This window comes from Papaver somniferum, unplaced genomic scaffold (assembly GCF_003573695.1).
Source record: "Papaver somniferum cultivar HN1 unplaced genomic scaffold, ASM357369v1 unplaced-scaffold_137, whole genome shotgun sequence".
NCBI classification, from domain to species: domain Eukaryota; kingdom Viridiplantae; phylum Streptophyta; class Magnoliopsida; order Ranunculales; family Papaveraceae; genus Papaver; species Papaver somniferum.
This window is the reverse complement of record NW_020622934.1, coordinates 4,413,059-4,485,147: the sequence shown is the minus strand read 5'-3', so window position 1 is coordinate 4,485,147 and position 72,089 is coordinate 4,413,059. Positions and strand designations below refer to the sequence as shown.

The 72,089-nt window shown below is 35.4% G+C and overlaps 3 protein-coding genes and 1 pseudogene across 4 annotated transcripts; 1 reads left to right on the top strand and 3 right to left on the bottom strand.

Moving 5' to 3' along the window:
- Positions 1–26,063: 26,063 nt before the first annotated feature.
- LOC113334529 lies at positions 26,064–27,197 on the bottom strand. The gene is made up of 2 exons (XM_026580765.1): positions 26,564–27,197; positions 26,064–26,413 (listed from the first exon to the last, which is right to left on the bottom strand). The coding sequence occupies exons 1-2, from the start codon at positions 27,195–27,197 to the stop codon at positions 26,064–26,066; spliced, it is 984 nt and encodes a 327-aa protein (XP_026436550.1).
- A 7,609-nt stretch (positions 27,198–34,806) lies between these two features.
- LOC113334429 (wound-induced basic protein-like) lies at positions 34,807–39,581 on the top strand. The gene is made up of 2 exons (XM_026580687.1): positions 34,807–34,963; positions 39,271–39,581. The coding sequence occupies exons 1-2, from the start codon at positions 34,896–34,898 to the stop codon at positions 39,338–39,340; spliced, it is 138 nt and encodes a 45-aa protein (XP_026436472.1). The 5' UTR covers positions 34,807–34,895; the 3' UTR covers positions 39,341–39,581.
- Positions 39,582–40,062: 481 nt separating this feature from the next.
- On the bottom strand, positions 40,063–40,723 carry LOC113334528 (annotated as a pseudogene).
- Positions 40,724–48,563: 7,840 nt separating this feature from the next.
- On the bottom strand, positions 48,564–53,780 carry LOC113334870 (protein transport protein SEC23-like). 2 transcript variants are annotated; one of them, XM_026581095.1, is made up of 13 exons: positions 52,706–53,780; positions 52,447–52,620; positions 51,829–51,990; positions 51,421–51,563; positions 51,103–51,178; positions 50,783–50,958; positions 50,599–50,680; positions 50,294–50,371; positions 49,749–49,910; positions 49,397–49,660; positions 49,185–49,289; positions 48,947–49,100; positions 48,564–48,856 (listed from the first exon to the last, which is right to left on the bottom strand). In XM_026581095.1, the coding sequence occupies exons 1-12, from the start codon at positions 53,456–53,458 to the stop codon at positions 48,954–48,956; spliced, it is 2,322 nt and encodes a 773-aa protein (XP_026436880.1). In that variant the 5' UTR covers positions 53,459–53,780; the 3' UTR covers positions 48,564–48,856; positions 48,947–48,953. The 2 variants fall into 2 exon arrangements, with proteins under 2 accessions (XP_026436880.1, XP_026436879.1); XM_026581094.1 differs by having other exon boundaries at positions 48,564–49,100; positions 52,706–53,779.
- Between the last annotated feature and the right edge of the window lie 18,309 nt (positions 53,781–72,089).

The following is a 72,089-nucleotide window of genomic DNA, read 5'->3' as shown; positions in this document are numbered from 1 at the left end:
CATTTTATTATTATCAAAGTGTCAAAGAAGAATATTTGATTACAAAGTATAACGTTTATCTTTTAAACTTCGTAAATGTGACATCGAAATAATCTATGTAACTCGTTACTTGATTGTGTATTTAGTATAGGTGTGATTTCATCCTAGGAAACTAGGTTTAATTACATATGTTTAAAGGAGGTACATATATGAAACTTGTTTCGTAATCGAAAGGAAATCAATAGACGTTTTGGTCCGGCTTTCATTGAAGATCTATTGGATGACCAATTCAAACCTAGGTAAGAAATTTGGTAGAACCGATCTTAACTTAAGTTAAGAGTTATGGTAGAACCGATCTTTACCTAGTTTGGGATATGCGGTAGAACCGATCTTAACTTATGTTGATAGTATTGGTAGAACCGATCCTTACCTATAATGGGATAATGGTATAACCGATGCTAGCTATGGTTGAGAGTCTTGGTAGAACCGATCCCTACCTATATTGGTATACATGGTAGAATCGATCCTAGATATTATTGGGAGTCATGGTAGAACCGATCCCTACCTATATTTGGAGACTTGGTATAACCGATCTTAACCTATGTTAGGAGCCATGGTAGAACCGGTCCCAAAAGCAAAACCGATCCTCTATATTCACATATTACTTTAAGGTTTTGTGTGAGTTTGGAATCAGGGCTTGATAAATAGGAAAGTTTTGGATGTCGACATAATTTAGACATGAATTTAATTTTTATCATTTACTGTCCAAGATATTGATGCTCAAGATGATCCCAATCTGAAATATTGAGAATCTTTGAATTAAGATTATCGATTATATGTTTTTGATTTTCCAGCAAATCAAAACATATCTCTTGGAAAGTTATATTAGTTAAGTGCTAAACTAATATTAGATATTTTCTAATGAGAGATTTCGAAATTACAGGTTGGATATTAGTTGCAAATATAAAAACCAGAATTAGGTACTTATTGAATATCTTGAGAATATTTTCGGCATTGGAATTTCCTTGTTGTCCAAATAACATTGGTCTATAAATAGTTGAATTCGAATTTCTTGCAAAGTATCCTAAGAGCCATGCAAACTTCATTCGTGTTGTTTCTGGTGGAGCCGTCTATCCGGAGAGGAAAGTACCTTAATTAGACGAAATCTCTTACAACCTCTCATTTAAAGACTTATGTGGGATCAAGAAGATCTACGAGTACTATTGGTGGGAACTAGATAATTGCATTGTTATTTTAGTTTTCGATTATTGATTTGATTGGCTAACAGTTGTTGAGACTTTGATTGCACCTATTTTGATTATTCTTGAGAGCCTTCTCTTCTGACATTAGGGACACTTAAACTAGATCGAAGTATTCACGGGATCTTTAAAACTATTTTTAGATCAAAAGACAACTAGTGGTGATCCATTGTTAATAGACTTCGTTTTATGAGTGATCGATCATAAGTGAATTCAATTTTATGTTGTGCATGTACAAAAGAAGGCAATTGAAGATTTGAAGACAAGAAGATTTTTTTTATTGGTTTTCGTATCTCGTTATTTGTGTACACATCTTGATCGGCTAGGATCCGACTTACATCTGATTTATCTTTGACATATTTGATCATATAGTTGTACAGATCAGCAACTATCATTTGGTGGTATTCTTCAATATCTGAATATGGTAGTTGTGAATCTAAATCTAATATGCTGATTTGGATTGATCTTACCCGACAAAAGAGTTTATTAGTTTAAACGGAATAGACTTTATCAAAACTCAACGAATATTTTTCTAAAAGATTATTGGAGTAGTTACCAAACAATTTTGTTGCTTTATTGTTTGGAAGACGATCAAAAGGAGTTGAGTGCTTAAGACTTTACATCGGTAAAGCAACTCAATATAGTGATTTGTCTTGGGATTCACGTGCATGACCAGATGGTCGTAGACGCAAGGATACTAAGGGAACTAAGTAACTAGGGGTAGGTTACTTGGTCTCAACTATACGAAGTTGGCTTTGTAATTTGTATAACGACTTAATTCCTAGAGTATTCAAAATTGGACTAGATCTCGGGGGTTTTCTGTATTTTCGGTTTCCTCGTTAACAAAATATTGTTGTGTCATTTACTTTATTTCCGCATTATAATTTTTTTATTATAATAAAGTAAACAACACTAGTACGTTAAATCCTAATCACTTGATATTGATCCTATAGTAAATTGGTTTTGGACCGTAACTATTTTCAAGTGAATACCTTGTTGTTGTATTGTCTTGAATTTGTCCATAGATGATCACACTTGGTATCAGACTTATAGGTTGCAACAAAAAACGTGGTGTATTTGGGTACCCTCGTCATTTCATGACTATTACACCTTCAACGATCATTCGACGCGATTGGAGCATTATTGGATCAGAATTCTTGGTAATATATGACAACTAAGCCTATTCATTCGTTTTGATTATGTCAGTAAAAATCACCATCTATATGCACACTACAAAACATGATTGTCCCACACTAAACATGGGACTAAATGTTGATGGTGGATTTTTGACGAACGTCATACTCGTATAATCACGTCGGAAATTATGCATCTCTGATCAGTATCAGAGTCATAAGAAATTCTTATCTTCACCTTCAGTAATGGAAGTGAATTGCAGTCCTGTAATAATATATGTCGGCAACGTTAGGGTTTCTTAGAATGAATTGCAATGCATTTGAAAGATGGCTGGCGTCATAATCATGCCAAGAATAATATTTAGAATAAATACGATACCGATCACATCATATCTGAATCAATTAAATGCTCCTATACATATTGCATGCTAGTATAGAGCCATTAATTAATTCTAGTTGCAGTATTCATCGGTTTAATTCCTAGAGTTAATACACTAAAGTTCACTTACTCATGATCCATGGGTTTTCTCAGCCGGATTCCATGGAGCAGTAATGAATATTTACCTTTCAGGCATAAGAGGCTCTCCCAAATAAACCTCGAGTGAAAGCCGCAGATTTCTTTCATAATGCTCAAAAGAGCATCCAAAAACATGGAAGAACAAGGATATAGAAGTTTGACCAGAGAAGGAAGAGGAAGAGGGAGAAAATATTAATAAAATAATAAAAATTGGAAAACCACGAGGCGGGACCCACACGGTCGGTCGGCTAGCCGTACGCCGGTTTTGGCCGGTCCCCACTCCTTTTCCTTATTTTTTATATAATTTCTATATGATTTTATTATTATTAGGTTTCCTCTTTCAAGGACTTCCTATTTCTATCAAAACTTCCTATTTCCATATCTTTTCTAATCTTGCTCAATGAACTATATGGCTAGCAAAGCAAGTGGTCCCACGACCACCATGTCTTTCTACCATAAGAATATTAAAATAACATTATTTTAATATTTTTAATAATTGGTCTTTCCACCAAAATTAAGAGTTTCAGTTAAAATCATATTCTTCATAAAAAGAACTAAATAATGCTCAGTGAACCATCAGAAAATACCAAATTTCTCAGGATTGGTCCATCGACAGTATGACGACATGGGAATGACACCATGACCGGTCATGGTCGGCCCTTTGGCCTGCAAAATCCGGTCCCACTTCCTTTGATGAATTTGACCTAATTAATCATCCAAAGTCCATAATTGGTTCAAACTCTTTCCTGCAACGGGGAATGATGATCCATTCACCATCAGATGGTCCCACGACCACCAAGGGTCGATTCCATAACCCTTGGTATATCCCTTCTCTCTCCATAAGTGGGTTTTATTATCTAATGCTCAGTCAAGCATTATTTTAATAATGATTAAAAATCAATTAATCATCATTTCACCAACTACTCTGCAAAGGACTTTGGTGAATGCTCAGTCGAGCATTTAGACACTACATTATCGGTCCATCACCTCATACAGGCGGTCCTTCTCTCATCCATTGGTTGGTTTTACGTTGATCATCCATTGATCAAAATTAGGGCTTCGAACCTAATGCGCTGTTTAGCATAATTCTGAACAGGTTCAACCACCAACAATTTTTATGTTGATCCAGCAATCAACATTTTAATTAATAATTTAATAATCGGTCGGCTACTAGTATTTTATTGATTCAACTAGTATTTGCTTTGTAAAGCAATATTTCTCATGTTGATTCACCTATCAACACTCGAGAATTTGATATTGATCCATCTATCAGTATTTAGCTGGTTCATCAACCAACATTTGGTTCGTCAGTCGACCATTATTTTAATATTGTACTCTCTCATTGTTATTCGACTGACTCATGACACATGGATCAAGATGAACCTTTAATGATCATTCATCAATGATTATTTTCATAGAATTCCCGTCAAGTGCTCAACGCCCAACATAATGGTTTATGATCGATCTAGCAATCTCATTAAATCATATCCAAGTGGCATTCGACTATCATTATTGCTTCAACTAGCATAATAGTCATTCGACTATCATTACTGCTTCGACTAGCATAATAATAATTCGACATCCATGGTCGGCAAAGCATATTCCTGTCTCAACGGACACTTTATGCTTCTTCCATCATAACCTTTAACTTCGGACTATGTTCATCAATTAAGACTTATGGTATAACTAGGTCAAAGATTGACCATATATAATATACATATGCAGAGCATACTTACACATGAGACATCAATTCATGTCACATGGGGGATATCACTAGGGTTTTGACCTGGCAGCCTACATCACGTGTGATATAAGGCAGCATCCGCGATGAGAAATGTGAGTAAGTCGTGCTGACAGTTAAGGAGTAAATGGAATAGTAGATGATCAATTAACCAAGTCTCCTACGCAAAGTGGAACTGGTTTTTGCACGTTTTCCCACTTCCTCATTCTTCCACTTCCTTCAGCTGTCACCACTTACAGGAGATCGATGTGCTGCAATAAATAGGTTTCTCAACCTATGGTTTGAAAAATAGAACTGAACAACGACATTCGAGTAAGACTCATCGCTTTGAATTATCAAGTACTTACAGAGAACTTCTCTCATCTACACAGAGAATTCCTCTTCAAAGCAGTTCAACACATCACATCACATCATCAATCAATCAATCAATCTCCATTGATCTCCGCACATTCTCAGCTTCCCTTCTACGGATCGACCCTTCTCATCCTCTTGTGACTAAATTGAACCTGGAACGACCATTGTCTTGGTTTAAGTCAGGGTCTCACAGATTAGTCTCTCGAACTCAAAGTACTCCCGTGATGTACATTTGTTTAAGGGTTCAGGAAATTTGCTACTTCGAGCATTTGCTTCATCGAGCACTTGCTCTCTCCACCACTTTTTAACGGAAAACTACTAGGTTGTTCTTTGCACGCAAACACCTTCATTCTTCGATCTTCAAGGTCGATTGGTGAATTCTTGTACTCAACTACCATGCTCTACTTCAAGTTTGAGACTGAATCTAGTAGACTATAAATCAAGATGTAGTTTTGATCATATAAATTTGATAACAAGCTTGACATATTGAAACTTGTGAGATTGACCGAGCGATGTTCTAACAATATGCAACACTCATTATTGATTAATGTCGTATATATATGAGGCACACTTAAATATTATGCTCCCGTTAATGGTATATCACGTACTAGCCTTTTTAACATCGTTAATGCATATAAGAGGTGCATATTATGCACTGACGTAAAGCATGCATAAATATATAAGGGCACAAAATCTTGCAGTTTTCCTTATTGCTTGTTGAAGCATTTTATATGGTACTTATATCTTCTCTAAATCACGCCAAAATATCTACTACAAAAACCAATTGTGAATTAATGGAGAAAATTATTTTTACGTCATCCAATTAGAACACGGAAAAAATATCAATTATTTAACTAATGAAAAAAATAAGAGACGTAACAAAATCAAATATTTAGTTCAATTCGGAAACTGAATCACATCACAGTTATTACAATGCATACTGCAAACTCTCTCAATTTATACTCCCACGTAACTAGATCACCACACAACTTTTAATTGAAGAATTGTAAGTCGATACAAATTTAATGTCATGGAATCTCAAATAGATGCATTCATTTCTTTGGTAGCATAACTAATATTTGCATATCACTCTTTCAAGGAATTCCACACAACCCAAGGATCTATGCATGATATAAACTCATTTGCATCATCTGAGCACATCTGCTGCATCACTAGCACGTTTACTTGACATATTGTCTTCGTATTTGATTGTGCACATGACAAATTTTTTAGTCGTAAGATGCAAATCAACACGAGCACCCCATAAATATATTTTTTTCCCATTTAAGCAAAAGGTATGTAAAAGCAATTTTAATTAAATTCGACATCGTAAGATTAAGCAATCCTACCTGTTGTATGATGATCTCAATTTGATAGCTAGATAAAATCTTTTCTTTTTCTTTTCTTAGACAGTGCTTTAATTCAATAACTTTACAACATCCAAACCATGTTTCGTTAATCAATACTTTGGAGTAACAACTTTAGGACGAGCAAGTGGTGTTGATAACGTATTATGTTTCCAAAGTAATATTGATAATATAAAACAATTATTAATTAACTATTAATAATAAACTCATAATAGATAGAAAGAGAAATAATAAGAGAGAAAAGAAAGTGTTTTTGTTTTTTTGATACGCGAAAACCGGACCCAGGCCCCTACCCGAACCCATCCAGTTAGACTGGACCCACTACCATACCCAATACCGCTAAACCCACGATATAACTAATTTATTACAAACCTTTACGACGGAGGGGATTGAACCCCTGACTTTCTCCTTACCGGAGTTGATGGGATACCACTGAGCTATGCTCTAAGAGCAGAAAAGAAAGTGTTTTGTTCAGTTAATAAATTGGGGTTACCAAATACAACTATTTATACAAGTTTAAAGGTATTACTTTGTAAACACCACCTAATGTTACATGTCATACTATATGCAAAGATTTATGTGGTAACAACACCACTAGCTTGCATGTTAACCATTCAATGCAACACCCATTGAAGAGGTTGCATTTTAGACTTGGCTCTGCGAATCAGCGATTACTGAGTTTAACTCAGTAATTTTATTTTTCTTCAATCTTTTCCCTTTATTTCAAATGTTCATATGCTATTAATACTAATTAATCTCTTTATCTTTTTTCTGTTCCTTTGGATAGTTTTTATCTCTGTTTATTTCAGATGTTTTTTCCAGTAATTTTAATCTAGTTTCCTCCATGTTTTTTCTAAATCGGATGTCTTTTTAGGGTTATCTTTCTTTAGTATGTCCTTCTGTTTTTTCTTTTAATTCAATCTTTATCTTTCTAAAAACAATGAGCTTGCAGTATCTAATGCACTGCTAATTTTTTGCAGGGCCAGATCACTATCATGAAAGGCATTCAGTATTGGACTTTTGACCAATTTTTTCTTCTTCTGACAATGGTGTTATTGCAGCCTCATGTAGTTACAGCATCGTCATTTCCTGCTATATTGCAATCTATCAATATGATAAACCTCAACAGTATGTTCAAGTATTATGATTTAGATCATGTGTATGACCGTTTTGGTATTCTTCAGATTTCCATTACTGAGTTGGAAATACCGATCCGGATTGATAAAATTCAAAATTTGAATTTTCTTTGTCCGCCTATTTTCAATCGTGATTGGTGGCATGCAGTTACTCTCCATTCAAGTATCATTTGACTCAATCAACTTTTAATCCTAAGATTTTTTCTCCTAATTCTCATCATACATTATTACTTTTTATCACTCACTATAGTTATCACAATATAACTAATTTTGTTTATCACCGATATTCTTTGGTCCTTTATAACAACCAATTCTTATATTTCTCAAAACATAACTTTTCTCTGCTTCATTCTTCTCACTCAAACCCTAAATCCATGTCTTCCTCCTCTCAAAACCAAGTTACATCTATTACTTCACAATTGCAAATAGCTAGGATCCGTGATGCTAAGCAAATAAGGCGTGCAGTTGGTTCCTCTAAAGCAATCTCGGTAGCTACTGAAGAATGGAACAACACTCTCACCGGAAAATTGCATTGTGATGACCCTATGGAAACTAATACCGTGAGAAAGGAGTTTACTCAGTTGTGGAAACAGTATAGAATAAGACAAGTCAAAGGTCTAGATAAAAACATTTATCTCTTCAAGCTAAACTCTATGGAAGTTGTAGAAGCTATTCTCAAAAAAGGTCCCTGGAATATTAAGAAGTCTCATCTAATCTTAAGAAGTATGACCCCTCTATTGCTGTAAAAGATCAAGTTTTTACTCACCGAGAATGTAATGTTCAATTCAAAAATTTGCTTCTTGAACACCATTCTGTCCAAGTTATAGATGAAGCCCTAGAAGAACTTGGTCCAAAAATTTGGACTGAACCTCCAAATTGTAGACCTACCTACGGAAGCATGATAACAACAAGGGTCAAGGTGGATCTCAAAAAACCTCTTTTCAGGGATGATTGGTGGAATACTGCTGTAGGAGGTGTTACCTGGGTGCGTTATCATTGGGAAAGGAAGCCTCATAATCTATGTCAGGCTTGTTTTGTAGTAGATCATGATGCTGGAGAATGCCATAATGTTGCTGAAGATTTAAAAATAAGAAGATATACAAATGAATAGTACATTGCTCATATCAATGAGCTTGCCGATGTTTATGAGTTGAAATTACTTCTGACTTAGACCAAATGATTCAGCAAATTTTTGAAGCAAGTCAGAGACATTTAAATGAGAAAAAGGAAGAACAAGATGAAGTTAGAATAACTAAGAGATCTAGGAGCAATGAAAAAGAAACATCTCAAGTTTCTGATCCTTGCATTGAATCCCATCTGCTCGAAAATACTAAGAACACTAAAAATCATAATACTGTTACTACTAATGAAGATGCTGATGATATGAAACATGATATGGCTGAAGTTGAAGAACAACCTGCAAAATAATTCTTTCATGAAAGTGAGGAGGCTACTGCTCTGGTAATCCCTCTTTTAAACCACTCTTCCCATATTATTCTAAAGTTTCACTCTTTATATAATTTGCATGTCCTCTTAATTTCTGCTCTAAAAATGAAAATCTTGAGTTGGAACTGTCAAGGATTCTTAGGAACGGATACTAGAGATCATCTTCATCATCTAAATACTTTCTATAACCCTGATATAATATTTATTTCAAAGACAAAAATAAATGATAGTAGAATTCTAAAGCTTACTAGCTTTTTAAATATGCCAAACTAATGTTTTGTTCCTTCTATAGGAATTTCAGGGGGTCTTATTCCTTTATGGAAAGATGATTTTTCTCTAGAAATCCTTAACCAGTCTGATAAGATGATTCATGTTATTGTTAACAATGACCCTAGTATAGCGGAATGGTTTCTATCTTGTGTTTATCGCACCCCTTATAGAACTGAACAACCTGAGCAGTGGAAGTACATTGAAAGTTTAAGCAAGACTGTTAACATCCCATGGGTTATGATAGGTGACCTTAACATTACAACTTCTCCCGATGATAGAAATACTTCTAATAATAATGCTACTTCAGCTGAAGTCCTCTCTTCGATTAAGGATTCTGATCTCTCTGACCTCAGTTTTAGTGGTAATCCTTATACCTGGTCCAGTAACAAGCATGGCACTGGAAAATTTAAGTCTAGATTAGATAGGGCTTTAATCAACAGTATTTGGTCTATTGTGTTTCCCGACTCTATCTTATCTCACCTCTCCCAAAATGGATCTGATCATGCCCCTATTTTACTAGATCTTTATAAAGTAAATAGAGTTTCTAGTAAAAATTGGAAATTCTTTGAACACTAGTTGAAAAATAATTCTTGTAATGATGAAATTAAAACTTCTTGGTCTATGAATGTTACTGGCTCCAATGCTTACAACTTAGTCAGCAAACTTTCTAACACTAGACATACTCTATCTTTATGGAGTAAGTCAATTTTTGGTGATATTCAGTGCAGGATCCATCATCTCCAAGAAGATATGGTTAAACTGCAGTCAACAGATGTAGATGGTAATAATACTGACAATGTCATCAGTATAGAGAAGGAAATAAGTTCTCTTAACGGCATCTTAGCCAGCTCAAACAATCAAAAATATAGAGACCATTTCTTTAATGATATGGATAAGATAGGGGTGTAAATTCTGCCCGGCAGCCCAAGGCCCAGTACTGTCCGCCCTGTCCCATGACAGACCATGGGTGCCCGTGACCCATTATGGGCTGGCCCGACCTAGACCATTTAAATAAGAGGGCGGGCACAGACCACAATTTAAATTTTCTTGCCCGGCCCAATACCCTCCCTATTAGCCCGTCAATGTTACCCGCCCTATTAGCACGTCAATGTTATCCATTTACCTAGCCTAAATAACTATTTTCATTTTTTATTCTAGAATATACTTGGTACAGATATTTAATACAGTCAACCCTCATAGTTCTCGTATGTATTTCTTAACTTTTACTTCACATGAATCTAAATTTGCTAATTTTTTAGAAAAATATTGAGCAAGATCTAAGGTAGGAAAAATTATAGGAAGCTTGGTTTATCTTGTTCCCAACTCAATCTTGTATTTGATTATTAATTTAAAGTAAAATTTGTGTACTATCACAATTACTTTATTTTTATTTTTAATAATATATATGTATGTAATATATTCAAGGCCTTCCCGACCCTACCCGCCCGAGCCCAAATTACATAACAGGCTTGGGCAGGCCATGGGTACTAACTGTAGATAAATAACCTTGCCCGTCCGGCCCTTTTAAATTCATGGGTAAGAGATGTTCTGGACCGCCCTGTACCGTCTCATTTAATAATTAGGCCAGGCTGCCCGGCCCGACCCAATTTACACCCCTAGGATAAGAACTCAAAATATTTTCATATAAGAGCTAACAGGAGAAGGTCAAGAAATAAAATAGATTCACTTCTTGCACCAGATGGCACTTGGTGTGCTGATAGAGTTTCTCTAGAAAATCTACTCAAGCAACATTTTCAAAAATTCATGACTTCTTCATCTCCTCCAGACAGTTACTGATTTTTACAACATATTTCAACCTGTATTACAGCTGAAGACAATATTCTTCTTGAAGCCATACCTTCCAATGAAGAAATTCACCAAGCTTTGTTGACAATGGATCCATGGACTTCTCCTGGCCCTGATGGCTTCCCACCAGGTTTCTACCAATCACAATGGGCTATGGTTGGTGATGATGTATGTAAGATGATCAAGTCCTTCTTTCATTATGGATATTTTCTCAAGCAACTTAATCACACCTGCGTAACATCTTCTCAATTTCTTGTTTTCTCGACAGAGAGGAGTCAGAAGAGGCGAGACATGAGAAGTTGTAATCTTCTTCATATTCCACGAATCCAAAAACTTAACATACTCTGAGACTTCCTCATTAACATCTCTATCAATATCTGAATCACCTTCATCAGAAAGTTCATCCAACTGTTCTTCTAAGAGAGTTTCCCAATCAACAGTTTTTACATCAAGAGAATGTTTAGATATTGAATTAGATGTGATAGTTCTCTCAGGTGAATCCAAGCTTTTAGAATCATATGGTAATTTCTGAACTGGTATGTTATTAGAGATAGACTCCTCCATAATCAGATCGCTACAAACACAGACTTTTAAGTTCTTTAACGTGTTTGCATGCTATGATACCAATTGAAAAAGCGGGGGTCTAACAACCACACCCAATATTTAAATTAGCAATCTGTATGGACCAACTCCAATATACTTTCTAGAGAATCAACTAGACAGTCAGACTCAATCTAGAGAAAAGTATATCGAGGAGTTAATATCTCTCTCACTTGATTTGATCTTTACTCAAGCAAATAGAAATCTGCGAGTCTTTATCAAATACAAGGATAATAACTTAGATGGTACCAAAGACTAATATCCAAGTGTCAATCAATTTAAATCAACAACCAAAGGTTAGATATTCTAATTGACTGATCTTAACGCACAACCTGTGATATTTCAATTATATAACAAAATATAATGCGAAATAGAAATAACACAGACACCAGAAATTTTGTTAACGAGGAAACCACAAATGCAGAAAAACCCCGGGTCCTAGTCCAGATTAAACACCATACTGTATTAAGCCGCTACATACACTAGCCTACTACAAACTAACTTTGGTCTGGACTATAGTTGAACCCTAATCAATCTCACACTGATTCAAGGTACAGTTGTGCTCCTTATGTCTCTGATCCCAGCAGGATACTACGCACTTGATTCCCTTAGCTGATCTCACCCACAACTAAGAGTTGCTAAAACCAAAGTCGAAGACTTGATAGAAAAATATGTCTCACATAGAAAAGTCCATAGAATTGAATAAATCTGTCTTCCACAAAAATACCCAAGAGTTTTTGTTCCTTATTTTGAAAAATCAAGGTGAACAGGAACGAATTGATAAACCGGTCTTATATTCCCGAAGAACATCCAAGAATAATCTAAATCGTATGGTAGCGAAAATAGATATTGTGTAATCACAAACGATGAGACATAGATGTTTGTGATTTCTTTTTATCTTGCCCTATCGGAGATATAATCTCAAGACAATTATTCAATTGAACTCGCACGATAGAAAATGGCAAGATCAAATCGCTCAACTACAAAAAAAAGTAGTTTCGTCTGGCTTCACAATCCCAATGAATTCTTTCAGTCGTTAACCTACAGGGTCTCGAGAAGAAACCTAAGGTTAAAGGACAATCGACTCTAGCAAACCAACTAGTATTTCACAGGAGGTGTGGGGATTAGTTTTTCCAGATGCTAGATGTCTCCTTTATATAGTTTTCAAATCAGGGTTTGAAATCTAAGTTACCTTGGTAACAAAGCATTCAATATTCACCGTTAGATGAAAAACCTGATTCAACCAAGCTAATATCTTTCAACCGTTAGATCGAAACTTAGCTTGTGACACACACAAATTAAATTTATTCATTTAGGTTTGAGCAACCGTACCTAAACGTGTACACTTAGTTGGTTCACAAATAGTTAACCAGTGGTTAGCCATATGAGCACTTTCATATTAACCGTATTCATCTTTCTCATAACTAGTTCAAATAACTCATAAGAAGAGTTGTTCAATTGCTTAGGTCTTTATTCATAGAAACAATTGAAACAAAATCGGTTTGATCCACTTGAATCAATTCATGAACAATATAGCCACGGTTTGCAAAAATTGCATTCCTTATAATTTATTGTTTTAAGTTCATGAACTACCTATTTGAGATATCACCAGCTTGAGTACGCGTACGGGTATGCATACCTTAGCTACCGGATTTGAGTTTATAAACTCAGCAGAAATTTTCGGTTCGAAAACTTCCGTGGGTGCGCGTACCTAAGGTGACTGGTTTACTAGTTTGCAAACTTACAAACTCCAGCAAAAAAGTTCGGTATGAAAACTTTTGTGAGTACGCGTACGGGGACGCGTACTCAACCTGTCTCCTTCACCAATACCGCATGCACACATATGCACGCACTTGGCTTTCCTTACATGGATTTATACACTAATGTGCAAACACACTATATATGCTTATATCCATATATGGTAATCTAAAATCTACATTTCAATCATTGAAATATTCTTCTATAATGTTATAACAATCGTTATTCACGACTATCGTCATCAAAGCTATTTTCAAGATTGAAACGTCATCATGACTTTCGTCACGGGTAAAGATGAAAATGGTTAAAGTGAAAGCTTACCAATACATATTTCGAGAAAAAGATAGGCGAGTAAACTCGGCTCGAAATAACAAATGTGTATGTATGGAAACTATCATACTTAAACGACTTTGTCTCAAGAGTAGGAGATAGAATAGAATTTTGAGTGATAGATAAGCTCAAGTCTCCACATACCTTTTAGTCGGATGAAGTTCCACCGGTTCCTCGAGTAGTTCTTCGTCTTCGTAAGATGATTCTCCATGGAGTCTGGAGCTTCAACTACACTTGACTATCCTAGACCGAGACTTAGTCATAATTAAACTAGAAATCAAGACATATAGTTTTGATCACTAATATTGACAAACATGCTGGAGATAGCAACGCATGCGAGTTCGACCGAGCAATGCTCTAACAATATCTCCTTTGTCAATTTTAGTGGCAAAACTATCAATATATATGGATTGCAAAATGGATAAAAACTTTGTAGCTTCTCATCCACATGCTTGATCTCCTTGGTGCTTCAACATTACTCGAAATCTTCGTCACTTCCAAGTACTCCAATGATTCCAAAAGTTGTAAGTTTAGCATCATCGTTGTTGAAGTTCCATAGCCATAACAATGAGAAAACAAAAGCTCTCGATCATTGTTATACAGTGTCATAGTATTATTACACAGCATCAAAGTTCTCATATCACAACTTCGAAAACAATACTATGGTGATACGTATCACCCCCCCTTTAGTCAATACTTCGTCTCAACACGAAAACCACTCCCCCTTACATAATGATCCGTAAAACACGTAAACCATATGTATTTGTAGTGTGAACTACATATTAATTCTCCCCCTTTTTTTCAATAAAATTGGCAAAGGTACGAAGAAGGGATCCTAATGAAATTCTCATGGAGGCACTTCAAGACCAAACAAAAGTACATATCAACTTTGTTTTGATGCAATCATCAAGCCGACGCTAAATGCATTCATCAAGGAGTTTATAAAGATACAAGATAACTCCTCAAATATTCCACAGCCGCACTCCCTACAAAGATATGGAAATTAAGCGCAAGTTCAAAAGAATTCTCCCCCATTTGATGTTATTCCCGAAAGAACAACAAGAGAGACCTTACTTTTACAAGAAAAGAAGGATTTCTTTGGACACCAAAAACCAAAAAATGATTTTGTTATCCAAAAATTCTCAATCAAATTAACCACAAGAGAACCCATGATTAATCTAATCGGAATACACAACTAAAATAATCACAAACGAATCTATGATTAATTTAGTTGGAAATGCTCATACAAGAAGACTTATGGAGCCACACGGTATATACATAAAATATGGATTAGGGAAGATCAATACTGCGGAATATACAAGGATTCATTCTATTTTTCCATCACTATTTGCATAACGATATACAATAGACATAATCCTTGTAAACAAAAGATTTTAACCTATCTTCCATCAAAGAATTGACATAATAGGCTTAACTTTTGTTTTTCAAAAGTTCATTCATTCTTTTATCAATACATGCATATCGACATGTAAACGAGATAAATTTTGACATCGTACAGGACAATAATAGTTCACGGACGCAAACACACATATCCAATAACATATTGCAATATATAAAACCATAAAGATTAATACTGCAAAAATCAATCTTTGTCCTTAGAAGGTAGAATCAATATTTTTCGCACGGATTTACACCAAGAGTGGTTACCAAAAGCGTATAAAAATATTTTCTTAACAAAGAAGATCATGCAAAGTCATTAAAGACCATGCATCATAGTTCACATAAGATGATTGTGAACATTCAAGAATCCCATAGCAATGCGTACTACTTCCCATTCTTGAATTTCCTTCTTTGTGATTCATCAACATCATTCTTGTAAAAGCTACAAATGAGCTTAGAATAGAATTATTCCAAGAATCTAAGTACCCAAGTCCAGTAGAACAAGTGCGACGAAACGGAGCAAAACACTCAAAAACAAGATACGAGACAAATACCAAACTCAAATCATTCACATTTAGGATTTCTCATCACCATTTTGAAGATAATTCAAATAGGAAGAGAATGCAAAAAGAATGAGGTCATTCCGAGTTCGTACGAAGAAGTTACAGCCAAATTTTTTTATCGAATATCGACGTCAAGTATGCATACGGGTTTGCAAACGAATTTTCGTATCCTGAAGCAGTATGCAAACGGGTATGCGTACCTAAACCCCTGGATTTTGATTTTAAATGATGTTATGCATACCTGGTATGTGTACCATGTAGTCCAAATATCTCGAACTATTATTTTCAAACCTAAACATTTAAGAACCTTAAACACATATCAAGTTAGGTAGAAAAGAAAGATAAGAAAGGTACGTGAATCATTATAAGTTCTCTAAGAAAATAAAAGCACAAATATTTCTCAAGTTTATAGACATATCTTTTTAGATGAATCCAATTGAATTCTACGGCCTTACCAAACACAATTTGTGCGCCCCAATTTTCGTGCTTCCCTTACTGTATACATAACAGGGCATTCCTTGGTGAGGATGCACTTAAAACACACTCAAGTTTTGTTGAGGTGAACAATGTCTTGCTCACTACAAGTGACTTTTGGATTATCATGAAAGAGATCACTTTTAGAACCTTTCACATCCAAATCCATCTTTCCAAAGAACTCTTTAAGTTCCAACATCATGAATACTGCCTTCTCCATAGTCATGGAATTTTCTGGGAGATCATTCCTTTTCACACTCAAAGTGTCATTGAATTTCTTTGGAACCCACTTATGAGTGTGTTTAGAAACAACCGGAACCTTCTTCCCGTTACTCTCTTCAAGATTTCTCGAAAGATCATTGGATTTACTATTCTTTTGCAAGTTAGTCTTTCTCCAACTGGGAACATCGGACCTTGTCTTCGTCTTTACGAAGTTATCCTTTTGATAACCATTACGATTGTGAAAACGATTCGTATGACGTTTATAGGCAAAAATAGGTTTATCACAACACTTATTACTTTGCCTAAAGGTTGGACAGTTACAACCTGTAGCATTGAGGGGATTATCCTTAACATATGATCTTGGTTTCATAACTTCTTGTGATGCCCAAACAATAACATCATGAAGTTTCTCATTCCTTATACAGAAAAGACATCTCCTTTCTAGGTGACCTTTATTTCCGCAATAGTGACAAACATAAGGAATGTTCTTACCTCGATCCGTATGTGCTGACTTTGGAGGTTGATATACTTTGATCTTTCGAACCTTAATTGTCGGTAAAGGTATTTCACTTTTGACATCAGTGGAAACCTTTTATTGAGAAGAATCACTAGCCTTGAAATTTTTTACCTCTTTGCTAATACTTGTAGCATCTATTCCCTTATAGCCCAATCCTCGTGTATCACGATGATTTTTACTTTCTCCTAGCATAGTGGTTAATTTGCTTGAACTAGTATTGAACTTTTTCAAGTCATCTTCCAACATCTTGATTTTATCAAGAGCAGCAGCTAAATCAGCCTCAAGGCGTTTTTCTCGAGTGAGACAAGCACTTTCTCTGTCATCAAAACTAATTTGTTGAGAGTTAAGCCTTGCTTCAGATTCTACAAGTTTCTCTTTCAACAAAAAGTACTTTTGATAAACATTATAACATTCAAGTGACTTCATACGTAGGTTTTCCTCAGAATCCTTGAGGATCGATTCGTTAGAACGATTCAAAAAATAAACACCTGCATAACATCTTCTCAATTTCTTGTTTTCTCGATAGAGAGGAGTCAGAAGAGGTGAGACATGAGAAGTTGTAATCTTCTTCATATTCCACGAATCCAAAAACTTAACATACTCCGAGACTTCCTCGTCAACATCTCAATCAATATTTGAATCACCTTCATCAGAAAGTTCATCCAACTGTTCTTCTTGGAGAGTTTCCCAATCAACAGTTTTTACATCAAGAGAATGTTTAGATATTGACTTAGATGTGACAGTTTTCTCAGGTGAATCCAAGATTTTAGAATCATCTGGTAATTTCTGAACTGGTACGTTATTAGAGATAGACTCGTCCATAATCATATCGCTAAAAACACAGACTTATAAGGTCTTTAACGTGTTTTCCTGCTCTGATACCAATTGAAAAAGCGGGGGTCTAACAACCACATCTAGTATTTAGATTAGCAAACTATATGGACTAACTCCAATATACTTTCTAGAGAATCAACTAGACAGTCAGACTCAATCTAGAGAAAAGTATATCGAGGAGTTAATATATCTCTCACTTGATTTGATCTTTACTCAAGCAAATAGAAATCTGTGATACAAGGATAATAACTTGGATGGTACTAAAGACCAATATCCAAGTGTCAATCAATTTAAATCAACAACCAAAGGTTGGGTATTCTAATCGATTAATCTTAACGCACAACCTGTGATATTTCAATTATATAGCAAAATATAACGCAGAATAGAAATAACACAGACACCAGAAATTTTGTTAACGAGGAAACCGCAAATGCAGAAAAACTCCGGGACCTAGTCCAGATTGAACACCACACTGTATTAAGACGCTAAAGACACTAGCGTAGTACAAACTAACTTCGGTCTGGACTGTAGTTGAACCCTAATCAATCTCACACTGATTCAAGGAACAGTTACGCTCCTTACGTCTCTGATCCCAGCAGGATACTACGCACTTGATTCCCTTAGCTGATCTCACCCACAACTAAGAGTTACTACGACCCAAAGTCGAAGACTTGATAGACAAATCTGTCTCACACAGAAAAATCTATAGAATTGAATAAATATGTCTCCCACAGAAATACCCAAGAGTTTTTATTCCGTCTTTTGATAAATCAAGGTGAACATGAACTAATTGAAAAACCGGTCTTATATTCTCGAAGAACAACCTAGTATTATCAATCACCTCACAATAATCTAAATCGTATGGTAGTGAAACTAGATACTGTGGAATCACAAACGATGAGATGAAGATGTTTGTGATTTCTTTTTATCTTGCCCTATCGGAGATATAATCTCAAGACAGTTATTTAATTAAACTCGTACGATAGAAAATGGCAAGATCAGATCGCTCAACTACAAGAAAAGTAGTTTCGTCTGGCTTCACAATCCCAATGAATCCTTTCAGTCGTTAACCTACAGGGTCTCAAGAAGAAATCTAAGGTTAAAGGAGAATTGACTCTAGCAAACCAACTAGTATTACACAAGAGGTGCGGGGATTAGTTTTTCCAGATGCTAGATGTCTCCTTTATATAGTTTTCAAATCAGGGTTTGCAATCTAAGTTACCTTGGTAACAAAGCATTCAATATTCACCGTTAGATGAAAAACCTGATTCAACCAAGCTAATATCTTTCAACCGTTAGATCGAAACTTAGCTTGTCACACACACAAATGAAATGTATTCATTTAGGTTTGAGTAACCGTACCTAAACGTGTACACTTAGTTGGTTCACAAATAGTTAACCAATGGTTATCCATATGAGCACTTTCATATTAACCGTATTCATCTTTCTCATAACTAGTTCAAATGACTCATAAGAACTAGTTGAATAGTTGTTCAATTGCTTAGGTCTTTATTCATAGACACAATTAAAACAAAATCGGTTTGATCCACTTGAATCAATTCATGAACAATATATCCACGGTTTGCAAAGATTGCATTCCTTATAATTTATTGTTCTAAGTTCATGAACTACCGATTTGAGATATCACCAGCTTGAGTACGCGTACCTTAGCTACCGGATTTGAGTTTATAAACTCAGCAGAAATTTTTGGTTCGAAAACTTCCGTAGGTACACATATCGGTCTCGTATCGGCCGAGTCCGATACACCTACACAAAAGATAATATCGGTTTTAATCGGTGATACATCATTAGAACTAGAATTTCAAATATTTATAAAATCATAGTAAAAAATAATAAGAATCATGCATATATCTCAAATTTCCAAAATACAAGGTGGTTTTTAGCCAGTATTGTGATTGTTGTCCCATTATGCTAGTATATATTTTTTAATTATCCTTCACTTTTATCTTTTACATTTCTATGTCTTGCAATCGAAATATGGTTTCCATCTTATATCCTACCATATAGTCATTGATTTTATATCATAAATATATTAGGATTTTTTACCTTCTCCAATTAACGTTGTACTTGTTTGTAAAGACTAGATGCATGTTGATGGAAAGTTTATTCACTGAAAGAGATATTATCGGTGTATAAGGAAAACCAATATATCGGTTCGTACCGGCCTGTACAACCGATAATATCGGCTCGTCTTTGTATCGCTGATATTTTCAATATCGTAAAGGTATTTTCCGATACCCAATAAAAACCTGTAATATCAGGCAGTACAACCGATATTGACTACCTTGCGCGTACCTAAGGTGACTGGTTTACTAGTTTACAAACTTACAAACTCTAGCAGAAATTTTCGTATGAAAACTTCCGTCGGTACGCGTACTTAACATGTCTCCTTCACCAATACTGCATGCACACATATGCACGCACTTGGATTTCCGTACATGGATTTATACACTAATGTGCGAACACACTATATATGCTTATATCCATAGATGGTAATCTCAAATCTACATTTCAATCATTGAAACATTCTTCTATAATGTTATAACAATCGTTATTCACGACTATCGTCATCAAAGTTATTTTCAAGATTGAAACGTCATCATGACTTTCGTCACGGGTAAAGATGAAAATGGTTAAAGTGAAAGCTTACCAATACATATTTCGAGAAAAAGATAGACGAGTAAACTCGGCTCGAAATAACAAATGTGTATGTATGAAAACTATCATACTTAAACGACTTTGTCTCAAGAGTAGGAGATAGAATAGAATTTTGAGTGATAGATAAGTTCAAGTATCCACATACCCTTTAGTCGGATGAAGTTCCACCGGTTCCTCGAGTAGTTCTTCGTCTACGTAAGATGATCGACATGGAGTTTGGAGCTTCAACTACACTTGACTATTCTAGACCAAGACTTAGTCATAAGTAAACTAGAAATAAAGACATATAGTTTTGATCACTAATATTGACAAACATGCTTGAGATAGAAACGCGTGCGAGTTCAACCGAGTAATGCTCTAACAATGTCAACCAACTGTTCAGCGATGATTCAACAACTTGGAATACAAATATTCTAGAAGAGTTGTTTGAACCGGTCATTATACAAGAGATTCTACTTATATCTATTCATATAAATAATGAAGACAGATTGGTTTGGTTGCTGGAGAAGAACGGTATTTTCACTGTCAAGTCCTGTTATAGAAAAATGTACGAAGACACCCATCAAATAGACTCAGTTGGTCCAACACTGCAAAAAGTTTATAAAACTTTATGGAAGCTGCCAGTTTTACCTAGAATTCGGCAATTCATTTGGAAGTGTATTTGAGATTTTCTACCAACCAGAAAAGCTCTTAGTGCAATCATTCATGGGATGGATTCCTCTTGTCCTTTCTGTGAACATGATCTGGAGTCACCTGAACACATTATTATGAACTGCAATCTGTCAAGTGTGGTTTGGTTCTCAACTCTAGGATGGTCTTCTGGAATTTCAAACAATTTGTCAGACTGGATTATTAGCTGGTTTGAATCTCTTCATAACAAGTTAATTTCAGAGATGAACTTGATTAATAGATGCATTGTGGCTTGGTGCATCTGGTCAGAGAGATGTGATAAAGTTTTCCAAGGAAGTAATTTTACACCAGAAAAAAAACAAGAATATGCAATTCGTTCATTGAAGAACACTCTTTATAAAACTAGCCTATTCCTCATAGAAATCCTAGAGTGAATAGATGTAACGTTCATTGGCTTCCTCCTCCTTATAATATGCTTACTATGAATTGTAATGGTTCCTTTAATAATGTTGATAATTCAGGAGGCATTGGTCTAATTATTCGGAATCATGCAGGTACCCAGCAAGCGGCCAGATGCATCCACCTAAGGACAACTAGGAATATAAAACATGCATAATGTACAGGGTTGTGGGAGGCAGTGATATGGGCCAGAGGTTTGCAGCTGGAGAACATTTTGTTTGAGCTGGATTGCAAAGTAGTAGTGGATGTAGTCAATAAAGATCTTTTTTCCATTGATTGGAGACTTTTCAATTTAATTCAAGATATTAAGTCAGTTTTTAGAAATCACTCTTCTTGGCAATGTCTTTATGTGACTAAAGAGAGAAACAAAGTAGCAGACGCTCTCTCTAAGTTAGCTAGAGTTGGAAAAATTTCGCATTCTTGGTTTAACTCCTCTCCTCCTGAGATCATATCTTTGTTACAGGAGGATATAAATCATGTACGTGCTTTATCTTAATGAAATAAATCTACTTTCAGTTAAAAAAAAAACATTGACTTTATATGTTAGTCTCATCCAACAAGTAACTTACTGATTCGAAGTAGCTTAGTGTAACTAATGATGCTAAGTGGACAACCACCATATCACATGGATATTACGAGAGAATCAAATATATTGGGGTCAGATCTTTGAGTCAAAATCTGATAAATGAAAAAATAAATCGAAAATGTTTCCCATCCCCTAAATCGTCCCCCGAAAACATTCCAATTACATGTGATAGAAGCCCAACGCCATATAAATGAAACCCCTTGTGTGTGTTTTTTTTTGATCAGTAAAAAGAGATTTTATTGACAAAAGGCAGGACTAGCTGCCTAAAGAATACACGATACAATAGACAACCATGGAAGGACATCGAAACCTCGATACAAAGACAGGATTAGTTGAAGATGAACAAGACAGAAAACTGTAGCGATTACAACAACCAAAATACACTTGTAAAACTGATCATAAAATCTTCACGGTGGTTCGAAGACCACGTTGTTCCAATTAAGCATGAATTCTTTAAGAGTTATGTTCTGAAACTCGGGTTGCTGATAGAGCCAATAAGCTAAGATATGTTTTATTTTCAGAATGATCTTATTGATGGTTCGTGATTTTTTGTCGAACACTCTCCGATTTCTCTCTTTCCACAAGGACCACAAAATAGCAGCTGGTAAAGCTTTGATGATGCAGGATTTCCTGGAAACGGTATTAGGACTTAGCCAAGCGCTTAGCGCGATGGATATTGAAGGAGGAAGCATCCATACAATGTGGAATTTCATCTCGAAGGAAGTTCTAAATGTGGCTTGCAATATGGCAGTGAAGGAACAGATGCAGGTTCGATTCTTCATCTCATACACAAAGATAACAATGATTGACCCAAGTGTGCCATCTTTTCTTAATAAGCTCGTCTTGAGTTATGTGTCTAGCTGCAATCCAAAGGAAGAAACCAATTTTAGAAGGCCATAGTTTCGACCAAATTCTCTTAGGGTGAACATGCTCTTGAGGGTCCAGATCTTCATCATTAGTCCCGACTCTCGACTACCAAAGATAACATTTTTTGACAAAAATTTCTCCAGCTTTTATGCCATCTTTCCATAACCTTACATCATCATTAATGGATGGAACTGCTCCATCAATGTCCAGAAGGTGAAGTAATGCATCTATATCATATATGACATTCTCGTGGACTTTTCTAGTCATGCCTAAGTTCCAAGATTCAAAGTTGCTCGAGTACATTTGGCTGATAGTGTGCGTCTCCGCATTTGAGGCATTGTAGGCTGCAGGAAACTGGTTAGCTAAGGACTGATCACCAATCCAAACGTCGCACCCGAAACTTTTTCTACTTCCATCGCCTAGTTTGAAAATACAGTTTGCTTTGAAAGCCTCATAGTGGTTGTGAATACCTCTCCATATGTTACATCCGTAAGGATGATTCGTTTTCTTGGTGGACCAATCAGATTGCGCCATACCATACTTTTCAGCTGTGATTTGCTTCCATAAGGGATTATCTTTTGAACCAAAATTCCACGACCACTTCATAAGTAAAGAAATATTCACTAGATGCAGTTGTTTAATACCTAATCCACCTTTGTCTTTAGTCTTCACCAGAAATTTCCAATCCACGGGATGGTATTTCTTGTCCTCATTCCCACCATCCCATAGGACGTTATGTATAATTCTTTCAAGCTTACGAATGATGTTCATAGGAGATTTTAAGATTGAAAATAATAAATATGAAAGGATGAGAGTACATAAATAATCAAAGTTAGCTTACCACCTTTGGAGAGATCTTTTGCGTTCCAAGAGGGTAGACGAGATTCAAGTCTTTCTAATATTTTGTTCCACTTAAGATTGGATCTATAGTTGTCTCCGAGAGGCAAACCAAGATAAGAAATAGGAAGTTATTGAACTTTGCACTGATAGAAACATTTTTATGTCTAAGTTGTCCTCAATTTTCTGTTTTGTTGGTACTCGATTTTGTACTTATTATGGTGTTTTATGTTTTTTGTAGGTGTTTTTGGAGAAATAAGTTTTTGCGTCAAAACTGGCTCGAAAGGTGGTATTTGCGCTCGCTGGAGAAAAGTGCCAAATGGACCCCAGTCAATAAGGGGCACCCTCTTTACTATTCTCACCACCTGCTATCGGGACCCATCAGAGGATATGGGGCATCTTCTTCTTCATGGTTTGAAAGAATTTTGGCGGGAAATTCACTCCTATTTCCTGCGTAACTCTGGAGAAATTTTGGGAAGATTCTGTTGGATATTTTTCAGGGATTTACACAAGTATTATGTGCTCATTATCTACACACGTCTTTCACGTGTTTGAAGAATCAAAACTCGGCTATATTTGGTATACCTCTAAAATAGGGAAGAAAATATTATTCGTCAATCATCTGTTATATATTTGGAGGATTAGCGTGTGGAATAATCGAGTTCTTCTCTAACTAACCATGTTCGCAGCGTATTTTGATGGAGTTCAACTATAGCAGACGCATGAGAATGTGTCGAATCAACAAAAGATACGGGAGAATCATCAACAGACGCGTGCTGAGAAATAAAAGGAAAAATCATTCTCCGAAAATAGCAGAGAGTAAAAGAGGATTATTCTTGATTAATTACCGAGATCTGGAGTTGTTGTTGGGTATCAAAGAGATGCTGAGGAGACATAGAAGGGGGTATTTGGAGTTAGGGGTTAGAACAGAGAGATAAACTTTAGTGCAAAGAGCTTGTTCTTCATCAGCAGAGAAGGGGGAAGAAGACGTGCAGACAACAGATAAAGAAAGTCGTTTAACGTCTTTTCTCCTATCTGCGACTGTTGAAACTGCGACAGTTTTGAGCATTAGTTTTTTGTAACAGCTTCTTTGTAACAATTTTTCAAACGTATAACTTGTAACAGTGTGTTCTGTAACGTCCACAGACAGTTGCAAATCTCTGTTTTCTTATATTTCTTCAATAAAAACACAGTTTGAGATATGAAAAATTCTTCGGAGTGTGTTTTTACTATGTGGAGCTAGACCCCATTACTGGGACGATGGAGGAAGTCAAATTTCACGAATGTGGTAATTCTATCAAATTTTTTATGACTATTTGCACTGTTATGTAATTGAATTATGATTATCATTGAATGGTTGTCATTTCAATTGATGGGTTATGCTTGCTTAAATGTTTTGATATCCCATGCTTTAGATTTACATCCATTACTTTCGAAATCAACTTTAGGCAATGAATTAGAGTCAATGAAACTTTATATTATGAGCCATTATTGTTTAGAATTGGTATTTGAACTGCATGAAATTGAAGTATGGCGGAATCCCGAGTCACGGTCATCTCTTCATCCTGTGACCATATTTTGTGTATATATCCTCTTTATTTTTATTTTTTAATTTATTAATTCTTAAAATCAATCTCATCAAGTCCGAGTGAACGACAACCTATTTACCACTATATAAAATTGATCATGCACCCCAAAGAAACATAATAAGAACTGATATCATGAACCTCCCCAACTGGCATAAGCGACGTCTTGTGAAAATTCACCTTATGGACTGAAATTATTTCAAACCATATCAGAATATTGCGCAGGTTGGAAATGCATTGCTGGTCATCTTGGAAGAAAACAAGGGTATCATCGGCGAACTGAAGGTGTGTTATTTTTGTTCCACCTGGAACAATTTCGAAGTCTGTGAGCCATCCCACTTGCGTTGCCTTTTTAAAGAGTAAATTTAGAGCTTCTGCAATGATCAAGAAAAAGAATGGAGAGAGAGAGAGTCTCCCTGACGAAGACCTTTCGTGCTTTTGAAATAACCATTGGGGGAACCATTGATAAGCACCGAAAAATTTACATTGGAGATAGCTGTTTTTATCCATCGTCTCCACTTAACTCCAAAACCCATTCTTTTCAAAACATGGTCCAAAAAAGACCAAGCTAAATTATCATAAGCTTTTTGAAAATCAATTTTATATAGAATACCTGCTTGTTGAAACCTTTGAGAAGAATTGATGCATTCATTCGCGATGAAGGCTCCATCCATAATTTTCCTTCCTTGTACATAAGCTGATTGTTGATGACTTATAATTGTGGGAAGAACCTTTTGAGTCTTCTGGCAATGACCTTTGATATAATCTTGTTTATGTTTTTCATTAAGCTAATTGGACGAAAATCAGTCATGAACTCTAAGTCTTGCATTTTCGGAATGAGAACAAGAAAAGTTGACCTGAGTCTCCAATCAATCGAGTTGTTGTAGTAGAGCTCCTCCATGACCAGGAGAATGTCATGCTTCATGAAATCCCAAGACTTGCTAATGACAAATATGGGCATGCCGTCCGGATCTGGAGTTTTTTCCTGGGCTAACTCAGCTAAAGCAGTTTTAACTTCATCTTCTGTGAACTTGATTTCAAGTTTGTTGGCATCATCATGGGCTATGGAAGGAAAAATGAGTCCATCTAGATGAAGTCTAGAAAAGGAGTCTTCTTTGAATAATCCTTGATACTAAGAAACAATTTCCTCTTTAATAATATTTTTATCGCTTGTCAAAGCACCATTTATATTCAACTGAGAAAATCTTTTACCTCTTTGTTTTGAGGATGCATACTTGTGGAAAAAACGGGTATTATTTTCATGTTCCTCAACCCAGTTGATGGTCGCTCTTTGTTTCCAAAAATCATTATGCATCTTCGTTGATCTCTTGAATTCATACTTTGTTTCAATTTTTTCTGTCGCTAGTTGAGCATTATTAGGATCCAATAACAATTTAGATTCCACAAGTTGACCTGCAATGAGATTGTTTTGGATTAAGGTGTCAATTTTTCCAAAAACCTCACGGTTCCATTCACACAACTTTCTTTTAAGAGCCTGCATTTTTTTCTCAAGAATAAAACCAGGAGATCCAGTGAAGCTGAAGGAATGCCACCAATTTAGCATGAGCTCCATGATTGTGGGATCTTGCAACCACATCTTCTCAAATATGCACGGAGTTGGACCCCAACCTTCACTCTGTGTGGACAACAATATGGGACAGTGATCTGAAAATGGCTTGGGTAAGGTTGTTTGCTCAATCCTTAAGTAATTTTCTTCCCAAGAGGATGATATAAGAAAACGGTCAAGCTTGCTCCAAGAAGAGTTTCTGTTCCATGTGAAGTGACTTTCAATTAAAGGCAAATCCATGAGGTGATGCTGCTGAAAAAGAGACGCAAATTTCTTCATGGATTTAGAATTGCAATTTATGTCGGATCTTTCGTGCAAAAATCTGGTGACATTGAAATCACCACACAACACCCATGGTTCCTCCCAAATGGTTCTAATGTCTCTTAATTCATCCCAAAATTGATTTTTTCATTGTTAAGCACAGGACCATACACAGTAGTAAGTAACCAATTGAAATTTTCAAACATAAAACGACACCTGATTGAAACCGAGAATCCACCTAAGAGGGTTTCAGTTACAACAACCTTGTTGGTATTCCACACTACTATAATCCCTCCTGAGTTACCGCTAGAATCGAGAGCTACCCAATCAAATTATTGCTTCCCCAAAATTGCTTCACTTGATACCTTGCCAATTTGAAACATGAGTCTCTTGTAAACATAAAATGTTAGGTTTCCAAAGACGTAACAACACTTTGAGTTCATCCCTTCTGCTTCTATCACAAGAACCCCTGATGTTCCAAGTAATAATTTTTGTCTTCATGGATCAACCAATTGAACTGATGCAGCTGCTTCGATGGATTCATTCTCTTTTTCTTCTTCAGATTGTTCGAACAATTCAAGAAGATTGAACTCGTTTCTAGAAGTAGATTTGTGCATAAGAGCGTTGATTTGATCTTCATTTTTCTGAAAAGAGACGCCAATCATGGGACCAAATATTTGAAATTGATGAACCAACGATTGAAGTTCTTGCAGGTTTTCTGTTGTATTTTGAGGATTTTCAATCAGGGTTTTATCTGGAGAACGAGTAGAATCGTCTGCGGAACGGTTTTCTGGTTGCTGAACAGATTCACTTGATATCAAAGAGTCGAAAAAGTTGGTTTGCACTGAACGATTGGGCTTGTCCACTAGGATAGAGTTGATTGTCGTATCATGATTCATGATGTTGTACTGCGTGGGCTTCCGAATTTAAATTGATACGTGTATTGATGCATTCAGGTACTTGGACCAGGGGAGTAGAAAAGAAATCAAATTCAAAATTTGAATTTGCATTTAATGTTGGTAGTTGCGGTTGCAGGTTTAGCTTTGAGAAAATTACTTGGTAAACAGCTTGAACGGTACTAAAATCTCTGAAATTTTCAGGTGCAATAACTTCTCTTGATGGGAACATAACCATTTGCTCTTCTATCCCCGTGTTTCCATTTTTATTACCAGAACTTCCAGTCGTAGAAGTTCCTTGTTGATCTAAATGATGAACATGCGACTGTTGATGAAGAGCATGATTTTGAATGGGTTCTGCGAAGTTCCCTGATTCAACGATATGATACTCTTGGTTATCAACGAGTTCCACGTTGTCTATAATTTCACCTATAATTGGGAAGGATAATCCTTCTATACACATCATTTTGTATTCAACCGGAGAGTTTACTGGACCTGCAACTTGTAAGTAGATAGCAGAATAATCTACACCGTTCAAAGAATTTGCATGAGAAGAAATAATACCACCCCACATTTTGCCTAATTTCCTGTAAGTTTTTAAGTTCCAAATGTGGAGTGGAACTCCATGAATCATAAGCCAAACTGGTTTTGGAATATTAGCTCCTTGTGATTTGATACTATTGGCGTCAGGTGCCCATTCTAATAGCATTATAGCACAGATTAAATCAGAGTTATACAGTGGTGCAGGTTAGGAGATTAAAGAAATGTAGGATAAGTTGTATTCGTGGGGTTCACACACTTTTATGTTCGTACACTTTTCTTGTCTGTGAATTATGGCCACTAGTTTCTGTGTGACAGTCTGTCAATAACTGTTATCAGTGTGCTATATAAACACTAGTACAACTCTCTTGTAATGTGATTTTTGAGATTATTATCTCTGTTAATAACAATATCACCATTAACCTAATTCAAAGTTATTATGGTATCAGACTCAGAGTTCTCGATCCAATCCTTTGTTCTTCTGCTAAATGAAGATTTTTTGATTCAGCTTTTGCCTTTTTGGTCTCCGTTCTTTCTTGAATTCTCAGGTTCTTGATCTTGTTTCTTGAGTTTATAGATCTTAATCTCATTCTTTACATCTTTTCTTCATCAGTTTTTCATCAATTTCTCAGATCTGATTATGGATCATATTCGTATTTCCAATTTTCTTCTCAACACCATTGCTAACATCATTCCTCTCAAACTTAAGGATGATAATTTCCTCACCTGGAAATCCCTCATGTTACCTTTATTTCGTAAATTTCAAGTTCTCGAGTATGTAGATGGATCATATCCTTGTCCTCCAATGTATACCAATCGTACAAGAGCTACTGATGATGTTATCAATCCTCAATATACTCTCTGTCAAGCTGAAGATTCAACACTTATTCTGTGGATTCAGTCGACTGTCTATGATTCTGTGATTTGTTATGCTGCTGGTGCTGATACTTCAGCCGGATTGTGGAGAGCTATTAATGCCAGATTTTCTCAAACTTCTGCAACACATGCTATTCAGTTGAGAACCAAACTCCAGACTTTGAAGATTATTGGTTCTTTCTCTACTTTTCTTGTTGAAGTCAAGAAACTTCAAGATCAACTTGCTGCTGCTGGTTGTCCTGTGTCAGACAGTGAATTGGCGGTAAGAATTCTTTCAGGACTATCTTCAAATTATGCATCTTTTGCTACTTCAATTAGAATCAGAAATCCACCAGTTACAGCACAGGAATTACATAATTTGTTGCTATAGATCTGCTTATGAGGTCAAAGCTTTTGCTGTGAATACCAACTATAATCATAGAGGAGGATTTAGAGGTGGAAACTTCTCAAGAAGAAATTCTTCAAGGGGAAATAAAGGAGGATTTAGAGGTGGTAGGTTTCCAAATCCAACAATTTTCTCACAGTATACTTCTGGTAGAAGTATTGGTAATTCAGATGAGCAACTATGCCAGCTTTGTAACATCAAAGGCCACTTAGCACCAAATTGCACTCAAAGATTGAATTTTTCCTATCAAGGAAGACAACCACCATCAAATCTCAAAGAAATGCTTGCTGTTGCTGATATTTTTGATGATGAATGGTATGTTGATAGTGGTGCCAATCAACATATCACTTCAGATCCTACTTCTCTTACTGAATCTACTCCATTTGAAGGCTCTGAAGAGATAACTACAACAAATGGTCAAGGTATGCATATTACACACCTAGGAACTTCTAATAAACATGCTAATAATCATTCCTTTCATCTGAATAACATTCTTCTAGTTCCAAATGCTTCTCACAACTTACTTTTTGTCCATAAATTTACATCTGATAATAATTGTAAGATAACCTTCTCTTCTCATGGTTTCACTGTGAAGGATATGACCTCTGGGAGGACTTTTTTGCAAGGACCACATAAAAATGGTCTTTATTCTATCAAATTCAACACCTCTACTCAAGCTTTTTCTGCTCAAGCTCCTGACATCACCATTCTACATAGGAGACTTGGCCATCCATCCTTTCAAACACTTCAGAAACTCAAACAACAACTTCACATTTGTAATTTGTCTAGAAAACCTTTCTTTTGTGATGAATGTAAAACCTGTAGAAGTCAAAAATTATCATTTCAAGTGTCTAGTTTCTATTCTTCTCATCCTCTTGAGTTGTTGCACATGGATATTTGGGGACCATCATCTGTTGGTTCTGTTTCGGGGTCATATTACTATGCTAATATTATAGATGACTACACCAAGTTCTGTTGGATTTTCCCATTAGTGAATAAATCTGATTTTAACCAAGTGTTCATTAACTTTGTTTCTTATGTTGAAAATCTTGTATCTAAATCTGTTAAGTGCATTAGAAGTGATGGAGAAGGAGAATTTGTAAATAATGCACTAGAATCTTTTTTTTCTTTCTAAAGGCATTCATCATGAAATGACATGCCCACATACTCCAGAGCAAAATGGAGTTGTTGAAGTGAAACATAAGCACATTCTTGGTGTTGCTAGAACTTTGTTTAAACAATCTGGTTTACCTATTAAATACTGGGTTGATGTATTTCATACAACCAATTATCTCATTAGTAGACTTCCTACCAGGTCACTTGGCTTTACTTCTCCATTTGAGTCCTTGTTTCACAAAAAGCCAGATTATACTTTTCTTAAAGTTTTTGGTTGTGCCTGTTTTCCATGGCTAAAACCTTATACACAAAAAAAAAACTAGAACCTAGGAGCAAACAATGTGTTTTTCTTGGATATAGTCAATCCTATAAGGGCTACAAATGCCTTGATCCACTTTCTGGTAGAGTGTATATTTCTAGGCATGTTCAATTTAATGAATCTGTCTTTCCTTATCATACAACACTCTCATCTTCCCATTCTGTTATTTCAGATACATCTTTGCCATTAACTTCTGTTATTACCAATACACAATCTCCATCTGTTTCCTCATCTCCATTTGTTTCTTCAACTCATGATATTCCTTCCACTGCCACTCATTCAGTTCAACACCCAATTCTTATTAATGATCATTGCATGGTAACTAAAAGAAAACATGACATTCATAAACCTAAATCCTATTATGCTACTAAGCATCCTATAACTGCTGCATTGTTATGTGATACTACTATACCTGCTAATGTGAGACAAGCAAAGAAGAGCATTGTGTGGCTTCCATCCCTCAATAATGAATATAATGGACTGCAAGATGCTGGTACATGGTCACTAGTTGCTCCTTCACCAGATCAGAATGTGGTTGGCTGCAAGTGGGTATCTAAAGTGAAGCAAAATCCAGATGGAACTATAGATAAACATAAATCTAGACTGGTTTCTAAGGACTTTCATCAACAAGAAGGTATAGATTTTTATGAAACTTTTAGTCCAGTGGCTAAACCAACAACTATCAGAATTGTTCTCCTCATGGCTGTTCAATATAATTGGAAAATACATCAACTAGATGTAAGTAAGATTTTCTTCATGGGGATCTCAAGGAACAAGTCTTCATGAGCCAACCACCAGGATTTTTGGATCCAGATAAGCCAAATCATCTCTTCTTGCTTCATAAATCTAGCTATGGTTTGAAACATGCACATAAGGCCTGGTATGAGACGCTCAAGAATGCATTTACAACATTTAACTTTGTTCCCTCCATTGCGGATACCTCTCTATTTGTTCACAAAATGGGTGATCAAGTTTCAGTAGCTTTAGTCTATATGGATGATATTCTTCTTACATGCTCTAATTCAATTTTCCTTCAAACTGTTATATCTGCTTTGCAAGAAAAGTTTCCTCAGAAAGATTTGGGTGATGTACATTATTTCTTGGGGCTTGAGGTACAGAGAACTGAATCATCTTTATTTCTGAGTCAAATAAAGTATGATATTGATATGTTACAAAGAACCAATATGGAAGGGGACAAACCTTCCAGCACACCTATTGCAGCAAGCTGTAAACTCTCTAAATCAGATGGCACCTTACTTGACATTCCAACAGAGTACAGATCCATTGTTGGTGCTCTACACTATCTTACATGGAAAAGACCTGAGATTTCTTATGCAGTCAACTTAGTGTGTCAACATATGCAAAAACCAACTAAAACTCATCTTGCAGCATCTAAGAGGATATTGAGATACATTAAAGGCACCATCAGTCATGGTATTGAATTCAGCAGAGGATCTTCATTTCTTCTTGGATTCTCAGATGCTGACTAGGCGAGAAATATTGATGATAGGAGATCCACTGGTGGCTACTGCATATTTTTGGGTGATAATCCAATTTCCTGGTCCTCCAAGAAACTATCTACTGTATCCAGGAGCTCCATAGAAGCTGAATATAGAACTTTGGCTCATAGTGCTTCTGAAGTTGTTTGGATCTGTTACTTACTGAATGATTTGCACTTTTCACTTCCTGCAATTCCAAGACTTGGGTGTGACAACATAAGTTCCATATCCTTGGCATCAATTCCAGTTTTACACTCCAAGATGAAACATGTTCACCTAGACTATCATTTTGTTAGGGAACTTGTTCACAACAAAGCTCTTGATGTATTTATGTTTCATCTAGATCAGGTGGAAAATATCTTCACCAAAGGATTGCATGGTCCAAGGTTATCTATGCTCAGATCCAAGCTCAAGGTAGTCTCTCCTACCTTGTGCTTGAGGGGGGATAATAGCACAGATTAGATCAGAGTTATACAGTGGTGCAGGTTAAGAGATTAAAGCAGTGTAGGATAAGTTGTATTCGTTTGGTTCACACACTTTTATGTTCGTACACTTTTCTTGTCTGTGAATCATGGCCACTAGTTTCTGTGTGACAGTCTGTCAATAACTGTTATCAATGTGCTATATAAACACTAGTACAACTCTCTTGTTATGTACTTTTTGAGATTATTATCTCTGTTAATAACAAGATCACCATTAACCTAGTTCAAGGTTATTACATTCAACAATTCTCATCTTAACATCATTCATAACCCATTCTTGTTTGGATAAGATTTCCTTCCTTTTCTGCTCTGAATCAGCAAAGAATAGAGCATGAGTTTTGGCTGTTGTGATGGGAGATAAAGATACCGACCCTTGCAACTTGAAGGTTGATTTCATTAGTTAAGCTACTCTGGTCCATGGGATGAACTTATCTTGAATCTCGCATATTAAGGCTCCCTTCCACCTGTTGTTAAAGCGTACTGGATGTTGAACTTTGGGTGTTGAAGTATTAGACGGCATAGGAGGAGGTTGGAAAATTGTAGCCATACCCAAGAAAAATTTGATTGCTTCAGCGAAATTCAGCCAACCTCTGCCTTCTTCACCAGCAGGAAAGAAACAAACTTGTGCGGGATCTTTATTGGAGCCGAACCTAGTTAGTTTAAGCATTTCACCCTTTCCAAAGAAATTTCTGACTAAAGAAAGCTGATCATTGTTTTTGGTAAAACTCCAATATGTTGGTTTTTCTCTTAAAGTTGAAGACTCCTGCTCAAGGATTGAACTGATCCATTCAAAGGCCGCTAGAGAAATGATAAATTCCTTGAACCCCTTGTTGATTTCCTTGATTGATGCCATTATTTCTACATTTTGCTTCATTTTAGCTATTTCAAAAGATTTGTTTCCTACAGAGATGCATTGTTTTGCCCCTGTTGCAATAACTGTTGATGTTGTTCCATTGAAAATTGCTTGTACTGGCTTAGTAGTTGATACTCTCCTATCATTAATGCCTGAACTTGATCCTCCATCAATCGATGCCCATGATGCTCTGTTATTACCTTGATGATTCGTACCCATGGTGGGTAGAAAGGGAAGGAACGCAAACCTTTGAGGAGAGAGAGCACATCGTCAAAAAAAAATCTGTTAAATGAAACCCCTTGCTAACCTGAAGGATCAAGTGACAAAATGTGCCAGCCATTGGGAGATGAGCCAAATCTGGGAGGGAACACTGTCGAATAAATTATCAGGCATTTTACTCCGGTAGAGCCAGATCGCAAATCAGCGAAAACAAACAGACGGTCCGACCCACGAGCTGCTGAGCCCATCCAGAACTATAGTACTATTTGCACCCAGATGAAAAAACACCACTTATCGACGCCTAAAGGAAGGCTGGATAAATAATTTACGCCAATATCATATAAGACTTTGGATATCGATAGAGTCCATTTGGAACCGTAAATAAGAGGATTACATCTAATATTAAGTAGCACAGAATCAACATTTGTTCGCTATATATACCCCTTCAACCGCCGAAGCTTAGTAAATTGGGATTCTAGGGTTTCTGCAAAAACAGCAACAAACCACAGCCGAACAACATAACCAAGAAAGATGATTTACAACGTGAATTCAACTCTCTTCAGATCCTTCCTCAGCCAGAAAGGAGGAGCGGATAAAAGGTAGTATATCTATCCTCTCTTTACTTTTTTTTTCAATATGTCATCTCTTCGTAGTTAGGGTTCCATTTTTATGATTTTCTTTTTGGATTGTCTTTGTTATATTATGTTATGTTTGCTAGAGAAATTCCATCTTATTATTGATATCCTGATTTTGTGCTTTACTAGGGTTTATATATAGATCAGTTTGTTTGTTGATATTTTATTTTATTTTATTTGGATTATGCCTGTTGTTTTTTTAATAGAAATTATACCTGTTTTTGCTTTAGCTTATGTGGTGAAACTTTTGGAATCTATGAATATTATCTTGATTTTTAGCAATAATTTGGAAATCCCTAATTTTAGTTGCTACCTTTTGTCTTTTTTTTTTTATCAGATTGCTACCTTTTTCTTATGCAGGGTTTTATGTTTTGCATCATGCACAAATATAGTGATTAAGTTTTAGGAAAATTTCTTGTTTGGTCCTAGGCCCATATAGTTATTTATAGTAGGGTCCAACCGGATTTTTTTTTTATCCGGAGGTCCAAAATTAATTAAAACATGGAAATGTCCATAATGCCCATTACTACCAAACGTGTGTGTCTACACTGCTTACAAATTTGAGTACATATCTGGTACACTGCTTAAAAATTCGAGTACATATTTGCTAAACTGCTTACAAATTTGAGTACATATCTGTCGCACTGCTTACAAATTTGAGTACATATCTGTCGCACTGCTTAGAAATCTGAGTACATATCTGTCGTACTGCTTACAAATCCGATTATATATCTGAATGATTACAAATTCGAGTACATATTTGTTGCACTGCTTCCAGGTAGAGTACAAATCTGTAAGAATCAATGATAAATAAATTAGAAAACGTATTACATCACATACATTGTGATGATTATAATTTTTCTTCGACTGTATTGCCATGCTTCTGGGGGCAAAGCAAGGATCTTCTATTATCGTTTTCTTCTTAACTGCATATAGATTGACTCGCTTTACGTACTGCTAGTGTCAATTCCTGCAGACACACAAAAATTAAAACGTTCATCATAGGGTCCATAACTTATGCCCAAACATACAGAGTCTAATTTGAGGAACCATACAAACCAATGCAAATAAAACTCATAATGCACGACAAATGGTCTCCACCAATAAATCCATAATTTAATGAACCTGAAAAACTGTGGGCTGCACGGTGATATTACTGACTGAGCCATCCTGCTCTGTTGCGGTCTCCACCAATAAATCCTGCAGAAATACATCGAAGTCTGGTCAACAAAAGCAGCAATCTCATAGAAATCCAGTCATAATATAACTGAAAAACTATATTACTTCTGCTGAAATAAGTCGTGCAACTATGTTTTTTTTTTGCTAGTTTCTTACAGTTAATCGACAACCAAAAAACTAAACTGGAAGCACATAATTGGCATTCTTGATGCCCCTGCCATTAATCCAAAGCATCTAATACACAACAGTTAATACATTAAGAAAAAGAAAAAAAACATTAGTATCAACAATGAGAAGACATTTACAGCATAAGCTGCGCTTTACCCCGAAGCTAACATTAGTAGTTTTCCTCAATCATAGCCATAAAGAATTTAAAAGGGGTGTAATTAAATTCAAATTACCATGGGAGGTTATCAATGATTTTACCTGTCGATTGTTACCACATAATGAGAAATTTTTTATCAGCAGTAGCTTAATCAAATCTAAGAAGAGCCGAACCTGAAACGCATGAGACATTAATTTAACATCTAAAATATAAATGGAGATCTCAATAAAGATATTATGATGAGTAATTGGAAAATATCCAATCAAGGACAGTCAAATCGACATATATAGTACATATTCCCTAAATGGATATACGATATATATCTTCTTCTAATCAAATAACCTTCTGGCAGTCATGATATTAATGGTTATATATCCTTTCCTTATTAGTTGTTTCCTGTGATTTCTTTCTTATTCATAACGCTCTAAATAAAATACCAGTGGAAGATTTTTTATTTATTATTAGTAAAAAATTTTTTACTCTAAATAACTTCCAGAAATCAAAAGTAAATTCAAGGGAGTAGATCACGAGGCAGCAGATCCTCTGTATTGGCTAATACAACTCCATAGCAGTTGGGGCTTTAGTTCAATATTAACAGCTCAACACCATAGTACCAACTCCATATGCTCATCATCAACGGCCGGTTGTCTCCCAGCCAACTTTGATGTCGTTTGATACATATGGTTGAGAAGCAATACCAAAAGGCAGTACCAATGGAGTAACGGTGGTTTTGAGCAGCAAAAACAACACACGGCAAAAGGAAACACCAATGAAAGCCTATTCTACACAGTAATCTACTTTTCATGGATTTCATAGGTACATCAGCGGGAGAAAAAGAAGCAATACCAAAAGGAGAGAAATTAAACCATGGTTGTACCTGCAAAATGGCGAGTACAAACCTGTATATGAATACGTATCGCGTAAAACACATCAACAAAACTAGAATCTATTTCAGTATTTCACACACGTACTGAATCAAACACAACAAAAAGCACTTACTATCACTATGTGACATATGTACTAAAGATTTTTGAATTACAAATCAACTGCATGACAAGAATAGGCGACAGATCTATGAAAAATAAGAGAATCGAAAGACATATTACCGTATTTAACATACTTACTGAAGGATAAGATTAAAAAGGTGACAAAACTATGAATCAAACACAACAAAGAGCACTTCATATCAGTATCTGACATATGTACTTGTGGATAATAACATCTGAATCTACAAACAAGCGTGGTTTTGAAGCGAAAAACAAAAAGATAATCAAATTAAGGAAGTTCTTTTCAGTATTCCATATATGTACCTATGATTCATAAGTTAAAATCAACTGCATGTCAAAAAAAACTTATAAATCTACAAATACAACAAAATCAAAACAGTTATATCTCAGTATTGCATATATGTACTTCTAGATCAAGCAAAAAAAATTAAAAAACTATAAATACAACAAAATTAAAGCAATTTTTATCAGTATTCCATATATGTACTGCTGATCCAAACAATTTCTAACAACAAACAAGCATGATCTGAACTATTTTCATCAAAAACTACCAGTACATCATATATGTATTGATGGTTCATAAAGAAAAACAAAGTGAAAAAAAATCTAAAACTAACAAAAAGAAACTAGTATAGGCAAATCTCATAACGAAATAAACAAAAAATGTGAGGATCCATCTAGATCTGACCTATTTTCATGAAAATAAACTAATAAAGCATGGAGATCGAAAAATCAAACATCAAAAAGGACCATATATATGTACAGATCGAAAAAATCACCAAACAATGCAAGATCAAGATAATTCAAGTGATTATGTAAAAATTGTACATTCAAGCAAAGATTACTAAACTGAAGTGTTGACTTACCAAGACAGAGCGATTAATTGGAAGCACTAGTAGAAAGAAAAGCAGCAGTGAAGATCGAGAGACTTGTTTAGTGTAGAAACAGCTTATATCTGGAATCACAATGTTTAACCGGCCGCCATTAAAGAGAAAATCTGAGAACTGGGAAGGAAAACCCTCGAGAAGGAGGAGGAGATGTTTCTGAAAGAAAAGGTTTAAAGGAAAATGAAAAGAGGGTTTTGATTATTTTAGTGTTTTACATAAATGAATCACATTATTGTGTTTTATATACTCGAGGGTGTTTTGGGAATTATAATAATACGTTTCATGTGTTCCGCACGTGTACAGGACCTAGGCTTAAAAAATTGGGTCCATTTTCTTTTTTTGTTTTAATTATGGACCTCTGATTACTGGGCTTTAGTGGGTGGACCTGCCACTAACTAAGACTACTATATTAGTACCTATTGATAATTCCTACTAAGTTTTAAGGGTCAGAGCGACTATATGCTGTCATGTTCCATACTCAGGATTCTTCTTGTCTCTAGCCTTCAAACCCTTCAGAAATTGATGCAGAGCATCCACTAATGTTGGTCTAAAGCTCTGTGGAATAGAGAGCACATAATTATTTAGTTACAGTTCCAACCCTCTCTACTTGGTGCATATTTTAGTATTTGTTTTGGTAAAATTTCATTGTGTTGGCTGTTGTTCCTTGCTTGGTTCTAAGTTTCAATATAGCCAGGCCTCATTTATATAACCTTAGCAAGACAGCTTTGTCTAATTAGTATAAGTATTTTTTTTTGTGTACTGATTAAGAATTAGAAAGGCATGGTTGGAAAACATTGTTAAACTACATAAAATATCAGTATTCATTTTGGTTCATACATCTTCTTCTGATTGCAATTTCTTCTTACTTTCCAGGAGAATGGAAGACCAGCCTAAACAGCAGAGACCAAAGGCCAACGAAAACAAGCCTGTGATGAATGAGTAATGAACAAGCAGTAATAAGTACAGTAGTATGTGAGACGCGTGAACGATGTAGCAAATTTTTTTCTTCTTTTTGGATTCTATAATAGCTAAAACACTATCTATTTTGTATCTGGATTTTTCTGTTGGTGTTTTGTAATAGACCCTTTTTGGATTCATGGCCTTGAAAGTAAATGCCTGGTAATGTAGTTCCAACTTTGATCATTAAGTATAATTTGAGTGCTTATGCTCCATGAATCCTTTAATTGTTGTTGCAGTATTAGAGCTTCTAACTTATTAAAAGTTGAAGTCCCGCTTCTATGTTGTTGAAGAAAAAAATAATTATGGCAGAGGTTGCATAATTAAAAATAATACTGTCATTATGTTTTTTAATTATGTTGTTATTAAAAATAATTATGTTCGCTGTCATTTTTTGTTTTTTTTTTTTGTTTTTGATAATAATCACAATATTCAAACCTCAATTTCGTTTTTTTTTTGTTTTTGATAATAATCACAATATTCAAACCTCAATTTCGTTTTATGTGAGACACTTGGAATTCAAAACACATGAAGTCTTCTGCTCGTGATAACCATTGAACCACATTGGTCACTTCTTGCTTGATTAAACCGTTCAATTTTATTAATATTGGGAAATTAGTTGCCATGTCGTCGAATTTCACAAAGCTGTCTAGACTGTACAAGTTTTTCCATGTTTGTCAGCTTGAATTCATCCGAATCTCTTGCGTTTTATGGTTCTACGACGATCTTCCCAGTAGCATGAGCTTGTTCTGCCTCTGCAAGTATACTTGGAGTCTTGAACTTGCCTTCTTTAACCAATTCAACAAGGAATTCTAGGTCTTCTTTTTTCTTGGGGAATATCATCAACGACGTAACCTTCTTCCTGGAGCAGCTGAGCTTCAAAGAAGCAGCCTTGATCATTGTCTTACCGTCAGGGTTAAGATGCACAACTCTTCCTTGGTCAGAGAGGTTTTGCTTATATGTTAACCATGCGATTTTACTTGTGGCACAGTTTATTACTACAACATCATAGTTGCACCCTGATGGACTCCTCAACATTTTACCGTCTTTTATGTAGTCTAGAACTTCGTCTGCACCCAAACTCTTTAGAAGCTTGATGTTTTGAGCTCCACACGCAGCAGTCACATGATTATTTCCAGTAGAAATTAACGTTTAATCCCGCTTATTTCCAAGGTTTGCTAATTGAACTACGTAATGACCTGCTCAACCTGAGGCTGCTATGACTAAAACATTAGCTGCCTTGTCCGAGAATGGTTAAGACATGTAATGCAGTAAGTCCTGCTAGGGGTAGACCAGCGCCTTCAACAGCTGACACTTCTTCAGGCCTTTTTACTGTTAGCTTTGCAGGAGCAACTGCATATTCCTCCATACTGCCATCAAGTTAGATTTTAGTATTAAAAAATATATTTGTGAGTTTGAGAAGACCTGCAAAAAACACGAACTCCTCAAAAAAATTAAAAAAACGCAATTGCTGGGTAAGAACCCTCACAGTATAGGTGAGCATGGCAACTATTTGGGCTATTTTGTGTTTTCTCCCCTCTCAACATCGCTAGTTAGCGTTTCCTCCCAAAAAGATTAAATTAGTGAATCCTCCCCTCAGTTAGTTTTTTCATCCATTGCTCGATTAGTTGAGTTAGCAATTATGCACGCGTGGCGTAGATTATGCACGCCTGGCGTAGATTGTACATCTGTTTCGTGATCTTCCCAAAATACCCTCTAAAAATACCACACCACATGTTCTCCTCCTCCTCTGGCACCAGTACGCCATTACCTTTCCCTTCACCTCGTTTAGCTTTCTCTTCTTCTTTAAACGGCGTATAAAAATGTCGAAACAATTAATATCGTCTTTAGAGATTTGAAGAAGGCATAAAATTGAAAAACCAAAATCTGCAAAACAAAACAGAAAAAAAACTTCATTAAGAAAAACCAAAATCATGTTCTTCCTTAAAATTGAAGAATCCTGATTTGAAAATTGAAAAACCCAAAAACCTATCAGCACCATCTTCAAATCAAGCACTACCGCCTCCATCGGTGAAAACCCATACTACAGATGTAGAAGCAGATACAGGTATCGATTCAATTGTAAAAAAAAATCGCCCAATTTCAGAAACTTCTTCTCAGACGCACTGCGGCAACATCAAATTCAGGACAAACCCATCCATTCCTTTCATGGCAGCGTCGATTCTTCTTCACTGATTCTTGACTACATCACCAGAATCAAAACCCATATTCTTCATTGATTCTGTATCTCTAAATCTTAGTCTTCTTCAATGATTCTCTCAAATTAATTGGTCTGAATCTCTCCATTCTCCAAGTCGTAACAAACAATAGCTTGGATTCATACAGCAGTAGAGAAAAATGGGGCTGAATTAAGAGAAAAGGGGAAGAACAATTCTCTTTCATTCAACCTAGTTAGGGATCATATGAGTTAGACAATGATAATGAGGATGAATGCTTCCACACCTTATGTGTATGGAGAGCTCGTTTATTTATAAAAAGATATTCTACTCAACACGGTTACAAAGTTTGTTAAGGAACATATCAAATAGGGATAGCTTTGCAACCCGTTATTATAGGCTAGGAATATTAGAATGATATGAAGTCATAGTCCTGGTTGTTGAGACTTGTTAGGAGAGTCATCAGGATGACTCTTAACATCCCCCCTCAAGTTGTACTGTAGCTGGAGAAGTTGCAACTTGCCTCGAAGTATATGAAACCTGGGTGCCGGAAGACCTTTAGTGAAGATGTCAGCGACTTGATCTCTTGAACTGATGAACCTGACTTTGAGTAGATTTGCCGCTACCCGCTCACGAACAAAATGGTAGTCTATTTCGATATGTTTAGTACGTGCATGGAATACCGGATTAGAGGTTAAATATGTTGCCCCTAAATTATCACACCAAAGGATAGGTGGTGAGGACTGCACACCCAGTTCTTGAAGTAAAGATTGGATCCATATTATTTCAGAAGTGGCAATAGCAATGCCACGGTATTCCGCTTCAGTGCTGGACTTTGATACCGTTTTATGCTTCCTTGCACTCCATGAAATTAAGTTTCCCCCAAAGTATACACAGAATCCACTCGTAGATCGTCTGTCATTCAGGCTCCCAGCCCAATCCGCATCAGTGTAGACCTGCAACGAAAAATCCTTTGACGGACGGATATGCAAACCATAATCAATTGTATTTTTGAGATATCGAATAATCCTTTTTACGTGATCCCAATGCTCGTCATAAGGGTCATGCATAAATTGACACACCTTATTGACAGCAACAGAGATGTCAGGTCTTGTTAAATGCAGGTATTGAAGTGCACCAACAACACTTCGATACAATGTGGAATCATGAAATCTTGTAGAACCTTGCCTCAGGATTTTTGCATTGACTGCCAAAGGAGTGTTCACCGGTTTAACTCCATCCAGCTTCGTTTTGCGCAGAAGGTCCGTTATATATTTACGTTGAGTAAGAATTAATTCATTCCCCTTTCTAAGCACTTCTAATCCCAAAAAGAAAGACAAATCACCCAAATCCTTTAGGGCAAACACAGCAGCAAGATCCTCAAGCAACGTGGAAATCTGAGCAGTACTTGAACCAGTTACAATAATATCGTCGACGTATACCAGAACATATAAAGTGTTATTATGAGAATGACGAATAAAAAGAGAACTATCAGCAATAGATCCCTTGAACCCCAACTGAATTAAGTAATTACTTAGCTTAGAGAACCATGCCCTCGGTGCCTGTTTGAACCCATAGAGGGATTTGTGCAGTTTGCACACATGGTTAGGATATGATTCATCCACATAACCGTGAGGCTGCTGCATATATACATCCTCCTCCAAGTCACCATGCAGAAATGCATTTTCCACATCTAATTGCTTGATACCCAGTTGCGCATCACAGCAATAGACAACACAAGCCGGATAGTACAAGGTTTAACCACCGGCGAGAATGTTTCACCATAGTCAATTCCCTGCTGTTGTGTATAACCCTTGGCAACCAAACGAGCTTTTCGCTTGTTAATAGTACCGTCTGGGTTTTGCTTTACCCTATACACCCACTTTGAACCCACAACATTCATTCCTTTTTCGTATTTAACAAGAGAGTAAGTACCATTTCGAATCAATGCATTTATCTGGATATCCATCGCACTTCTCCACTCTGGAATTTTTCTTGCAGCTGAAAAACATGTGGGTTCCATAAAGTCGTCATCAGCTAACGGGTGTTTAGAAGCTGTTAGGCACAGTTTCTGGATGGGCTTATGTATACCAGACTTTGACCGCGTTACCACAGGATGTCTGACATTATCACCCTGCACGTCTTCATGAGCAGTAGAAGCTGAGGCTTGTGGAGAAGACTCAGCTATTGAGTTATTGCTTGCTGGAGATCCCGCTGGTGAAAGAGACTCCGCATTATCTGATGTACCAGCAAAAGACGCTCCTGGCGATGGAGCACTGATATTCTCATTTGCTTGTTGATCACCGGACTGTTCTGGAACATCACTTTGAGGCACAGGAATACAACAGTTGTGAAAAGGGTGCTTAAAGAAAACACTTGTGCTTGAGTTTACCATACCTGGATTTGGCTCCGGAGAATGCTGCTTGAGAGATAAGAATGGGAAATAGTTTTCCTCAAATCGAACATGCCTAGAAATATAAATCCTGTTTGATTCTCTATGGAAACACATGTACCCTTTATGTGAATTGTTGTATCCTATAAATACACAAGAAAGTGATCTCGGTTCAAGTTTATTGCTGTTATATTGCCTCAAGAAAGGATACGCTAAGCAGCCAAACACCTTTAAGAAGGAATAATTAGGAAGCCTGTTGAACATCAATTCTAATGGAGTTTTCGTTTCTAAAGTAGATTTAGGAAGTCTGTTAATAAGATAACAGGCAGTGACAAATGCATTTGCCTAGAAAGATGTAGGCATATGTGCATGGAAGAGTAGAGCTAAACCAGACTCAGTCACATGTCTGATACGTCTCTCTGCTAAGCCGTTTTGGGGTGAAGTATGTGGACAAGAGAAACGATGCTGGATCCCCGAATCATTGAGATAGGAAGTGAATTTCTTATATTCAAGTGCATTATCAGATTGAAAAACTTTAATGTTGTAATCAGTAAGGTTTTCAATTTGTTTACGAAATAGAATGAAAGTTTGCAGAGCATCAGAACGTTGAACAAGAGGAAATACCCAAGTATAATGAGAAAACACATCCATAAATAATATATAGTACCGAAATCCAGTTCTTGATAAAGAGGGAGAGACCCAAATATCTGACACAATTAAACCCAATGGCTTAGTGTAAACAGTACTACTAGGAACAAAAGGTAACTTCTTGCTTTTGCTCACATGGCAAGAATGACATAAGTCAAAAGATTTATTTTTTATTGGAAGGGAATACTGACGACAAATTTTAGACACAATGCTCAGCATGGGATGACCTAAACGCTGGTGCCATATAGGTAGAGTAGATGAAGTCAGTGCTTGCGGTTTTATTGCTTTCTCCAGCAGTTTAAATCCATCGAAAACATACAGTCCATTCTTAGTGAAGCCTCTCAGCAACAGTGTCCCCGTGCACATGTCCTTTACAACAAAAAATTTTGGGTGAAATTCAAAGTAGACATATTGTCTTTACAGAATTGAGAGACTGATAACAAATTAGTTTGGATTTTAGGAACATGATATATATTATTCATCTTAAAAGTTCTTGAATTAACTGTAAAAGAGGCATTACCGACATTGGAGATATCCAGTGCATTACCATTCCCCACATGAACTTGTTCAGTGCCATTGTACTCATGTGGAATGGACAAATTGCGCATATCAGCCGTTAAATGGTGAGTAGCACCTGTATCCATCACCCATTGATGTTCTGCATGCTCACCAGGTAAAGCAATATAGGCTGCAGGAGTGCGTTTGGTTTGGCTGGCTGATTTCTCATAGCGAAACCAACATTTGTCTCCAAGATGGCCCTTTTTCTTACAGATTTGACACTTTTTTATGAACTGAGGATTCCGTTGATGTTGCTGCTGGGGAAAGTTTGGTTGATTGTAGTTGAATTGAGATCTATATTGGATATTAAATTTTCTTGCACCTCCTCTGGAGCCAGATGCAGAGTTAGTTACAGCTACATTTGCAATTGGAGTTTGTAACAGGGATAGTTGTTGTTCTTGACGCATGTCAAAGGTGACAAGATGAGAATAAAAAGTGTCTATATCCATATTTTCAACCGTACTTAAAGCAGTGACAATTGTATCATAGCTTTGGTTAAGGCCATTACTGATAGCCTGCTTCTTCTCATTCGTTGTAACAGCACAGCCCGATTCTGCCAGTTGAGCAAAAAGAGATTTAGCATCATTTAAATATGATTTTAGTGTTTTGTTACCTTTCGACATGTTGTGTAGTTGCTTCTTCAGATTCATCTGATGATGAAATGTTTTTGGTGCGTATTCAGACTCGAGTTTGTCCCATACTTCTTTTGCAGTCGTAAGATGGGCTACATTGCTTAGAACCTCTGATGTTAATGTGGAATTCAGCCATCCGACAATTAAAGAGTCCTGATGTTCATATGCTGTGAACTCTGGATTTACAGCTTCACTGTTAGGTAAAGTTCTAGCAGGAACTGGTTTTGTTCCATCCACAAATCCATTAAGATCATACCCTTTTAGAATGGGTTTGAATTGATCCTTCCATAGGATGTGGTTGGTTTCTGTGTGCTTCAAAGTGACAAGGTGATGAATCTGCACCTGTCGAAGAGTAGTTGTGGTTTCTGCCATAATTTTGTTTTGTTAGGGTTCTGAATCTTCTGATGATATATATTTTTTTTTTTGATATTTTGCGGAAGATGGCTTGGATCAAGGCTGATACCAAGTTAGACAATGATAATGAGGATGAATGCTTCCACACCTTATGTGTATGGAGAGCTCGTTTATTTATAACAAGATATTCTACTCAACACGGTTACAAAGTTTGTTAAGGAACATATCAAATAGGGATAGCTTTGCAACCCGTTATTATAGGCTAGGAATATTAGAATGATATGAAGTCATAGTCCTGGTTGTTGAGACTTGTTAGGAGAGTCATCAGGATGACTCTTAACAATATGATTTGGGTTGCTATTGACACCGTTCAAATGGATAATAGAAGAGACAATTATGAAGAAGTTGAATCTTCCTTCCTTCCTTTTAATCAACATCTTCTCATCAATCAAACCCAAGAATTCATAGTAATAGTTTTTGGGTTTTCCTGTATCTGTTGCTCACAAATCAATCGATGAAAATCAATCTCGTTGTGAATGGGATTATGTCTTTGGTATAATTTATGGAAATAAATGAGGGTATTTTGGTAACTTTACATGACACGCATGTAATTTTGCCACGGGTATATTTTCGATGATTCCGCTAACCGAGTAGTGGATGGAAAAACTAACTAGATGAGGATTCACTAATTTCAATCTTTTTGGGAAGGAAACGCTAATTATCGATGTTGGGAAGGGAGAAAACAAAAAATAGCCCCAACTACTTTATAACTAACTTGGAACTGTACATCTGACCCAATCTCTACCACTCCCCCTGATATGTCCGTTACTGCAAAACATATACAGTAGGTCTTTTTAGAAGGTTGTGAAAAGGTATAAAATCAGCCACATAAAAGTCCTTGTGCTGATTTGGATTATTTACATGATGCTTCCACTTTCACTAAAACCGCGTCCTTCTTAGGTTTAGGGATAGGAACTTTTGTATGTGCTGCAAAAGTTACAAAAATTCTCAAAGGTTTATCATCCGTAAGATGTATACTTGGGCAAAAAAAAATCAGAGACATCGTTTCAAAGATATACTGTAGCATATACCAAAAATAAGAATGCCCTCTGATCGACCGCCGTAATTTTCATAGCATACAGCTCTCATCACCTTCTCACTCATAGCTCCGGAGAAAATTAAGAAGAAATTCAATACTCTCTCCGTCCCACTATTAAGTGACCTAGTTGAAATTTGCACAAATTTTAAGACAAGCAAGGAAAAAGAGATTTTTAAGCATTTTTTATAATTATATCCTTATGGATAATAATTAATAAAATTTTGAAATGATTTATCTCTCAAACTACACCACGGATGTTCGCAAACTTTATACCATTGAAAAGCATTTTAAAACACCTACGTAACGAATATAAACATGTCTATCAAATTATGCATATTTCTTATATTTCTTATAATCAATTAAAAGAGTAATTTTAGAAATATCTCCTTATTTAGTGATATAGGTCATTTAATGATGGGACAAAATTAAAAACCAAATAGGTCACTTAATGGTGGGACGGATGGAGTATATTTCAACAGGTTAGTGAAACTTGAATGGTACACTTTTCTTTTCGTATCTTCTCTCTTTTTGCTTGATCAAATTTGGTAATGGATAGAAATGTGCTTTCTTCAGCTATATATATAACTATACACATAGCTGAATTTGAAACCAACAGGCAATTTTAGGTCCCGTTTGGTATAGTTTTCAAAAACAGTTTTCTGTTTTTAAAAACAGAGAAAACAGAAAACAGGAGAAAACGCGTTTGATAAGGACATTTTCGGAAAATGTTTTCTATCTGTTTTCTGTTTTTAAAAACAAAAAAATGAAAACAATAAATTATTGTTTTCTCTTTTTTTCTTTTCTTTATTCTTTTCTTCTTTTCAGAACAAAGTAAGAGATGGGGAATGACTGCAAGTGAGTCATGGCTAATATCACTATCTCTTAGACGAATCTTTACATTTGATCCGATTTAGTTGGTTTTCCTTGTTTTCAAAAACAGTTTACCAAACAATTTTTAGAAAATGAAAACAAGGAAAAAAGGGTATGTTTTTAAAACAGTGGAATACTATTTTTGAAAACTGTTTTTCAAAATTGTACCAAACAGGCCCTTAGTTTCCTAAAATTGTTTGTAAAATCATAAAGCAATGCCAAGCTGGGGATACAAGTCAAGGATCATTCCCAACAGAAGGAAGGATCTATCTATTCCTATGTGAGGAAGAGTGGAAGTCACCTAACTTATTCTAGATGATTCAATAATCCAATCGTGTTAGCCTGATTGGTTTCCAAGTTTGAAATCTTTCAGGCTTTGAATCTTTGAACTTGAATCTACTCGACTGCACTGACGTATGTGTACGACCAGTGCAAACTTGCAATATAGAAGAAGTCAATAGAAGAAAGAATGAGTAGTATACACAACACATGCTACATCGTTAACAGCACTGTATGACCAAGAATATACAATTATCTTCTCTCTTTTCTTTTAACTTAAAAATTCGGGAACATATAAGCGTGTATCAATTCTGAACTTTGATGACCTTAGGCTTCAAAACAAGCACCAACGTAACATAAAATGATAAACTTCAACCAGACTGTAACTCAGTCCTCTACTTTCTTCCCTAAACATACTCAAAAACTGTCTTACACTTTCCTGAACAAAGTCAGTGTTATCTGGGGATCCAGCTGACAGATGAATTCGAATCCCCTAATTGTCAAAAATATATAAGAAAGAGACAAACATAACCCATTTGAGAGAATTCAACCAAGCGAAACGAGTATCTGACCACTCCATTACCTTCTTTTCACGACTGCACAGCTAGCCTTTGAAGGTGCTCAAAGAAAACTTGCAGGCTGACATCATCCGTGAAGATTATATCTGATCCATCCGCTACATCCTGGACCGTATTGTATGTAGCCGATGGGTTCAACTTCGCTAACAAGAATCTTGCCTGACGCAATGCCATCATTGTAAGATTAAAAATGAGAAATTCAAGGCTGGGACATTTGACGACTATCATGACAAGGTTACTTACCTGAGAGCCATGTTGATCGCAAACCACCAATCGGGGGACAGGAAATCTATCCTTTATGATCAATTTTGCTTCTTCATGAGGAGCTTCTAGTAGTAGCGTAAAGGCCTGAAGAAAGGCAATTACTTTATAAATACTGAAAGGCATCTTGGAAAATCACATACAGAAATGCATAAACCTCACTAATTACATCTCTTTAAAGTAAAAGCACAAACCTTGTGCTCTGGCTCATTTTGATAACCCATGTTGCGCCACTGAGCAATTGTCAGTCCATGGAAAATAACTACACTGAAATATGAATCCAGCAAGAGGATACGGTCCGCTGCAATTGAAGCTACATCCAACAATGCTGGAGCAGGTGGTGCACTAAAAGAATATGCTATTAGTGAAGGCTGTATCATGACGACAGCATTAGTGACATTCTCCCTGTTTAATAGCATGCGGAAATAGGCCGTCTCATCCGGGCTGTTATTAAAGACCTACAATAATAAGAATTTTACTGAGCAAACAATAGAATAAAAAGAAAAGAAAGAGCAACCATAAATTTATTTAAAGTCAGTACCACACCTGTATAAATTGTGAGCGACGTAGATTGAACATAAATTCTGGAAATATCGAAATAGAAGGGTTTAATATAAAGGAAGATGGATCATCCTTCCTGTAATCACCAAATCTAGAACAGAGGCGGATGAGTGACCGATCTAACCATCTTGTAGCATCAAACCCTTCCTGAATAGAAAAGAGTCAAATAAGGTCATTACAAACTCATCAGCTATTTTTACCAAATTTGTTGAAGAAAATCTTCCAGGAGAAAGTGGAACCAAGCAGCAATTTGGACAAACTAAGTACCGAAAGTTAACCTCTATATAGCATTCACTATTCATATCAAAAGGAACCAGATTCTCCATTTGGTTCAAAGCTATAAAAACAGCAACATTCTTGGTTCCTAGCCCACTTGTTTTTCCTTGCACAAAATGTGGCAGACACCTTATGCCAAATGTGTATGTTAATCTCATTGATTAAAGAAAAAGCTTCGTCAACTGAAAATTATGACACCACGGGATTGTAAAAGTGTAAATTTAAGATCGAAGTGTGTGAAATGTGGAAAGTACCTCCTCCTCCATCTTCAGTGAAGTTAATCTTGCCATGACAACAGCAGCAGTCTCCTGGTCAAATCCTTCTAACAATTCCTAAAGATGCATAATATCTTCGAATCAGAATCAATTTCTCCATCCATTGTAGTTATGTAATGCTCAAAAAGTATATTACATCCAAGTATGGTAAGGAAATGCAAACAAGAAAACAGAAGCTCAACAAGTAAATGCAGCCAGGGATATCAGCATACCAGAAAGCCTAAAAAAAACATCTCAAGGTAGTAAACTAAGCATAAAGATTATTTTTGATTTGTTCACCTAACCTCTGGGTTAGCAGTGCTATCCACCCATTTTCTTGCTACAGTCGTGACTCGAAGCCTTTGCTGTCCCTCGGGGTTCTGATAACTAAAGCCAAAGGTATGACCATGGTTATTCAGCAAAAAAGAGAACAAAATGATTACTAAAATAAAATGTCATAAAGTAAGTTAAGTTCACCACATGACCTACTTTGTTTGGAACTGTAAATAGAACTGCGAATTTGAAGTTTCAAGACTGTTCAACCGCTCACTTGTGGGTGAAATATCAAAGAAAACTGTCAACGAAGTACTTCTGTCAAGTCCGCACAGCTTCCAAGCTGTTGTATTCCCCTGCCCGATGACCGTATCTGCACAAGAGGATCCTTTCTGCAAAGGTTGCTCTAAGTAGTTAACAATAATGACGTGCAAACAATACAGTAACTAAGTCTATGTGGAACACTGGATATCCAGTGTCATCAAGTGAGAAGCAGAAGATCATATTGTTATACATCAAACTGGAACAGTGCAAACCTTCTCCAAAGATGTGCAAGGTCCAATGATTCCCTGAATTTTGATATCCTTTGAGCAGTTGACCTCAAAGGTTCCGCTGCAATGGAGAGCATACCGAGTTACATATCATACAACTATCCCACTATAATCACCGAGTATTCCGTGCATTCAAGAATACGATGGGCAAGGTGCCAGGACTGTTACTTGAACGGGGACGAATGTAAGAAAAAAAGGAAAAACTATCATTCTAGAGGACTGGAGTACCACTGAATTGAACAGAATTTTGCAGCATTTTACAAAAGGTTGAAGTGTCATATATATCTAGGGAAACTCACTCACTTGAACGAAAGCCCAAGTGATTGTTCACCATCCTCAAATATGCGTTTGAAGGAGTCCTTGAATACAGGATGACCAAAACTTTCAGCCAATACAACTAAACCACCAGTTTTTTCAACGACGACTTTCATCTCTGCGACTCCGACCTAAAATAACCAATCCATGTCAAAAAGCATATAATTACTTCGTGCCAAATAGAAATATGCTCAATGAAAATCGTCACTATGCATCAAGATGTAGCTATAATGTGGAATATTAGGGGTACTTCGTTACATTATAGAAATTGTTAAGAAAGGTTTCTATGTGGTAAAAATAGGTAGGAAAAGTAAAAGTAAGCAGCATGAAGGCTCTATAAACAAGCCGGAACCATGCAGATCAAATGAAAGCGGATTCAGTAAATGAACAGCGAACCTGATCAAGTGCAGAAGCAAAGAGATCGAGCACATGACCCTGGCTGACAAGCTGCTTGGAGAGATTTTCATAAAATTTGACAGCTTTGTAAAAATGTGGTGCTGCATCCTTATCAAGATCTTTATGAGAACGAATAGGCTCGGACAATTCTTTAGACACAATCTGCAAATAACTAAGAATTTAACCATTTAATAAGAATACAAAGATCAATGCATTATTTACGAAGTAACTCGAGCATCATTTTTAGATCACTACCTAAATAGAACTTGATTGCACGATGAGGAAAAGTGCAATTACTATGTTGTGTTTCATTGATTCAATTCAAACCAAGCGACACCACTCAAAAGTGTTACCTCAAAGTATTCAAATTCTAGAGTAGCAATATGTCCATCAAAGTACCTCCTAATTGGACCACAGGAAGGTCATCGCTCGTTCATTTGTGCTCAGAAAGGGCGGGGATATATCTCGCTAATTAGGGAAAACATAGGCAACCTACTTTTGTATAAATATTATGCATAGCACGCCTTATTTTGAAGTTCTAGATTTGGTGAGTCCTCACATTATAACTCCGTACAACTTATACAAGAAGAACATGGAGTAAGCAGAGACAATGCCTACCGTTCCAGGGCCTTCAGTACAAGGACCACCAACTAGAGCTATAATACGTGCACCAGTGCCAGGCAAACAAGCTCCTACCAAACCTGCTGCAACATTTAGAGCAACACCCGTGCAGCGCAATGCCCGATGACCAGTTTCAACCTGCCATTGATCAGGTTGTAATTCATCTAATACCTGCATTACATAATTACAAATATCAAAACTCAACCTTGGTGCAATTTTTTTTTCTTGAAAGCATAGATTAATAAACAAGGCTCACCGAATCAAGTGCGTATTGGCAATCCGAAGCCGGCAATAGAAACCTATTAATACTAACTATATTATTGTTATTGTTCAATTGATGATCAATTGAGTTCCCAGCGGCCTTTGGTGGAACAATACCTCTTTGTCCAAAAGAACTAAGTCCTAATTGATCCAAAACTTCTTCTTTACAAAACTCTTTATTACCACGAAAAACATAAACTTTAGAAAGATCAGAAAATCCTAATTCATGAACTTGAACCTGTGTGCCAAATGAAATTAACCCAACTAAGGCATTATCAGGCAGTAAAGTAATAGCTTGTTTAATAGCAGATTTAACAAATTCTAATTCTTCATTAATAATACAAGAATCAAGAACAAATAAGAAAACAGGGCAAGAAGGGATTTGAGATGGAAATGAATATTCAACAGTTGTAAAATGTGGGTAAAGTTCAGCAGGAAGATTAATATCAGAAATCATTGGAGAATAATGAGGTGGGAATTGATTTCTATGGAAACAGAATGGACAGATCCATATTTTAACAGAGAAATCAACACGAGAAAATGGGTTTAAAATACATGAACATGTTTTACAACGTAAAGGAATGTATGGTAATATTTGAATATCTGAGTGAGATTTGATTGGTGATATTGATGTTGCTATTGGTATTACTATTTTGTTTGCATCCAATTTTGTCGTTGGCCATGAATTCCATGTCATTCTTATTCCATCTATTCCTCCTTCTCCTTCCATTATTCCTGCATCCATCATTTGGCGGGAATGTAAACTGATTTAGGTGTTTTTTTCTTTATTATTTCAGAGGAGGAATATAAATAAATAAAAAATGAATTGAGAGGAAGAAACTGAAAGAGAGGAAACCCTCCCTCAAAGATGGAGAAGGATTGGAAACTGAAAATGAGAAAAGAGGCATCGATTGACGTACGTTTCTGCATGTTTTGCCACAAAATTAGAAAAATTCATGGGCAGGTGGGTCTGGCCATGTGTCCTTAAGGCATGTGCGGTTACGATACTCGATTAGAGGCTAACCTCTTGGCTTATAGTCACATCAGACTTGGCCCCATGCACCCGATGCTTTTCATCAGTTTGGTTTTAGGCCCAAAAAGGGCAGTCTAAAAATTTGGACTTCCAGAGTATTATACTCCATTTGTTTCTCTAAATTTTAAGCTAAAATTCAAACCAGAAAGATTTGTGCCGTCATGGGGATGTCTACGTGGCAGTTAAAATAAACCCATGGCTCTCTGTCATCGGGAGTTCATCTCTCTTTTAAATCTGACTTTTATATTCTATATCATTCTTTTTTTGAATTTTTTTATTTTGAGTTTCCTAATTCAACATAATGGAAACCAATTGAAGGATCGATAACTAATGTGTGGTTCTAGATTATCAAGTATCTCAACCAATGATTCATACACTGCAAAAAATAAATTTAGTTAAATCGTTATTTAAGTGATATACTAGATTCCCTCATCTCTTCATAGATTTTATACACAAATTTCAAGTGTAACAGTTTGTTTTAAAAGAAAATAAGAATCATTAATTCATGTCATATCTGATTGCATTTAGCAACAAATATTTGGTATCCATCGGAATAAATCATTTCAAGCTCTGTAATCGGATCTGTATTTCACACTAACCTCCTTGGATACTGATACTATTGATTTCTTTCATTGTTATTAGCATTATCACCGAAAGCTCTATAATGAAACCTAATAAGAAAAAAAGTATAAGGGAGTTGAAGATTTAGTAAAAAGATATAAATGATAATTGTTGATGGCGAGAAGGAGAATTTCTTTAAAATTATAGGTTTGTAGTGGGAATTATTTTGACAATCATGAAATTCTTGATATTAGTTTGATTAGTTACATTGTGTATAACTCAATATAACATTAGAGCATGGATGTAGTTAAAAATCCATAATTGTTACTTGTTTTGTGATGTATTGGTGAATAATGTCAAATAAAATGGCTATCAACTATTAATATATTGGTGTTGAATGTTGATTGAACCAAATTTCATATATGGTATAAGAAACTGAAACGAAAATCGTTATTGTAAAGATACAATATGAGTCTCATGCATGCCTATGTGAGACTTACATACATAATCGAATTGGATACATCAAGTGATGAAGAATAAAAAGTTGGGGTATTCTTTACACAATTTTGGAATGAACGTAGACGTATTATTCGTCTACCGATGCCTAAGGAAGTGCAGACTACGGGGTGTATTTAGCCGAGATCAGGTGTTGCATGATGGGAAAATGATGAATGATTATTTCACACCTGAAACTGGTTATACTTGAAGATAATTCAAACAATGTCTAGGCATGATGGAAGATTTATTTCAAAAATTATTAGGAAAATTACTTTTTATGGATGAAGAATGGCATCAACGTCCGGATGCAGCTGGTGTTATTCGGTGAAAAGGAGAGGATACCAAGTATACCACCAACTTTTTCATTGGCCAACTGGTATGGACAAAACCTAATACAATCACAAGTAAGTCAAAGCAAAGACCCTTGAAGAAGATTGTATATGGAGTTTTTTTCTTTCTTTTCCACGAAGAATTTGTTTAGACCAAAGATCCGTGAAACTAATTTTGTAGAAGAATTCTTGGATGATCTCAAAAATCAATATGCAAGATCAACCTAGTCGTATCTGAATTAAGAACAAATCTTGTTTTTGATCTCAAATAATAAGGACTTAAATTATCTAGAATGATTACGTACTACTTATGTTATTCATATTATAAAGGTAAAATAATATAACGCCGAAAAGGAAAAACACAAGATTCCAAAACGTTTTGAAGAAAAACCCGGGGACCTTATATATATTTGAACACCACATTGTGTTGAACCGCTACATACACTAGCCTACTATCAGACTTCGGACTGGAATGTAGTTGAGACCGAATTCACCCTCCATTGTAGTCGTGTTTTTTACGCTTCTTGAACCTCGCAAAACTATGTGCACTTGATTCCCTTAGCTGAAATCCTTTACAGCATAAGAGTTGCTTTAACCTCAGTGAAAATTTTTGATACTTATTTTCCTTTAGCAAACAATCCTATTTGATTTCCTTTTTTATTTTTCAATCTGGGTTTGGAACTCTGTTTGCAGTTGACAAAGTCCAGTAAATCACACGAATCTGAGACACTTACATTCAGTTAGCCTAGAAGCATGGATTACTAACCACCTCTCAAAATAAATCAAGAAGAGTTTAAATGTCTATCTTGAGCAATCACAAAGTTTTAGACTAGTAGAACTTTGTAATTTTTATCTACGTTGTTCCTAATCTGAGATTAAAAAACCCTCAAAGATCAATAAGAATAAGATGCGGACACAAGAACTATCAGGTAGGCTGACCGAGCTTCACGAATCCCTAAGTGAAGTATTCAAATGCATAACCTAGAAGATAGTTTTATAAAGAACCTAGGTTATAAAGGACGACTTTAGCTTAGCAACTAGGACACAAGAGTGCCAGATATTAAGAAATTCTTTTGCAAAAGTCTCTATATTTATAGATTTTCAAGGATTTAGGGTTGCTTGGAATTCAAGCAAATAGTTTCTTGGTTTAGATGAAATTCTTATTAGAATCCATGTGAGATGTCTGCCTTGAAATTACGTAGAAGAATATGCACTATGGTTCAGGGTTCTGGAACCATATACAGTCGTAGTTCATAGTAGCAAGTATGACTGTTGAACTTACAAGGACAAGTGGTGTTCAATATCACAGAAGATTTAAACCATAATCCACAAGCCCAAAATATTTTTTGAATAAAGTTGTATTAGATGTGTATATCAGAGTTTTAGCAAAAGCGAACAGAGTTGTGAAACAGTTCGTGACCTTATGTTATACCAGAACTGGGTAGGTATGCTTACCTGGTATGCATACCTATGGGAAGTTCACGAATTCAGGCTCAAGGGGTATGTGTACCTCTGGATATTCGTGAAAGTTAGATCCAAGGGGTACGCACACTGGGTATGCAAACCTTTCCCTATTCTCGAACTCAGATCCTAGGGGTATGCATATCAGATATGTGTACCTTTCTCATAAAATTCCAGATTGACTAGGCATGCATACCTTACTTCATACAATATTTGAAAACTCTCTTTAACATATTCTATACAGTATACATTGTTGCTTAGTCAATTTCTAAATGATCAGCTTGAAAGAAAAATTTTCCATGAACAATAAATTGTTCTTAACCAATATTGTTTAGGATCTAAGAACATTCATTGCTTAAAACATATTTCGAGAGATTTATCAAGACAAACTTGAACTTGAAATTTCTTATTTACAATATTAAATCTAGTAAAACCATACAACATAGTCTCATAAGATAGAATGGCAAAACGCCGTGAGTAAATAGGATAAGTCAGTCTTCATATAACTTTTTGTCGATGGAATGCAACCTAAAGTAGCAAGTTTTTAGATGGATTTGAAATTAACATGTCCTAGTCTATCATGCCAAACATATGCAGAGTCACAAATATAAGCAGAAGAATATGCATTATCATTCATGTTAAAAGAAACACTAAGCTTAAGCATGTTTTTAGTGGCATAACCCTTTCCTACAAAGACACCACCTTTAGAGATTACAACATTGTTAGATTCAGCAACAATTTTAAAACCTTTCCCAGGTAAGATGATCTCTGACATTATAATATCCAGATTCATCTACTATGTTTTCCTTATTTTTCTGTTTTAGATCATTTTTTGTCTTTTTAGATCTACAGTCTTTGGCCATATGACCGAGTTTACCACAGTTACAGTAGTCACCTTTGATGGTGTTTTTAGAGACACCTCCCTTAGGTTTAAGATGGTTACCTTTGGAGTTACGACATTTGTTACTATTTTTGCTGGATTCAGAATTTCCATCATGTTTTTTCTTTGTTGCAGCATTATCATCTAGGATATGAGCTTTGTTGGACATGTCTTTGCTCAACAACAGGTTTTTGCCCTTGCAACACAGTAGTTCCTCGGCTTGAATCTTTTCCCCAACTCTATCATGGTGACTTCACGAGTCTTGTGTCGCCGCCTCCTCTTGTACTCGATCCATGAAGGTGGAAGTTTTTCAATAACTGCAGATACTTGGAAAGCTTCATCAATAACCATGCCTTCCGCAAGAATTTCGTTGATGATTAACTGAAGTTCCATGAATTGATCAACCACAAGTTTTTCATCATTCATTTTGTATTCAAGGAACCTAGCCACCAAGAACTTCTTGCTTTCAGCATCCTCAACAAGATATTTTTCTTCCAAAGCTTTTCATAAATCAAAAGCAGTAAAATTCTCTTTTGCCTTATAAAAATCATATGAGGAATCATCCAAGCAGTTAAGTATATGATTTTTACATATATAATTCTTCCTAGTCCACCTATCCAATATATCTTCATAACCACGTTCATGAAGCCTTCTTGAGCGTCTAGTCAAAGCAACTTCATCTTATCTTTGGCCTTTGAGAAAAAATAACATTTTCGATTGCCAACGTTTAAAATTTTTTTCGTTAAACTTAGTAGGTTTGTCAACAGTACTTTTCCCCATTGTTGTTACAGAAAATTGGAGTAATAAAAAATATTATCTTTAGATTGTTGGTTCTAGTAACAACAATCGTAATTAACTAAGAAGTAATACTTAGCTCAAATCAACGCTTGATTGATCTTCCGGGAGATGCAGTAATAAATATAGCAGTAAATAGTAGAGGCACGTATGAGATACGCTGACCTAAAAACAATATCGCTTGCTAGTCCTCTAAACAGAGAGATGTTATAGTTTTTGACGAGTTGCCTCCAGGAAACAACTATTGTTAGTGTTTCTCAATGTAGCATACAAAGAAAACACTCTAAGAGCTTGGCAGTGATGTATGATAGTGAAGTGAAAAAGTTACAGTGAAACAAAAACAGTAGCAGAGAAAAACAAAGAGAATAAGCTATTTTTTTATTTTATTTTTTGTTTTTGTACCTCAAAAATGAATTGAATTTCTTCTTTTAAAGAGAACCAAAAAATGACCCGTTACACACAAAGAAAGATTCTCACGCGTGCTGATAAAAGATGAAACATGTTCAGTCAAAACATTCAAAAAACATTTTCTGACGCGTACAGAAAACAGTGATAAGAAAAGACTCAAACTTTTGCTTTTGTCAGTCAAAGCACGCGTGTCAGGCATAAAACAGAGAAAGATTCTTCATGCGTGTGACAAACACGTACAGACTGAGAGAGTAAGATTCTTCTACATGTGTGGAAAAAATGTACGAAAAAAAATTTCAGCAAAATGATAAGATCTAATGAACCTAAACTCGTTTCCGAGCCCATCCCGGCACTCCCGCTCGACCGGACAGACAACGGAGTGCGTGCTTCGGTTGGAAGCACCGCGCGTACGGGAAAGGCAACCTAAACCTAGTCTAGGTCTTCTCCCTCACACAAAAGTGTGTAGACCCAAAGGGCCATGCCCTTTAGCCTATCTAAGTCTAAAACTCTTAAGATTTTAGTCTATGTGGGACTAATGTTTTATCTATTCAAATGAAAAAATAACTAGTGGGCAATGGGTCTAGGGATCAAATCATGGTCCATGCACTTTTGGTTTTTAAAACAAAACCTGTTTTTTTGTAACAGTTGATAGGCATGGTAGTGTTACTTCCATAAAGGTATAGCTGTAGAGTTAGTTGCTGCCATTAATAGTGGTGATTGATGATCAGCAGAGATTAAGTTAGGGACAGGGTATCGTTGGAGAGGGGGAGTCTATCGTTCATGGGTTAGTCGGCTGCCATTGGTGTTGAGGTAGCTGTTTCGATGGAGTTGGATGAAGATTAATGATGGCCATTTACTGATGCTAATGATGACCACGATGGTGACATGCAACAGATATTTCTGCTCGAGTTAAACAGAGAAATATGTTTACTTGCGGTGGCTGAATGGCTGGTGGGAGTAGAGCAGAGATGCCCGAGATGAAAACAGGAGATGATGAAATTCATGGCAGTGATGGTGATGCGGAGGTCTGCATGATACGGTGGTGATCGATGTTGTATATTTATCTGAGTTTGATGATGTTGTTAACATATATGGACGAAGTTAGGAATTTGTTATGTTACAGGCAACGATATGTGAGAATACTGAGAGGATCTTTTCTAGCCGAGTTCCGAGGGGGATAGCCGAGTAAAAGAAAATTCAGAGAAACCTATGTATAGGTTTATTAGGCCGTAGATAATTACGGAACGATGCTTCAAAAAAAAACAAAACTACTGAACGACTTACGGTGAGGTTTTCATAACCGCATGGAAATCCAGGTGAACCTACGGAGAGGTTATTCCACCGTATACAAACACAAGGAAGGAAAACATGGGATTGAGTTTGTGCTGTCAGTTTTGGTAGACTGACAAGCCACTAAGAAATTTTTGATGGGGTCGATTTTGGGGCATGGGGTCCAATAGAAAACTGCCATTTAATATTAAGCTATCTAACTAATTAGTCTTCTGATTTTTATAATAAGGGTGTTTAGGAATATAGGTCATCATTAATTTCCTTTTCTTTTATGCTAATGAAAAAGAATTTGAAAGAAGAAAAACTATTTTCTTCTACATGGAGTTATAGCGAAGAAGATCAAACTAGTCAAAAAAAAAATTGTTGATCTAAATGAGCTCTGGACTAAAATTTTGGGTTATGTTTGGAACTTCTTTATTAATTTCTCTTTACTAATTTTGGATGTTTTTTTTATTAGTGGAAACTTATAACTTAAAATTAGAAGATTAGATTTTATTTTCATGATTTTGCTTGAACATAACAAATCTTCTAATACCAGAAAAATCCCAACAATCGTTGATTTTGATCATGATTATAATTTCTTCGTTTTATCAAAAAGTACACACATGAGTTTTGTTTCGCTGGAGCAAATTGAAAGATTGATTCATTTTACTTCTTCTCCAATGGTGATTATTATCTCAATGTGGTTATCAATGGCAGTAGCAATAACAACGCCGATGGTATTTCAATCTTCTCTATTTTATCAAAGTCTGTGAATATCATTGATCAAATTAGTTAGTCTTCAACCTTTTCCGATGAACCAAAGAATTACAATTTTAAGATTAAGATTAATACTTTTCTGATCCTAATTTTTAGCACTTTTCCAGAATTTCAATTTTACGAGGAAGAATAATTAGTAATGAATTCCTAAGATACCCTTGCACAAAAATTAATTATCTAAAATCAGTTAATTAAGAACGACAAATGGCAGTGTTTTATTGGTCTCCCATACCCCCATCTGAAATTGCCCCCATCAAAAGATTTCTCCAAGCCACTGGCAGTTCAGATTTATAAATGGGATGGACTTCTAGGATTGGAGATCAGCCTAGTTAACTACTTGGGATTCTTCATGCGACCAGTTCGTGGTCACAGATTTTGGGCGTGACCTACTTTGACTATTTGGAGAGTTTTGGCAACCTAATTCGACCGGGGTCGAGCATGGATGCTTCTACAATTGGGATACCTATATAAGGAGCACTTCTTAACCTAAAATAGACATCTCATATTGCACTTTTGTTATGCATTCATAAACTAGGGTTTACCCCTTTAGGGGAAGACCAATAAATTGTTTAATCATGAATGGATAGTTTTATTGATTAGGATGAATTCAAAGTTCTGACGTGAAACTTAATTATTATACAAAGTTATTTGAATTTTTTATCATATTATTGATTGTCTTTTCTATATTTAGGGTTTATGGTTGGTTTCTAGATTATTCAAGTGTACAATTGAATTAATTTGTTGGTCGTTTTAGTGCTAGTAGAGGGTTGAGTGATCCGTAATTGTCGTGCATTTCCTACACAAGTAGAAATTGCAAGACCTTGTAGATGGATTCTGTGAAGCGATTGTGCGTGAAGACAACACCAGTAAGTGAACCGAGCATACTGAGTTTAACTGTTAGGATCAACCTAAATTCACAAATCCTAAAGCATTCGATTGGGCTACATCTTGCAAGCATACCTTAAGGTGGTTCAGTTAGATAGAATCTGGTGACTAAGCGTACATGTTATCCGGTGATACAAGGAGTTTTGGGGATAGGTAAGCATACTTGTTATCTTACGGTTGATGATAATTGATTCTTACGTAAGGTAAACGAGTATACTACGCGAGTCAACGTTTGGTAACGGCGAATGGTTCCTAATCATCTTTTCATATTATTGTTAATTATTTTTTTCACTTAATTATTCAGCAATCCCTTTTTAGTATTTATTATTGTTTAGCTAATCCAAATAACATATCAATTACGCAGTTCTTTGTGGAAACGATCCTTACTACCGCTATATTACAAGTTAAGTAGTTGGAAATATATTGAACAATTTGTTTCACTTACGACACGCATCACATTAATTTGATAGTGAGTAGGGATGTACAATTGTGATATGAGTTTACTATCCATAAGTAATTAATAAAACATCATTATGAGCCACGTGGCTCTCATATTTTGCGGTTGTCTTGTCATTTATTTCAACCTCATTATACAGTATTCGCAGTCATATGTCACTTCTTTCAATCTCATTATACCGTATTTGCAGTTATGTGATCACTTTGTCCAATATCACTGTACAATATTTGCAGTCGTATCGTCACTTCTTCTTTCAACATCATTGTACAGTGTTCGCAGTCATATGTCACTTCTTTCAATCTCATTATACTGTATTTGCAGTTATGTGATCACTTTTTCCAATCTCACTGTACAATATTTGCAATCGTATCGTCACTTCTTTCGACCTCATTGTACAGTGTTTGCAGTCATATGTCACTTCTTTCAATCTCATTATACTGTATTTGCAGTTATGTGATCACTTTTTCCAATCTCACTGTACAATATTTGCATTCGTATCGTCACTTCTTTCAATATCGTTGTACTTTTTTTTTCCTAAGTGTCTTTTTACTTGTTGCATTTCTTTTTTACATGTTATCGATATGTCTTATAGTCACAACAGTATGATTTTCCTGTATAAATAGATCACCAATCGTCTAACTATAAACATATCGGTTTTCCAAACTTCCTTCTCCATCTACGATAATAAACTCATCTGTTGTCCAAATTGTTTTTTAAAAAACAACACATTCCTTTTAAAATTATGGTGGTTATTTTTGGGATCGAGTGACGGAAAATTTTCAAACAATGTCAACGAATCCGAACGTACAAAGAATTTCTTTTGTTCAATAAAGGGTGTACACGATCAGAATAACAGTGTACGTATCGCTGCAAAGAGTTGCTTACCTCTTCAGCCCCTGGAATTCCCGAAGAAACCATCATAAGCGACAATATGGTTACCAACAAATATTTTATACTGTTTTATTCTAACAGAATAGTAAATTGATTTTTAATTGTTTGTAGTAGGAGGAGCTGTGAAAACAAAATTATAAAATAAAGACCCAAAGGAGGTTTTATTTTTATAACAACAAACATATTTGAATGGTTTCCTTGTTTGATTTTGATATTACTTATGACCATCTCGAGTCTGAAACTTTATACTAAAAGAAAGCTAATTGGGTCGACCGAGCGGAAGACCGAGGGGAGGGAGTCCTTTTTAAGCCAACTTTTTTGTAAAATGAAACCTAACACAAATGAGCAATTAGATAAAAATAAATTGAATATAATATTCCTAAAAGATTCCCGTCACTAGTAAAATTCCGTGTGGTTTTTTTGGTTACTTTTTCACTAGACAAAATTGTTCCTTCCTTTAATCCAATTACTATAACTCTTTAAGTATCATATTTTTTTTCAGGAGCATAATCATTATGCAGTCATGAAAAGTGATACTTTCATCGGTTTCAGGAAAAATGAAACTTACCCTCCGTTTCAGGAAAAAGTGGTACTTTCGCCCCCGTTTCAGGAAAAGTGATACTTTCGCCTCTGTTTCAGGAAAAGTGATACTTTCACTTTTTCAATTTGGAAAAATGAAACTTTGAAAGTATCTCTTTATCTGAAACAGAGGTAGTATATGCCCAAAAATATCATTAAAAAAATGCATAATGAATTATGAAGCCACCACAAAGGATGCATAACAGTTTATACCGTCGTATTTTGGTTCATGCATCCACTAATTTGGTTATGCAACCACTAAAACGATGTATATGCCTCAAAAATAACATTCCAACAAAAAAAGATGTATAACACGTATGGTTGCACAAAAACCGGTCTGGAACCGGTGTACCGGACTAAAACCGAAAAAACCGGGTCGGAACTGAACATGAACCGGAGTAGACGATACATGGACCGGGACTGAAACTTGAGAACCGGAGTAGACCGGTACAAACATTGATTCTGGGGGACTACTGGCTTGTACATGACCAAAAAAGCCGGTTGATATCAGTCGTTATATTTTTTAATTAGTTTTTAATCTTGGTTGTCCATCCTAGGTATTTGAGTCATATTATCTATCGATTCATCTTTTCTTATTCATTTTTCTTCTTCTTCAAAGCTAAACCAAAGAGGAGATGGCGATATTGAAGATTGAAGAGGAGAAATTGTTATTTTTGAATAAAATCAGAGGTGGTGTTTGTTCTCGGTTGAAGATGGAGATTAAATGAAGATGATTATGTTGATGAATAAAAAGAATCTAAGGATCTGAAAATGGTGAAGGTAACGGAGATTTGGGGTTTGTAAAGGAAGAAAGTTGATTGTTTATATCAATTGATTAATGGGTTGGTGACTAATCGAAGATGAAGTTGTATTACAGATAATTTGAGAAATCAGAGAAGAATAATTGAAGTTAGGGTTTTGAATATGGTGTTGTTGGAGCGAGAATAGAAGATTTGGTTTATTTCTTGCTGCAATTGAAGGAATTATTGGCTCGGTTGATATACGATTGTCATATTTAGGGTTCTGGAATAAACATTTCTTTTTCTTCTTCTATATATTCTGTTGATTTTAAGTTTTTTGCTGGTAAGAAACGTATCTTTCTGTGTGTATACTGCTTGTTCAAAGTTTTTTTTTTTTTGTGGATTTGGGTTTTTTGGATTTTAAATTGGTTGGATGGTGAATGTTAAACTGTAATGGATGTGAATCTGATGCCAAGTTGCGGGCAACGTTTGATTTACTGTCAGGGGTTTGAGTTAATTTTCATAGTGGCAGCAAGATGAAATGTTGAGATCGATTTCTGCAGGAAACAAGAATTGATATTGGTGTAAAACCTACAGCTGCAATGTAAGACAGGGAAGGAAAGATTGGTTATGGATAAAAACCCGGTACCGGTCTAGAATCGGACTGGTACCACCGGTACAGGTATATCACCTGTACAAGTACAGGTATATGTCCTCAAAATAAGGCGCCGGTCAACTCCAGGTACATTTTTCGGGTTCGTAAGAAACTCGAACCGTACCGGCTCATGTGCAGCTTTAATAACGCGTTATGCAACGCTGTTTCATTTATCTTCGCTCGGCCTTACCCACCGTGGAAGCAGTGTTCTAGCTACTATTCTCACCAAGAGGAAAATTTTAATTTAATTGTAGAACTTACCAAATCGTTATGTGAAGCACCGCTTCTAATTTACCGATAAATGGTGTTAAGGATTGACACGAACTATCTTACGTCTTTTTTGATTGCTTTTATCTTGTTTGTTAAGATAACAACGTCGTTTCCATAAAAAATTCCGTTTTGAGCAACAAAGATTTCATGTATATACGTCTCCAAAACAGAGATGATGCTTGATGCGCACCAACAATTTCATCATTACCTACATAAATAAAAGCAGTTGTAAGATCAATTTTTTCTTGTTTACTAAAATTCCTAATAACCATATTGAACTGAATTAAGAGAAATTTTTTTAAGTAGTAGATGGATAACAAAATCAAAGAATTTGAGTAGTAGAGAGATAATAAAATCAATTAAATTCAATTGATTGAGACAAAGGTATGTTTGAGAATAAGAGAGTTTTCTTATATTTTTTTTTTCAAAAAATATCTATTAGGATCTGACGGTGGAGAAGATAGAACCTTCAAGAATAACAGATGATTACGATGAGGTGTGAGAAAGGTGTAAAAAAAATCAAACAATATTGGTATGGAAACTCAGTTTGCGTAAGGCGTCGCTTAGCAATAATTAATCTAGAGCAAGCCAAAAGCAATACCATAGTACTAGCAAAACAATTGGCATTTGCCGAGCGAAAGAAAGAAGCAAATGCGGCAAACCTTTGTGAGTATAAGTTCTTTTCGAAAGCTGGATATCTTCTATTCGCAGAGAAAATTTCCCCGTGTTACTGTTGGGGTACCCCAACGACAACAGCATGTCTTAGAAGGACATGAGAGGTGGAGCCAAGGACCCACTAACGTAAGTATATGCCGATGGAAAAGTTGATTTACTGCTGTAAAAGTAATTTATACAGTAAAAGCTCTTCGGAAGAATACTCCATAGAAGAATAAAATTTATGGTCCCGATTTGGACCAGTTATACTTAATAATAAACTCCATATTGGAATAAGTCATAAATTTTTCCGGTCCCGTCTTAAGGAACCTACCTCCATATAAGAATAATTGACATTATAATATAAATACTATAGGTCTTGTCATGCATCAAAGTTTAAGATGAAGAGCTTTTTGTAATCATTTTACAAAATCATTTGGCTTCAAAGTAGGTTCGTTGTTTTGCACAATTTAGTGCAAATATATAGTTTCATCGGTCAATTTTCAGTACTATCTTTCACTTATATAGTTTCATTGGTCAATTTTCGGTCTCAAAGTTGAGTTTATATTTTTCTAGATACATTTTTGTGTTTCCAATGCACATATGTGTATTTCCTCAAGTGCATGTATGAAATTTTTTCTTTCGGTCTATTCAAGGTAGACCTCCATATAAGAATAACCTCTATATAAGAATATTTTTTTGTGGTCACTAGGATATTCTTGTACAGAGGTTTTACTTTACTAGTAATTTAGATAGGAGCAATCTCCATTTCTTGGCCCTCCCTAAGAGCATCTCCAACAACGGGTGCTGAAAATCCTACGTGGAATTTTTTTTGAGACCCTTATTTAAAAGAATTTATACATTTTTTATATAAAAACAGAGTTTCTTCGAGCGACGTGGTTAATCGAAGCTTCTGGTTGCTTCTGGCTCCACCATTAATTATTTTTTTGGTAATATTACAAGTTTTCAGTCAAAAAATCGAAGAGAATATATTTTGGCCCACAGTATATTCTATTCGACCAATCATATGCAAGTTTTCTTTTGTTACATACACAAACTATATCTTATTAAATCTCATAATATTTTCAGAAATAAAAAAAAAATAGGTAGAAAATATATTTAATAATAGTTAAATATAATATCAAAATTAAAAATAAAAAGTAAAATCACATCGAGATATGCATTGTTCATCATGATTGCATCACAAAATTAATTCAATCTAGAATCAAAAAAAAGTGTTCAATGTCCAATGTCCTATTACATTTAATCAAATTAAATTAATCCTAGTTACAATTCGATACTATTTATAATTAAAATAACCCTAATAGTAATTACAATTGCAATTCCAACCCATGAAATTCAAAAAAGTCTTTTGATCAAATTCAAATCAGCTCCTATTTAAATTCAAAACAAGCAAAATTTCATATGCTTACCCGAGATCAAGACCTGCTTCTCTTGCATAATAATCCTGCGGAGTAGTCAAAAGAAAAATAAAAGAAATCGTTAGTACAAAATCGTAGAGTGCTTGAACAATTAGCAAAACAACATTATCAGATAAGCGTGATGGATATTATGAATGAATTTTTTCTTAAAATTTCTGTAATTCAATATTGTTTTTCATTCAATATACAACAGTTTATTTTCATAGACGAGCAAGATATGGTCAAATAGTTTTTTGGTACAAAATCGTATAATGACTAAAGTTGGCTATCCGAAAATATCCAAAATAATAGTAAAATTTTATTCAGAAAGAAAAATTCATAATTAAGACCAAGAATTTTATTTGAAGTCCAAAATATAGAAATATTTTATCAAGAATAATACAAAGAGTAAATATGATAGCCAAAAATAATAAAATTCTTGATATTTTTAGAGATTTACCTAATATTATTCTCGGTGTCCATCTATAAAAGACGTTCGAGCAAAAGGCAATCCCATTGTTCTGCGCTGCTTCTCAGTTTATTTTTGTTTCATTTTTCGATATTTTTCAATTTAGGGTTTGTATACAGTCTAATGTGTTGTTTGTTTTGCAGGTATCTAAAAGATCCTAAATATGTAGTTGATTGTTTTTTTTCATCTCCTATTAGTGTTGCTTCTTTCTAGGTACAGTTGATCTTTTAGTTTGTTTGCTGCGCATAATTATCTTTCATTGGTATTGCCCTTTGTTGAATCTGCTTATGGTGCTGACTGCTGAAACCACCATTTATAAGGTAGTACTTAATTGTAATAGGTTTTGTTTCTATTTTTTTTGGCGTTTTCATGCCATTGTTTCTTGATTCTTTTAAAATCTACTGTATAGCAGTAACGACATAAGCGGACAGAAGTTGAAAACAAGAATGGAAAACAACTCTATAACTTTTATGTTTTAGGAGATACCAAATGGTATGTGCATGGGATGTTGGAGGTAGGTGGTGATGGTGGTAAAGGTCAGCCAGAGGAGTTTTTCTAGGCCCACAAACATGATTCTGCTTTGAGTAAAGAAAACTATACTTTGGACTCAGTGCCCTTTCTTGATGAATTTCTGTCACCTTACTTCGGATGCCATCTCATCAATGGCATATGCAAGGCTCCATAAGTTTTGATTGATTCGACATGTACTACCTCCCTGATTTAAATCATGGTCTATATATGGAACTAATGCATGGTTTAATTTGGTTGTACTTATTATGTTTTTTTTTGTGGTATTATGTTATGACTAAAATGCATGGTCTCATGTAATGCGTGCAAAGAAGATCACATAATCGTTATTGGCATGATCAATAAGTTTGTTTTCTTATCATTACTTGTGTAATTGTGTTCTATCTTCTTTTTTGCCTCATTAGTAAGTTTGTTTTTAATCATTTTAGCACTCTTCTGAGTTGTTGCACACTGCTTCAGCTTGCTATATTGTCTAATAATCCATATGTATCTAAAAAAACTTTAATCATTTTTGAATTGATTAGTTATTGTGCTGATTTTTTTTGGAACTATATTTTCTTGGTTTATATAATATTAAGCACATTTTTGTTCAGTTTTGGTTGATCTTTGGTGATTATTAGGGTTACTTCCTTTTTGCACAAGAAACCAGTCAATGCTGTAGTTGCTCCTAATGTGAATGGGTCAATATCTTTTCCCTTAACCTTATTTTTACACCGTTAACTCTTGTGTGGAAGTATTATATGTTTTTAGTCTAATTTGTTACACGTCCATCTCTGCCAACTTTTCTTTTTCTTAAGCATAACTATATTCCCTCAAGAAAAAAAAACATGACTGTCCTCCTAAAAATTAGGCCTTATTTCTTTGGCATGTTTAATCGAACAAACAAAATAATGGGCTCATACAGAATATCATTTCCATGTTACTTTTCTTAACTTTGTTTATACCATAATTATATAAAATAGATATAAAATATAAAAATTAAATAAGTAAGGTGGATTTTTAATTTTGTTATGTCTTGATATGTGCCAGATTTTGTATGATAAAATAAAATCTTGGTGAGAACAACGAAACAAAAATGAAAAATCAATAACAATTTTACTTGATAATTATATTCCAAAAATACAATAATATTATCGTACATTTTCTTCCAAAAATACAATAATAAAGATACCTTTTCTAAATCTGTAAAAGATGTGCAAGATTTTTTTGACGCAAATATTCTTGCGTTTAATGTGGATATGAAAAAATATATTCGAGATACGGAATCATGGAAAATGATGTAGATTTTGATATACTAATTAATATTATTTCCTTTTTTTTTGGAATTTTTAGGCTTGGTCGCTCGCTATATAAAGCGCCCGAGCCAACACCAGTTCTATCGCATGCAAGTTGTTTTTTTCTTTTGTTGGGTTCAGTTGCTTTTCTTTTTCTGTTTACGGTACTGTCTAACCTAATATATTCATTTTTTGTTTTGCATAAACCTCGAAGTTGTCAGCAGTGGTCGGGACAATGAAATTTCATGAGTATTGAAACGGTTATTCTGGAACTCCATGGTCGGTCATACTAATAAACTCATGTAAGATATAGAATCGTGAAATCCTGTTTTTTTTTTGTATACTTAGTATTTGTTTTTATGATTCTGTTTTGCTTTTTAGCTGATTTTGTTTTGAAGATGTTGATGATACCTCACGATTTCTTATAGATTTTATTTATTTATGGAATTTCCAAATGATATCTCACGAGCTCTTCAGGTATTTTTTGTCATGCGTTTCTCTTGGAAAAACTTTGGGAAAATGTGGGTATCATCGTCTATAACTTAACTACTCTCTGATTTATTAACCAGGGAGTTAAGATGGAACTTGGATATTGGTTTAGGTATAAATAAGTCTATAAACCATGCACTATTGCATGTTCTTCTTCCTGCTTGATTCTTTTTCCCAGTATTTTGGAGTTATTTATTATTATTTTTTTTATTTTTTTTGTAGGTTTAAATATTCTTTATTGTTTTTTTTTGTATGTTTTTTTATTTTGTATGTGCAATTGTGGTTTTTTCTTCTACAGGTATTGCCTCTTTTGCTCCGTCTGTCGTAGTATGAAATCCATTATAAATAGCATTTTGTTAAATATGCTTTCACCTGGTATTGCTTTTGTAAGGCAGTGTATAGTAGTACTTACGCGAATCTATTATGATAATAGTCTTTTCATTTCATGCTCTTTGAAGACCACCTTCATCCTATTTACATCTTTATGCAATTATTGTTTGTAATTCTGAACCTTTTATTGACTGGTTTTCCATATTGGTATAAGCATCAACACTTTGGTAACATGTCTTGCTGCACTTCAAAAAAATCCTTAGCCATCGATGAGATTCATATAATAGTCCTGCTACTTTGATAGGATTATTTGTTGTTTTGAAAGTAGTAAGTTATGCCAGAGAATCTATCGAGTCAATATTTTAAAAGCTACTACAGTAAAACCTCTCCGAGACAGTAAAACCTCTCTGAGAGAATACTCTATATAGGAATAAACTCCATATAAGAATAAAAATTTGTGGTCCCGATTTGGGCCAGTTATATTTAAGAATAAACTCCATATTGGAATAAGTCATAAATTTTTCCGGTCCCGTCTTAAGGAACCTACCTCTATATAAAAATTATTGACATTATATATATATATATATATATATGGATTTTGTCATGCATAAAAGTTTAAAATGAAGAGATTTTTGTAACCATTTGACAAAATCATTTGGCTTCAAAGTGGATTCTTTACTTTTATGTGCACAATTTAGTACAATACCTTTCACTCATATAATTTCATTGGTCAATTTTCGGTAACACCTTTCACTCATGTAATCTCATTGATCAGTTTCCGGTGTCAAAGTTAAATTTATATTTACCTAGATACATTTTTGTGTTTCCAATGCATATAGGCGTATTTTCTCAAGTGCACGTGTGAAATTTTTTCTGTTGGTCTATTCATAGCAGACCTCCATATAAGAATTACCCCATTATAAGAAAAAAAATTTGTGGTCCCTAAGATATTCTTATACAAAGGTTTTACTGTAATAGTGGTCTCCGATTAGTTGATGCCTAATTAAGCAAAGTTGTCTGACATTACTGAACCAAGGGGAAAACTGCTCGACAAGGAATAACAGAACACCACCATAATAAGAACTGATGATAATAACAGAACACCACCATAAATGAAACAGAAAAGTACAACACCAATGATAATAAGAGAAATTTAAACGTCCGTCAAAAGAAACAAAATTTTGGAACTTTAGGTATTTTTTCAAAAAAGAAAAAACTTTACGTTGCTTTTGTTGATGTTTTACTGACGTGTCAACTATATGGACGGAGGAGTTCTCTGAAGTATAACAAAACAAAGCACACACAAAGTAATCTAGACTAGAGTGTGAGAGAAACAAAAATGGAAGTTTTAATGGAGAATGAACATCAATTTTAATAATGATGCAACAGGCACAATAACGAATTCCAGCGCAAGAAATGGTGCCTCCACCGGTATCAACAATTAAAACTCCATCATGGTCTAAGCATTGCCTAAAGAAACTTTCCCAATGGGAGCAAAATAAACAAAGTAATATGCACATGCGAAAAATTATATTCATGTATAACTTTCTTTGGATAAAACTACAAATTTATTAGAATTTACAGGATGTAAGTAGTCGAGCAAGAGAAAAGATGGGTTAATAAAAGTAATTAAATGAATTAAGGAAATATTCTGGTTTATTATTACAAATTAATATGAACCCTTATCACACACACAAGTCAGTTTTCTTCGGAAAATATTGAA

Coding starts and splice junctions, on each gene's coding strand:
- LOC113334429 (XM_026580687.1), top strand. CDS start 34,896: ATGATTTACAACGTGAATTCAACTCTCTTCAGATCCTTCCTCAGCCAG. Junction 34,964..39,270: donor AAAGGAGGAGCGGATAAAAG/GTAGTATATCTA, acceptor CTTACTTTCCAG/GAGAATGGAAGACCAGCCTA.
- LOC113334870 (XM_026581095.1), bottom strand. CDS start 53,458: ATGATGGATGCAGGAATAATGGAAGGAGAAGGAGGAATAGATGGAATA. Junction 51,991..52,446: donor GTACTGAAGGCCCTGGAACG/GTAGGCATTGTC, acceptor AGTTATTTGCAG/ATTGTGTCTAAAGAATTGTC. Junction 49,101..49,184: donor GCGATCAACATGGCTCTCAG/GTAAGTAACCTT, acceptor GCATTGCGTCAG/GCAAGATTCTTGTTAGCGAA.
- LOC113334529 (XM_026580765.1), bottom strand. CDS start 27,197: ATGAAGAAATTTGCGTCTCTTTTTCAGCAGCATCACCTCATGGATTTG. Junction 26,414..26,563: donor TGCATCCTCAAAACAAAGAG/GTAAAAGATTTT, acceptor TTCCTTCCATAG/CCCATGATGATGCCAACAAA.